We start from the raw sequence: 72,089 nt of genomic DNA on the forward strand, positions 1-72,089 counted from the left end.
ATGATTCATAATGTCCAGACATTAGCTTGTCTTTTCAAGGAGTCGGTTTGTGATACATGCCCACCTATTCATTTTACTTTCAAAGAAAAGAATTGGCTTGTGATTCGTTATGCTCAGGCCTCAGGCATTAATTTTCACTGTCACATGCATGGTTTCAGATTACCTGTGAGGTCGTCCACCGCGACTGTCACTGTGAGGTTGGTTATTTCCCTACGATCACATTGCTCTGATGTAGCCTAGTTCGTTTCTATGCTGCTGGTTGTGAAACCAAACTAGGTGGGTGGGTGTGTGATGAGGTTTGGTTTAGTGCTTGATGCCACCGGACTGTAGGTTCTTGTGTAGGACTACTTGTTATATAACTCTGGTTCCTGATGAGATCATGTATATACTAGGCTAGTTGCACTTCGGTTCTATCTATTTCAAATCATATTTGGTCATGTATGTATGTATGTATGTATGTATGTATGTATGTATGTATGTATGTGTGTATGTACGTATGTATGATGCATGTGTGCTTCGATTTGGAGTAGCAGTAGGACGACGACGAGAGGACGAGTACCTCGACGGCGATGACAACCAGGAGGATGAACCCACCCACAAGGGCGCCAACGCCGGCCATCAGAACAACGACTCTTCGTCCTGCACCACCTCATGCTCCGATGGCTATAGGTAATTTTTTGGGGATTGCCTATGTTTCAATCCTATGGATCCGCTGCATGCTTGGTACTACTTGCAATCTGCCTTTCAAGTAGATCCAATCAACATCCAAGTTTCTGAAAATTCAGTTTAGAATTATATGCAATTCCATCAGTAGAGAGAGAGAGAAAGGGGGTCCATGGTCTAAACATACACATCATCTGCAATGCAATCGAGAGAGAGGCATCAGCTGAGTGTGGATGAATTTCCTAACCCTAATAGGCAATGCCAATTTATTTCTTGAGCCACATGCTTCCTGGTAGGTAAACTCAAGAAGGTTTCGTTAGTGTTGGTAATCTGTACTTGTGTTATTCAAGAGGTTCTATTATTTTGAGAAGGAAAGAGGTCGTATTTACAGTATGTTTCATACATCCTACAATATGTATAGCTTCCCATCTCGATTATTTTCAGGATTGCGATCCTTTTGACGTATTTAATTTTCCTTTAATCATTGGGACTGGGCATGGGTTTGAGCTCTCTGTTTTGTGCACTGGTTTTAGCTCATTTATGCTGCCTAAATTCTGCTTTACTTCCAAACGCAATGCACTAATTAGTGCATGTACATGGTTAGTGAAGGAAAGTTTGCAGTTGCAGCCGTCACTCTAGATGATTATCTTTCGATGCAAAGTACTGAAGTGAAAAGTTGGTGACTTGCTTTCTAAAATATGAAAGCATTAGTTTCTTGTTCTATTCATTTCATCATAGATTTGGTAGCACAAAAATGGCATACTTAGATAGGTTAACTCTAAAATAACACAAATAATGAATAAGATGGAAAAAACAAGAGGAGGAAGAGAAGGAATAGGAAGAGCTCTTCTTCTTCTTCTAGTCTTCTTCTTCTTCTAATTTCTTACTCCCATTTTTGCAGGTTTGGTTCACTTCATGGAAGGGCAGAATGCTACTATTTAGATGTTTGATGTTTGATGTATTGGATGTTTGTGAAACTATTGGATGTTTGTGACACTATGTATATATGAATTGGATGTATGATGTTTGATGTTTGATGACGATGGTGAAACTATGTTTGATGTATGATGTTTGAAACTATGTGATTCTGAATATGTGTGTGTGTGTGTGTGAATTTCTATGAAAATGAATTGATATAACAAAAAATAGAAAAAACAGGGGCTATATAGCCACTGTCGGCGTTCTGGGAACGGGGGTCCCCAGACTTGCCTGCCTACGGCCTGCGGCGTGGCTCAAAGGGGGGCCCAGCACGGCCCATCTTCACCAACACAAACCCAAGACCCTCGTGAGGGGTCAAGCCTCGCGGGGCGGACGACGCGAAGCCTCCTCAGGCACGGCCTCGTCAGGCTGGCTCACGAGGAGGCGGAGAGATCAAGGCGGGGTACCTCACGAGGTGCCCATGACGCAAGCTGTGACAACTCAGGGCGCCAGGCGGGTGCCAGCCCGCGCAGCGTCCTCCTTTCCTCTTTGGTGCAAAGGGGGCAAGCACAGCCGCGGAGTACCAAGGCATCAGGCAAAGGTTGCCATTTCGGTGCAACGAGACCAAGACCAGGAAGACTACGAGACGGAGGTCACCGTGGATCCCAAGACGGCGTCATCACCAGAGCTTTGCGCAGGCGAAGACTACTTTTGTTAGGATAGTTGATACTTGCTGTCCCCTTCAAATTAGCCCGCCATTGTTGGCTCCCTTCCCGCTCAATATTTGGGGAGAGGACCAGGGCCTCTATAAATAGGACCAGCCACCCACATAGCTGGGGGGAGGACGAAGACAAAAGGAGAGCAGAGAGAGAGAGAAAGGTGGCTGAACTCCTCCCAGCAGTTCATCGCCTCAGCCAAGAACAGACCCTCGCGAGGCTGTTCTTCCTTGTATCGTTCATCATCATCAGCCCAACAGGCAATCCACACACTACACACTGGAGTAGGGTATTACACCACAACGGTGGCCCGAACCAGTATAAACCCTGTGTCTCTTGTGTTGTTCCTTCCTTAGTTTAGATCTTAGCATGGCGGAGGGGTGCAAGTAGGTAGGAGGCGAAATCTCCGCGCGCACCCCAGTGTTCGAACCTCAAGGGTCTGCCGGAACCCGAAATTCGACATTTGGCGCGCCAGGTAGGGGTGCGCCGGAATTCGTCTTCCACCGCCCCGTTCTCCTCCGACCGTCACGCCCATGTCTGACGCTCGTCGGGCCCGCGCCGAACGCCGGGCCGCACTCGCTTCCCGCGTCGCCCAGACGGCCCCTGTCGGCGGGCATCCACGCCGTTCCCCGTCGCCTGCCGCCAACGCCGCCACCGGCCCGGCGGGGGACGAGCGGCAAGCATCGTCCCAGCATCCGTTCGTGCGGCAAAACGGCCGCACCGCAACTCCCTCGCTCGCCCTAGCTGGATCTTCGTCCCGCGCGCTCTGTGCGCCCATGGAGGCTCGGGCTGCACTCATCGCGGCAAACGAGCTCCTGCGCTACCGTCCTGTCGACGACGTCTACGAAGAATGGCTCGACCGAGTCGCCGAGCTCGTCCGCGCTGCAGGGGGCTCTTCCGCGCCGTCCGTTTTGCTGCACCGCACCCTGCCCCGCATGGGCGAAGAGGCTCCAGCGGCGCCCCGGCCGCCTCCTCCTCAAGAAGACGCCATGGCTCCAAGGCGCTGGCCCCTGGGCAGAACCCGCTCCGTCAGGTGCCAGCACAGCAAGAACAGAGCTGCCAAGAAGTCCCTCGTCCGCCAGAAGCTGCCCGGGCGCTCCCCGCTCCAGCACGTCGCGACCATCCCCCTGCTCCAGCGCGTGGGGACATGCAAGACCAGGCTCTCCGTCACCTAAGGCCTCCCGTGGCCACAGCAGGCTACCGTGCCTACACCACCGAACTACGCAGCGTCGCGTGGCCCGGCAAGTTCAAACCAGACCTGCCTCCTCGCTACGACGGCACGGCCGATCCTGTGGAGTTCCTCCAGCTCTACGAGTTGGGCATCGAAGCTGCCAACGGAGACGAGAAGGTCATGGCGAACTGGTTTCCCATGGCACTCAAGGACGGGGCCCGCACCTGGCTCCTGAACCTGGCTCCAGGCACAATCTCCTCCTGGGAAGAGATGCGCACCCGCTTCATCGCCAACTTCCAAGGTACTCGCGACCGGCCACCCGCCGTGAGCGACATGCGCCGCATCAAGCAACAACCCAGGGAGACCCTGCAGAAGTACATCCAGCGCTTCAACAACGCACGCCTCAAGATCCCCAAGGTGACTGAGGAGGCCATCATCTCAGCTTTCTCCGATGGGGTGCGCGACGTCAAGATGAAGGAGGAGCTGGCGATGCATGAAGACCTGTGCACTTCCTTGGAGCTGTTCAACTTGGCAAAAAAGTGCGCCAGGGCTGAGGAGGGGCGTCTCTCCCTCCTCGAGCTGCCTGCCGCAGACCCAGAAGAGAAGAAGCTCAAGGCCAAGGATGTGAAGCGCAAGGGGGCTGCAGTGCTCGCGGCAGAACCAGACACCAAGCGGGGCAGAGATCAGCCCGGACCTCCCAAGGGTAGCCGGTACTGCGTGTACCACGACCTCCACACCCACAACACCAACGAATGCCAAGAACTCCGAGCCGTGCGTGAAGGAAGGATCGGCCGTCGCCCCGACCGCGATGACCTGGGCTACGGTCAAGGAGGAAGAAGAAACGCAGGACGCTGGGAAGACCGTGGGCCGCGCCAAGGGTGGCGCGACCAACCTCGCGAGGATCGCTGGCAAGACCCGCCTCGTGAGAGAGGATGGAGGGATCAGCCTCGCGAAGATCGCCCGCTAGGCAATGCAGGCCTCCCACCGCTGCCGCCGCAGCCAAGGAGAAACGAGGACCGCCATCAGGACAAGGAGGCTGGGGGCTTCCAGGAGCTGCGCGCGATCGCCTGCATCTTGGGCGGAGCACAAGCCCCAGCCTCTCAGCGCATCTTCAAGCAGTTCGCCCGCGAAGTGAACGCAGTACTCCCCAGACTCGAAGCCACACGCCCTCTCAGGTGGTCGGCGTGCGCCATCACGTTCAGCTCAGCAGATCAGCTCAAGTGTGTGGCAACAGCCGGAGTCCTCCCGATGCTTTGTTCCCCAATCATCAGCAACGTGGTGGTCACCAAGACCCTCATCGATGGCGGGGCAGGGCTCAACGTCCTGTCCGTGGAGACGTTCAACAACCTCCAAGTGCCCTACAGCCAGCTTCAGCCAACCAAGCCCTTCTCCGATATCACTGACGGCTCCACGGTCCCGATTGGGCAGGTCCGCCTCCCTGTCACCTTCGGGGCACGCGACAACTACCGCACCGAGCTCATCGACTTCGACGTCGCTCACATTCGCCTGCCGTACAATGCCATCCTTGGGTACCCAGCGCTGGCCAAGTTCATGGCCGTAACTCACCACGGCTACAACGTCCTCAAGATGCCAGGAAGTGGCGGAGTCATCACGGTGCCCTGTGAAGAGAAGGACGCGGTGTGTTCCCTGGAACGAGCCTTTCAGGCCGCATCACTGGAAGACCCGGATCGCGGAAGCAGGAGGCTTCCCGAGACCGCCCCCAAGAAGAAGAAGACATTGTTCGGCTCGACCACTCAGGAGGCAGGCCCCTCTGGGCCCGCGCCTGCGCAGGGGGAGCCTCCCTCCATCGCATAGGAAAGCGCACCCGGCGCCCTCCCCAGGCAGGGCTCGGGGGCTCCCCCCTGGAGGGCCACCGACCTAGCTAGGGTCACGAGGGAGGCGCTTGGGCACCACATGGAGGCGTGTTTTGAAGCACATTTCCCTCAAAAAGGAGCAAGGCAAGGAGATCCAGACCCACAGGAGTTCGTCAGCAAGGCCATTCAGGAGCTACAGGAGTCAAGAATCATGAGAGGCGCCCACCGCCTACCAGCAGTGGCCCCCCATCCAGGCGAGGATGGTGGGCTGCGCGTCTGCATCGACATACCAGGGCTCAACCGAGTCATCTCTCTGGAGCGCCTCTGGCCCTCGCGAGTGGGGTGCTGCGGAGGTCCACCCCACAGCTACGTTCGCATGCCTTAAGGCTTGCCGAACGCGGCTGACGCGTACCAGCGCCTCATGAGGGGCATCACGGAAGCACGAGAGGCCAGGCGTTCCGCAGCCCTGGCAGAGATGGAGATGGCCCGCGAGGAGCCGCCAGCGCCTCCGGAGCCTCCCGAGGCCCCTGGGCCTGGGGGCTCGTGAGGATCGGCTCCCGCAGCCCCCCGAGCCTGCTACACCAACACCCCTTCATCCTCAACATCATCAGGTGACATCTTTCGAGTTTTACTTCCAGCTGGGAGCGCCCCAGGGCTGCATTATTCCCAGGCCGCGTGGGTCCGTCCCTGCGGCGAGTATCCCTTTATTCCATGTTGTTAGCTTACCTTGTTGGGGGCGCCCCTCAGGCTGCATGATCCCCAAGCCGCTCGGGCCAGGCCCAGTGGCATGTATCCCATTTGCGTTTATTTCCGATCATGTGTTAGACCCACCATGCTTGATTATTTGACGCCAGTCCATGGCACCTCTTCTCCTCCATGCCGACCACTTGCACGTTAAAGGGGGGCACCTGAGCATCGCGACTCAGGGCTCTTACTGGCTCTCCAGCCCTCACCCTCTGGCCTTGTCCATGGCATCGCGACCTGGCATACCAGCGACGGCTGAGACCAGCTCGAGGGCCGGGACCCGAGGACGTAGAGTGCCGACATCTAACCAAATTTGCAGGGACACATCACAAGATAAGGCCCAGTGCCAGGCGCAACCCGCCTAGAGGTAGGGCCCCGTGAGTCCCGCGCTGGCTCACGGGTGCCCAGATACACCTCGCCAGGCCCTACCATGCCAACCACGTGTCAGGGCGGGGTTGTACACGCCCCGGGGGCTCCTCCCGGAGGGGTCCCCCTCCCACGTACCAGTGGAAGCACCATGCTCCGCTCTGGCTGACGACACTGCCGAGGAGCGGCTATGCCCGTACACATACGGTAGCACTATGCTCCGCGCTGGTGATAAACAATTGAGGGTGGCCCCCGGGCCGCATCAACCTCAGGGAGCCCAGAGCTCACCTCATCATAACGCCTCCCCTCGGGAGTGCCGCGCGAGGGGGCTAGGCACGGGGGTTGTGCCTGGGTCACACCCAGACGCACGCCGCCCGGCCAGTTCCCCCGGGCCTGGTTCGTCGCGCGTCTCTCCCCGAGCGGAGCCAAGGTACGAAGGCCGTTTGAGCGTCAAGGGGGACTCCTGAGCATCGTGACTCAGGAGCCTAACTGGTCACGTAGCCCCTCACTCCATGGCCCCGTCCTGGTTTCCGGTCGGGACCATCGCTGGGTGAGGCACGCGCGCGGCCGGGCCCTGCAGACGTAGAACGGTGGATCCACCCGCATCACACCTCCCTACTTGCTGTTTGTGCGCCAAGGGGGACTCCTGAGCATCGTGACTCAGGAGCCTAACTGGTCACGTAGCCCCTCACTCCGTGGCCCTGTCCTGGTTTCCGGTCGGGACCATCGCTGGGTGAGGCACGCGCGCAGCTGGGCCTTGCAGACGTAGAACGGTGGGTCCACCCGCATCACACCTCCCTACTTGTTGTTCGTGCGCCAAGGGGGACTCCTGAGCATCGCGACTCAGGAGCCTAACTTGTCACGTAGCCCCTTACTCCTTGGTCCCGTCCTGGTTTCCGGTCGGGACTATTGCTGGGTGAGGTACGCGCGGGGCCAGGCTCTGCCGGCGTAGAACGTAAGCAAGTAGGAAGGAAAAGCGCTAATCTCAAGGAATTCAAAAGCAAATATTACAATCCACACTGTTATTTCAATGCCAAACGCAAGTTTAAACACCTCCCCGAGGCACGATACGTGTGCAGGAATTAAAAGCAGGACAGGAGCCACGACGGAGTCACTTGGTGGCGGGGGAGCAGCACGGAGCGGGTTCGCCTCACGGAGCAGCGAGGTCGGCAGCGCCTTGCTCCGGCTTGGTGTTGAAGGCCCGGAACTTCCCCAGCAGAACCTCCGCGCGACCCTTCACGGCCTCGGCAACGGCAGCGGCACGCTCACCGCTCACTGGCTCCAGCAGGCTGTCGAGGTCGACACCGGGATCGCGAAGGTAGATGTGGGTGAGGACCCGCGTCAGTGCTGCAGAAGACAGGACACGCGCCTCGGCCTCGGCCGTGGGGCCAAGGCCAAGGGCGACATCTTCAAGAGCGTGAACCAGGAAGGGAAGCAGCTTGGCGGGGCCGTCCTCGGCGCCAGCCAGCGGGCTCTCCAGGCCGCTGTCGTAAAGCGTCCTCAGCGAGGAGCGAGCCTTCGCCTCCAACTCCGTGAAGGCCGCGCGGTCCTCGGCAAGAACCAAGGCCTTGCCGTCCAGCTCGGCCTTCCTCGCCCCCAACTCCTGCTCCAGCACGCCTAGGCGGTCGCGGCGCTTCCTGAGCTTGGCCTCCCGGCCCTCGACGGCTGCCTCGCGAGCCTTCACGCCTTCTTCCTGCTCTTGGCGAAGGCGGACCTCTTCCGTGAGCCGATCCCGCAGGCCTTGCAGCTCGCCCTCCAGCACCTTGCAGCGACCGCGGACGTCGACCACCTCCCCTAAGGCTGCATCACGGGCAGCCTTCGCCTCCAGGACGGCCTGCTTCTCCTCGTCGCATGCCGTCGAGGCATGGACCAGCGCCGCCCGAATCGAGGCGTCGAAGCGAACCCATCCAGAAGCCAGCTCCAAGCGCCCGGCCACCAAGCGGGGGTCGGCGCCAAGAAGATCCTGCCGCAGTCGGTCCAGCTCAGCAACAGCACGATCCAGAACGGCAGAAGGAGTCGGAGGGACAGCGGCCCGTGGAGTAGGAGGAGAAGGCGGCAGCGCAGCCGCAGCATCCTGAGGCGGAGTCTGCCGTGCCCCGACAGCTGTAGTGGTGGCGGCAGGCAAGAGCACCTCGGGAGCCACTTGGGCCGTGGGGGCTGAGCTCGCCCTAGCCGGCTTAGCCAAACCTCGCGAGGACGACCGGGCAGGAGAAGCCTGTGCGTCGCGGTCACCTTCCTTCGGGGGCAGAAGCGCCGCCACGGATGGAACCTCGGGAGCCCCCTTCGGCTTCTTTGCTGCGGGCGCCAACCTATCCAAAGATGCGGACGTCAAGCCTCAGAAGCAGAGCAAGAGATAAAGACAAGAATCAAATGCTTACGGGTCATCGCCAGTGAGCTCAAGCGGCCTCCGGCCAAATTTGAAGCCTGAAAGTCGGCTGGAAGGGTCGACCTCGGGAAGCTTGGAGGCAGAAGGTGCGTCTGCGGTTCGCCCCGGGGCCGGGGGAGACCCGCAGGAGATCAGCCCGGTCCTGTCCTTCTTCGGGATCGGGGGCGAGCTCCCGCCGTCCTGCTCGTCGTCGTCTTCGTCGTCATCCTCGTCGTCATCATTCGGAGAGAGGCGGAGAATGCAGGACCTGCGCCGGGGGAGGGGAGCCCTCGACTCTCCATCAGTCGCCTCGGAGTCAGGCCCCTTTCCGCGCTCCCCTCCCTCTTCCTCTTCGCTGGAGTCATCGGAGGGCACGTCCACCGGTTCCTCGGGAGCTTCCACGGGCACTGGCCCATCCCCGTTGAAGACGGGCATGGACTTCACCACCTGCTCCCAGTCGTTGCGGAGGAACAAGGGCGTAGGAGCACCCTCCAGCCTCGCCACATTGCCCCTGACCAGAGATTGGAGAACCGCAGCCAGGTCTCCGGCGGCCAGGGCCGCGGGGTTCGGACGGGGCCTCCACATTGGAAGCGAGTACTGCCGAAGCGGAGCCAGCCGGTGCTCCAGGAACTCCCTCAGCAGTGACGCGCCGGTCAGCTTCGCTGTCGCCATGTCGGCCGGCCTCAAATCCATGTCCATCTTCTCCAACACCATCTTCGCGCGGGGATCCATGAGCTCCGCTCGACCCCAGTCGCTGGAGCTCGTGGGCTGCTCCGTGGGCAGGATCAGCCGAGGGTGGATGCGCTCAGCATCCACCAAGATCCACTTGCTCCTGAAGCCCTCAATCCTCCTCCCAGAGTTCGAGATGGCAATGGCGCCGCCGGACGCGACGAAGCTCGCGCACGCGGAAGCGGTCCCACGAGAGGTCCGGAGGTAGAAGTAGTGGCGCAACAAGGCCACTGAGGGCTGCACCCCAACATGTGCTTTGCAATAATAAGCAAAGATTGCCAGGAGAAGGACAGAGTTGGGATGGAGATGCAGAGCCTGTAGCTTGTAATGGCGGAGGACAGAGAAGAAGAACTCGGAGAAGGGAGGCACCAGGCCAGCAACAATGGCACTTACGAAGAGCGGATAGAAGGTGCTCCTTTGACCCTCAGGGGTGGCGGAGCCGGCCTTGAACACCTTCTCCCCGTCGATGCCCCACGTCGTCGCCATCCGGCGCAACCGGGCAAGGCCCGCCTCCGACATGTTCGGCGTGTCCAGGGCGGACGAGTACCAAGCTACGGCCAGGGGCTGACGAGGCGCCGTGGGTCCCTAGGCCGCGCGGTCAGAGCAGATCTGGAAATCTCGGAGGAAGGAAGGAGAGGCGCAAGAAAGGGGATCTGAGCAGCAGCTGGAGAAAGCAAGAAGCAGGGCCTAGGCGGATGCCACTCCTCTATCAACTTGCGCGGTTGCTGAGGCGCCCACGTCCAGTCAACCGCCACGCGGCACCCATGGCCGCAGGCTGTTAGGGCTCGCGGCGCTTCGCTCTTGCCCTTCCGTCTCCCTGCACGGCCAAGCCCGGGCGCGCCTTGGGCCCGGGGGCTACTATCGGCGTTCTGGGAACGGGGGTCCCCAGACTTGCCTGCCTGCGGCCTGCGGAGTGGCTCAAAGGGGGGCCCAGCACGGCCCATCTTCACCAACACAAACCCAAGACCCTCGCGAGGGGCCAAGCCTCGTGAGGCGGATGACGCGAAGCCTCCTCAGGCACGGCCTCGTCAGGCTGGCTCACGAGGAGGCGGAGAGATCAAGGCGGGGTACCTCACGAGGTGCCCATGACACAAGTCGTGACAACTCAGGGCACCAGGCGGGTGCCAGCCCGCGCAGCGTCCTCCTTTCCTCTTTGGTGCAAAGGGGGCAAGCGCAGTCGCGGAGTACCGAGGCATCAGGCAAAGGTTGCCATTTCGGTGCAACGAGACCAAGACCAGGAGGACTACGAGACGGAGGTCACCGTGGAGCCCAAGACGGCGTCATCACCAAAGCTTTGCGCAGGCAAAGACTACTTTTGTCAGGATAGTTGATACTTGCTATCCCCCTTCAAATTAGCCCGCCATTGTTGGCTCCCTTCCCGCTCAATATTTGGGGAGAGGACCAGGGCCTCTATAAATAGGACCAGCCACCCACATAGCTGGGGGGAGGACGAAGACAAAAGGAGAGCAGAGAGAGAGAGAGAAAGGTGGCTGAACTCCTCCCAGCAGTTCATCGCCTCAGCCAAGAACAGACCCTCGCGAGGCTGTTCTTCCTTGTATCGTTCATCATCATCAGCCCAACAGGCAATCCACACACCACACACTGGAGTAGGGTATTACACCACAACGGTGGCCCGAACCAGTATAAACCCTGTGTCTCTTGTGTTGTTCCTTCCTTAGTTTAGATCTTAGCATGGCGGAGGGGTGCAGGTAGGTAGGAGGTGAAATCTCCGCGCGCACCCCAGTGTTCGAACCTCAAGGGTCTGCCGGAACCCGAAATCCGACAGCCACTTTGTCGTCTGCTAGTAGACGGCAAAGAAGTTTGCCATCTGCTAGCAGACGGCAAAGAGGCCACATGGCAGCAGCCTGGGCTGGCCTATTTGGGCTCTTTACCGTCTGCCAGCAGACGGCAAAGATGCAAAGGTCTTTGTCGTCTGCTAGCAGACGGCAAAGCACGTCGTTAACCCCCTAACAGACCTACGCTGCCACGTGTGCCATCTAGGTCCTTTGTCGTCTGCTGGCGGACGGCGAAGACCATTTCATATTTGCCATCCGCCAGCAGACGGCAAAGTGCCCTTTGCCGTAGCTTATTCAACCGGACCTTTTGCCGTCTGCTGGCTGATGACAAAGGTCTTTGCCATCCGTGACGGCAAAGAAGCTGATTCCAGTAGTGATGTGCTCATCATGTACACGTATGTTCTAGAAACAGGAACACGTGTCATATTCACATGCATTAAGTGTAAAGTAAGCAGATGCAATTCAACAAAGTTAGAAGCAATACAAGCTAGACATCATACACAACATCCAACCACATATAATAGTGCCAAATTAGAGCAAGCACCTGTGATGGTGGAGTAGGGGAGATGTGCTCATCATCTACACAGCTACGTTGACTGTCCAGCCTTGTGTTGTCTTGCGAATCTTGTTGGGAGGATGGCGGAGTAGAATCTGTAGAGACCCCCTGTTTGAGTTGCTCCGAAGGACCACCATCATCAACTACCGGACTAATTTCCTTCAGCTGTAATGATTTTGCATTGTGAAGTCAAACCGATAAGAAAAAGGAATAAAATTCGCTCTTCAGAACTCATTCATGCATGATACTGACGAACACTACTCGGATGAAAGGCAAACACATTATGCGAGGATGGAATATGTATGAAAAACAGGATGGCGTGACATATTCACACCTATGATGTGGTAGCTAAGCAGAAGGCATTTCAACAAATTAGAAGCACTGCAAGCTAGACACCATATGAAAGATGCAACCAATATCACTCTGCCAAGTTCAAACTGTATGGCGTTTCAACAAATTAGAAGCAGTACATGCTAGAAATCATATGCAAGACACAACCAATATCATAGTGGAGACTTAAAGGTGCCTTATCATAAGTGACTGATGCGGGATATGCAAGAACAGTAGTCTGATGTAAGAACATCGTGTGATCAGATATAGTATGTTCTAGAAACAGGAACATATGTCATATTCACAGGCATTATGTGTAAAGTAAGCAGATGCAATTCAACAAAGTTAGAAGCAATAGTACAAGCTAGACATCATACGCAACATGCAACCACATATAATAGTGTCAAGTTAGAGCAAGCACCTGTGATGGTGGAGTAGGGCAGACGTGCTCATCATCTACACAGCTACATTGACTGTCTAGCCTTGCGTTGTCTTGCGAAGCTTGTTGGGAGGATGGCGGAGTAGAATCTGTAGAGAACCTCCGTTTCAGTTGCTCGGAAGGACCACCATCATCCAATGCCTTGCCAATTTCCTTCAGCTTTATTGATTTTGCATTGTGAGGTCAAACCGACAAGAAAAAGGAATATAATTCGCTCTTCAGAACTCATGCATTCATGATACTGACGAACACTACTCTGATGAAAGGCAAAGTCATGATACGAGGATGGAATATGTACGAAAAAATGGATGGCTTGACATATTCACACCTATGATGTGGTAACTAAGCAGAAGGCACTTCAACAAATTAGAAGCACTCCAAACTAGACACCATATGAAAGGTGCAATCAATATCACTCTGCCAAGTTAAAAATGTCTCGTCATAGGTGGTGTTCATCAAACTAGAAGCAATACATGCTAGAAATCATATTCAAGACACAAACCAATATCACACTGCCAACTTAAAGGTGTCCCATCATAAGTGATTGATGCAGGATACACAAGAAGAGTAGTTTCATGTAAGAACATGGTGTGATAGACAGATATAGTATGTACCAAAAATAGGAAAGCATGTCATATTCACATGTATCATGTGTAAGCTAAGAAGATGCAGTTTACACTAATTAGGAGAAATACAAGCTAGACACCATATGAAACATGCAACCAGATATCACACTGCCAAGTTAGAGCAAGCACCTTGGATGGTGGAGTAGGGGGAGCGGAGACTTGGACCTTGTAATGCACTATCAGTACAAGGAGAATCGATACAGATACTCCGTTTACGTTGCTGCAGAGGACCACCACCATCGCCTTCCTTACTCTTTTCCTTCCTTTTTCTTGATTTTGCCTTGTCAAGTCAAACCCACAAGAAAAAGGAATAAAATTTGCTCTTCAAAACTCATTGATGCATGATACTGACGAACACTACTTTCATGTAAGGCAGCTACATGATAGGAGGATGGAATATGTATGAAAAACAGGACGGCGTGACATATTGACATGTATGATGTATAAAGTGTAAACTAAGCACAAGGTGCTTGAACTTGTTAGAATCAATGCAAACTAGAAACCATATGAAAGATGAAACCAATATCACTCTGCCAAATTAAAAGGGTGCCCTAACAAATGTATTTGACCAAATTAGAAGCAATACATGGCAACAGGCTAGAAATAATATGCAATATGCAACGAATAAAGGTGACTCATCGTAAGTGATTGATGCAGGATACAGAAGAGATGTAGTTTCATGTAAGAACAAGGTTAACACATAAATGTAGTGTGTACCAAAAATAGGAAGGCATGCCATATTCACAGGTATAATGTGTAAACTAAGAAGATGCAATTTACCCTAATTAGAAGCACTAGTCGTCAACCCATGCATTCGCACGGGCTAGTCTTGACGGTTCTGCAAACCATTATTATTTTGCCATTTGTGCTGCCTTCTATTTTCTATGCATGCATGACTTATATGAGATTGTTAATTTGTAAGCTACTTTAAGAAAGTAATTCAGATATCATTGTATTGTAATTTTTCAAATTTATTTAAAAACAACTTCATATAAAAGAATCATTTATGAATTCACATTAATAAAATTCTTACATGCTCGGCATTGCAGCGTTAAACTAATATGTACTCCCTCTGTAAAGAAATATAAGAGCATTTAGATGACTATTTTTGTGATCTCAACATTCTTATATTTTTTTACGGAGGGAGTATTATTTAACTTGCAACAACCATCCAACTATTTGATCTCAAAGAAGAAGAAAAAACCCAACTTTAAAATGGTGCAAAACATGAGGTGGACGTACATAGATTTATAGATCCCTTTTCCTGCAGAGTTTATATCTATTTGACATTTACTTCAGAATTTAAGAATTCATTTCATGTAGCAAAGAACTACTAAATCATTGTTATTTGTGCCAATATGCATCTGATAATTTAAAGCACCAAGAACAAAGGATTCAACAGTCCAGGAGTTTCAGTTGCCAGGTCCTAAATGAAATACAGAAACCAATATTTAGAAAACTCCAAATACTATATTGTAATGGTTCTAAATAAAATTTGAAAATAGACATACCTAGGCCTTAAACATCATGCATCATGCATGCATAACTGCAAATATATATATCCTAAGAAAACACTGAAAAACGTAGCCAACATGTAGGAATAGAATAGTCCAACATATTAAATAAAACCTGGCATATAACCAATAGTCACATTGAAACATCATTCGCTTTTATTCTGATTGGACAAAGTGAATGTTCTTTTTTTAGTCACACTGACCCAAGACATAAATCAACTTGTATCTTGAAATTCGAGCGTAGCATAGAAACTGAAAATTGCCTAAAAGGTTAAGATTTGCACATGATCCAACTATCCAAGTGAACCAATCTGGCCACGGTAAAGTCTACAAAGATGATTCACTACCTTACCGTGTAATTAACTGATGGAAAATTGGCTCAGCTTCTAGGATAATCCTGCTACTACTTTACCAGTTGGATTTTTTTTCATTAGAATAAAAGAACACAAACCATTATGAGGCCGCTATGGAATTAGCAGAACCATGATTCTGATCTTTTTTGCATGAACCATGATTCTAATCTGCTATAAGATTTATCCTTATGTTTGTCATATTCAGACCTCACATGTGAAAAAACACCTAGCAAAACTGTGTATGCATGAAAGAAACATCAACAGTTAGTATTATCTAGATAATCATGGGAACAACATATAAAAGTTAATAAAGTTTGGTAGGAATCGATCAAGTGTGGGGAATTCACCTGGTTGCTAGCTAGCTAGCATGGCCTATTAGCAAATAGAGCACGTACTGCAGGATTCAATCTACGTCATCGTTGCCGGGTAATACGTTCACATCTGGGCAGCTTGTGGTTGCTAGTTAGCTAGCATGGTCTATTATAGCCAATAGAGCACGTACTGCAGGATTCAATCTACGTCGTCGTTGCCGGGTAGTACATGCGCATCTGGGCAGCTTGCTTCGTCATATTCGTCGGTGGCACGTGCGGCGCCATGCCAATATAAATAAAACCTGGCATATAAAAATTACGTACGATGTTTGTGGCATGTTCAAACCATCAATAGAAAGATCACATTAAGCAAACCTTCACTATTCTTGATTTCATATATGTGAAGGGAGAAGCGACCATGTACAACACATATTTTTGATGTACTTCTCTAATGCACACAAATCCCTTATTGAACCAATCCGATATCCTAGCAGCAAGAAGAAGAGGACACCTTTGTCTAAAAAAGGAGAAGAGGACACCATAGCTGGTGGGAGGGACGACATGAAAGGAGTTGCAGACAACACGAAGACTTGATGGTTGTACATGGCGGCTTCTTGAAGGGCACTTCGGCGGTGGTGCCGGCGCATGGCGCTCAAACGAAAGCGGCCGGAGGCATCTTGTAGTTTTGTACGTGGATATCTCATACGAAGCTGGTTGTTGGAATATCTCCGGAGATGATTAAGGGATCGTATTTCCTAGCGTTGTTACGAATGTGGCCAGAGGTGCTCAGTAGTATTTTCGTGCGTGGATAATTATATTATGAGAATATGTGGGAGTTTTTTCTTGTGATCCATAATGAAACAATTTGTTACATGGTCACGTAAAGACATAAACCAATTTTTAACATGGTTACGTAAAAAGAAACATTGTAACGTGGTCTTTTTATGGAACTTTGTAACGCGATTTTTTTCATGTTTTTATACGAAGGTTAATCTACACCGTAATAATTCGGTCCCACTGCAGATGAACGGCCTCTAATTTCTAATTAATATGGTACATGGTCATGTAAAAAGAAACATTGTAATGAGGTCTTTTTATAGAAGTTTGTAACGCGATTTTTTCATGTTTTTTACGAAGATTAATCTACACCATAATAATTCGGTCCCACCGCAGATGAACGGCTCCTAATTTATAATTAACGTGGTAATTATTTGAGAGTCTGTAATTAGTATAGGTATAGATAGATTACAAGCTAGACACCGTATGCAACATGCAACCACATATCACACTGCGAAGTTAGAGCAAGCACATGTGATGGTGGTATGGGGGAATTGCGGTCATCAACTAGAGAGCTGACAGCTGGGTCCACGGCCGCAGCAAGGAAGTGCATCCTTATTACGTGGAAAATAATGATTCCTCCACCTGACAGCAGGGACCCACCGTACGGGCCACCGTATTTTGTGAAAGAATGTTTCCCCCTGACTGCTGGGACCCATCAGATGGGCCACCATATTTCGTGAAAAAAACGTTCCCCCCGTTGTCAGCTCAAACCCACCGGAAGTGCCTCCTTATTACGCAGAAAAAAATGAATAATCCCCCTGCTAGCTGGGACCCACCTTGGTGAGGCTGACTTGTGGGCCTACTAAGTTGACGGGAACGGAGGGCTTTGTCAACTTAGTCAATATGAACGATTCTAGCTCCAGCGGTCGTACGATGTCCATCCAATGGCCGTAGTGATTCTTCAACCTCTGGTCTTCTTGCTCCAGCCGCCCAAACCAGCGCCGATCGTGCCGCGTGCTCCTGCCTCCCGTGGCCGGCTGTGATGCCGCGGAGGCCTCACGGCCCCCTACTACTCCCACCGCTGGCCAGGTCATCTCTCTACTCACCCACACCCCCTGTTATTCTACGGCGACGGCAGCCTCACACCACAGCCGAACCAGTGAACCCTCATACTCCTCTACGCGTGGGCATCCACTACCGCGTCTTCCCCGGCTCCGTGTCGTCGCCTTCCTAGACCTCGCCGTCGTCCATCGCCCTGGTGCTCTCGTCGTGGCGTGGTCAACATGGTTAAGGAACGGCTTCCATAGGACGTGGACTGTACGTGGAGAGGCTGACAGCTGGGTCCACGGCCACAGCAAGGAAGTGCCTCCTTATTACGCGGAAAATAATGATTCCTCCACCTGACAGCAGGGACCCACCGGACGGGCAACCGTATTTCGTGAAAAAAAGTTTCCCCCTGACTGTTGAGACCTACCAGCTACATCTTCGCATGCAAGGAAGTGCGCCCGGGCAAAAAAAATGAATCGCTCCCATGACTGCTGGGACCCACCAGCTACATCTTCGCACGCAAGGAAGTGTGTGACAGTCGGGACCCACCTGGTCGAAGCGTACGTAGCGTTGTCATTCTGGTCGCGAACGTGTACGTTCATACTGGTCGATGTAGAGGCGCGCACGTGTCGTAGTAGAGGTGCGCACGTAGCATGTACATGTACATACAGCGGCCAGTGTGCAAGAAAGAAAATACGGCCACATGCGTACATACAGGCGGGGTCTCGAACGCCTACTCGCGCATACGTATGGCCATGGCTCGTGTACATGGTTGGGTCGGAACGGAGAAACTGCGTCATCGTCGTGTTCATGGGGAGGCAACAGAATGCGTCGTGTTCATCAGGAGGCAACGGAACGCGTGGGAGCCAACCGGCTTGGACGGAACAGCCGATGGAAACAAGGCCTGGCATACCGCACAACGGAGGAAATGGCCTTGTGTTTGACCGGCCACGTTCGAAACGGGATCCTGTTCATCGAGAGGGGTGTGGCGTACCGCAAAACGAAGGAAACGGACTTGTGTTGGAGCGCTACGGTCGAAACGGGGGTCCTGTTCATCGGGAGGGGTGTGGCGTACCGCAAAACGGGACTCCACGGGATACTATTCATCTCCATCGTCGACCCCCTCCAGCCTCCATGGGCTACTTTTCATCCACCGTCGACCTCCTCCAGCCTCCACCTGCGACTGTTCATCCACGGGCTCCTGTTCATCCAGCCTCCACCGCGCGCTACACCACCAGCTACTATTCAACCAGCCCTCTCCACAGGCTCCTGTTCAACCACCCCTCCACGGGCTACTGTTCATCCAGCCCTCCACGGGGTGGTCCTGTTCATCCAGCATTCCACGGGGTCCTGTTCATCCAGCCCCAACCGGCTCGATTGATCGGGGTCCTCTTCATCTAGAGGCAACACCATGGGGTCCTGTTCATCCACCCCCACCGGGAACTGTTCATCCAACCCCCCCCCCCCAGCAACACTCACTGTTCATCCAGAGGCAGCATCGATCGGCTTCAGTTAGCAGCAGTAGCGAAGGAATCGCTCAATCAGGTTCAGTTAACAGCCATCGATCGATCGCTCGGGTTCAGTAACGCTTAGCCTGCAGTGCAATCGCTCGGGTTTAGTAGGTGAACGCCTCGCTCGGGTTCAGTTAGAGCCCAACGCCTCGCACCCATGCGCGTGCGTGTACAAGAGAAACGCGCAAACCTTCGTGCATCGCTCAGCCCCAACCACCCACCGTAACCGGGAACACCCCGATATTTTCCTCGCCCTCGCTTCTACCACGGTTTTTTCCGTCATGGACGGCCCAAAGAATGTCATGCAGTTGCGTCTCCGGCCCGCCCAGGACGAAAAGCCCATTTTCTGTCATGATTTTTTGTCATAGAAGTAGGAGCCCACCACATCTATGATGATACCGGGTTTTGTCACAATTATCGTCATAGAAGTGTCATAAGTATGACAGAAAAAATATTCGTTTGGCCCAAAATGTCGTGGATGTGTCTTTTTTTTGTAGTGAGAACAACTTAGAACAACAAATAAAATCCACTTAGTGATAATGCAAACAAGCACACACAAGAATATTCACCCCACGCTATTGCTCCCGGCAACGGCGCCAGAAAAAGGTCTTGATAACCCACTAGTATAGGGGATCAATTGTATCCTCTTTTGAAAAGTAAGAGTGTTGAACCCAATGAGAAGCTAAATGTAGAACAAATATTCCCTCAAGTTCTATCGACCACCGATACAACTCTACGCACGCTTAACGTTCGCTTTACCTAGAACATGTATGAAACTAGAAGTACTTTGTAGGTGTTGTTGGATAGGTTTGCAAGATAATAAGGAGCATGTAAATAAATTCTAGGGGTTTTTTAGATAAAGAAACAACTAAGTTACTTTCAGTACAGAGCTTTTTGTCACGAGAAAGTTATTTGTCCCTAGACAATCGATAACTAGACCGGTAATCATTATTGCAATTTTATTTGAGGGAGAGGCATAAGCTAATATAGTTTCTCTTCTTGGATCATATGCACTTATGATTGGAACTCTAGCAAGCATCCGCAACTACTAAAGATCATTAAGGTAAAACCCAACCATAGCACTATAAGGCATCAAGTCCTCTTTACTCCCATACGCAAACAACCTACTTACTCGGGTCTGTGCTTCTGTCACTCACACCACCCACAATAAGAAAATCATGAACATATTGCAAACTCTAAAGTGGGGATCCCTCATGCTTGCGCGACACGGAGAGCACCATAGGACAGCACCAATAATAAAACATGCAACTCAAACCAATCACGATCATCAATTAACCCATAGGACAAAACGGGTCTACTCAAACATCATAGGATAGCCATACATCATTGGGAAATAATATATAGTATTGAGCACCATGTTTAAGTAGAGATTACAGTGGGTAAAAGAGGGGTTACACCACTACATAGAGGGGCAAGATTTGGTGATGACGGTGGTGAAGTTGTTGGTGTAGATTGGTGTCGCGACGATGGCCCCGGCGGCGTTCCAGCGCCACCGGGAGAGACGGGGAGAGAGCCCCCCTTCTTCTTCTTCCTTCACCTTCCCCCTAGATGGGAGAAGGGTTTCACCTCTAGTCCTTGGCTTCCATGGCAGCGGAGGGGCGGGAGCTCCTCTGAGATTGGATCTCTCTCCCTCTCTTTGTTTCCTTCTATTTCTGTGTTCCCCGATTCTGCCCTTTCACCGTTTCTTAAATTCCCGGAGATCCCTAACTCCGATTGGGCTGAAATTTTGACACGATTTTTATCCAGATATTCACCTTGTAGACTATTCATCGGTACAATCGACAAGGACGAACCCGGTCTAACCGATATGTATCATCCTTGACACCGCCAACTCGGTGTCACCGATGAAAGTGGATCAGCCTTACCGATTTCACTACTGAGAAAATATTTTTGCCATTACTATTGTCATTCCTTCTCCAGCTCCACTCGATGATTCTTATCCTCTACTTGCATCTTAAACTACATGTTGCTTTGTACTGTGACTCAAGGACCAAACCTATTTGACTCATGCTCCAGAAAATCCCTTCTTGGAAATTGATGTCAAAGGGGGAGAGAGAGCACATCAAAGCTTATCTCATGGGAGAGAAAGCACATCTGCTTATTAACAATAGAGGAGAGAATTCACATGTCTTTAAGAGGGGAAAGACAGGTTAGTGTATGTTATATTTTCTTTGCTATGATTTTCCTTTGCTCTGATTTTCTCTTACCCTACCTTCTCCCATTATCCAATATCAAATTCAGGAGGAGAAAGAGTTCATTTCTGAGGGAAGAAAATCTTTGGGATTCATTGCATATCTTTATTCCTTAGGGACATGTCTATATCCAAATAGAGTACTAAGTACTCACCCTTTACATGTCATCCCAGTCTTGGTACTTTTGTGGTTTTTCTGAACTTGCTTTGATTAGTAGTGTCCTTGTGTTATCTAACCCTGTTTTCTCAAGTTCATCTCTTTCAAAGGCTAGCTCAAGACCACAAGGTAAGTATATGCATCACACTCATGTGCATGATGATCTCTAGCTGATGTACATCTTGTTTGCAAGAAGGACTCATGTATTTGCATCATTTGCTCTGTTACATATAGCCAAGATACATGTAACTCATTGCTTGCTCTGACATGCCTATGCATTCACAGGCTCTTACATACTATCTTTACATTATTGCACACATGTAGTGGGAGCCTATGCATGTTACATGTCTTTCCAAAGCTTTACTTGTTACTCTTCATATCTTTATCTAAAGCTTTGATGTATGTTGTCATCAATTACCAAAAAGGGGGAGATTGAATTCACAAGTGCTCCCTGGGTGATTTTGGTAATTAATGTCAACATATCTCTTGTTGGACTAATATCTTTATCTAGTATATTTCAGAAAGTTCAACAATGGTGTGGCATGGACTAGAGATGTGGACCCTTCAAAATGGTAAGGACAAAGATTGGCAAAAGCTCAAGACTCTTCATTTCTGTTTTAGTGATCCAAGATCACATTGAGTCCATAGGAAAAGCCAATACTATTAAAAGGGGATGAGGTGTTGCCTAATGGTCTACTTGCTCAAAGTGCTTAGTGATATGCTCCAAAGCCCTCAACCACTCTCTTAATTCCAAATATGTCCTAAACCTAAAGTCAAACTCGGCCCCACCGATTTGATTCATCCGGCGCCACCGAGTTCAGTTGACATAGCCACTGCTAGAAACCCTAATCACTTTGGTCTCACCGATAGGATCTTGGTCTCACCAATAGGATCTTGGTCTCACCGAGATGGCCTTGCAAACTCTGTGTTCCCTGTTGCAATTATTTCGGTCTCACCAAAATATCCAATCGGTCCCATGGAGTTTGCCTAACAAACTCTCTGTTTTCTTATTACTGAAATTGGCCTCACCGAGTTTATGTAATTGGTCAAACCGAGATAAGGTTTTGCCTTAACCCTAGCACATCGGTCCCACCGAGTTGATCATGTCGGTCCCACCGAGAATTCTAACGCTCACATTTTGAACTGAATCGGTCTCACCGAGTTCACCTATTCAGTCTGACCGAGTTGGGTCAAATGTGTGTAACGGTTAGATTTTGTGTGGAGGCTATATATACCCCTCCACCCCCTTCTCTATTCAAGAGAGAGCCATCAGAACGTGCCTACACTTCCACTACTCATTTTCTGAGAGAGAACCACCTACTAATGTGTTGAGACCAAGGCATTCCAATCCAACCATAAGAATCTTGATCTTTATCCTTCCCCAATAAGTTGCTTTTCACTCAACTCATCTTTCCACCATAGCCAAATCTGTGAGAGAGAGTTGAGTGTTGGGGAGACTATCATTTGAAGCACAAGAGCAAGGAGTTCATCATCAACACACCATCTATTACCTTTTGGAGAGTGGTGTCTCCTAGATTGGTTAGGTGTCACTTGGGAGCCTCCGTCAAAGATTGTGGAGTTAAACCAAGGAGTTTGTAAGGGAAAGGAGATCGCCTACTTCGTGAAGATCTACCCAAGTGAGGCAAGTCCTTCGTGGGCAATGGCCATGGTAGGATAGACAAGGTTGCTTCTTCCTGGACCCTTCATGGGTGGAGCCCTCCGTGGACTCGCGCAACCGTTACCCATCGTGGGTTGAAGTCTCCACCAACGTGGATGTACGATAGCACCACCTATCAGAACCACGCCAAAAATCTCCATGTCTCTGATTGCATTTGCACACTCCAATCCTGTCCCTTTACTTTCTTGCAACTTGCATGCTTTACTTTCCGCTGCTCATATACTCTTGCCATGCTTGCTTGAAATGTATTGTGAATGCTTAAACTTGTGCTAAAACTCCACCTCAACTTGAAGAACTTAAAAACTGCTACTTTTGCCTGTTGAGGGTCTAATCACCCCCCCCCCCCTCTAGACACCTCTTCTCGATCCTTTCAATAGGTTGGTGTTGGCCGGCCTTTATCACGTGTACTCGAACATTGGAGGTTGTCGAGTGTCGGTGTCAAAACAGGCCGATCTCGGGTAGGGGGTACCAAACTATGCGTCTGAGGATCGAAGGTAACAGGAGACAAGGGGGACACGATGTTTACCCAGGTTCAGGCCCTCTTAATGGAGGCAATACCCTACTTCCTGCTTGATTGACTTTGATGAGTATAGGGGTTACAAGAGTCAATCTACCCCGAGATCATAATGGCTAAACCCTAGATGTCTAGCGTATGTGATTTTTGATAGCCTCTACGGACTAAACCCTTCGGTTTATATAGACACTGGAGGGGCCTAGGATTGTACAGAGTCGGTTTACAGAGAAAGGAAACTACATATCGGGATGTCAAGCTTGCCATCCACGCAAAGGAGAGTCCCATCCGGACACGGGGGGAAGGCCTTCTACCTTTTATCTTCATGGCCCACTAGTCCGGCCCATGTCACATAGCCCAGACACTCGAGGATCCCGTAATCCAGGATTCCCTCGGTAGCCCCTGAACCAGTCTTTCGATGATGATGTGTTCGGTATGCAGATTGTCTTCGGCATTGCAAGGCGGGTTCGTCCTCCTAATACTTCAAAGCAGTCTTCTGAGCAAGAGAACAGTATCTGGTTCTATATAACGGCCACAAGCCTCAACTACAAGGGAATAATGCTTAATAAGGTATATCCACTGGCAGCTTTTTCGATGAAATGTTATGTCTAGCCTCTTTATCATTTCGAACCGTTTTTTGGCCTCTCACTTCGTGTTTCGAGGTACAGTCTCCATCGACATGTCTTGTGAAAGAAGAGATCGTGTCCCCTCATTGTGGGATTCTCATTAATACGGGTTTGGGTAATCCAACCATGCGATTCGCACGACCCCTTGGGAATAGACGAGTTTTAAGCCTAGTGGGGCGGGCTCTTGGTATTCACGGCCTATACAAGCGGATAAAGATCCATCTTTTTTACCCCACGCCTTCTTCTTTCCTCAGCCTTCCCATCCTCGAGCTCCAGCACTCAAGCTTCGATCTTCCCCACCGTCACCAACCTCTCCAGCCATGTCTGGATCCGGTTCTCAAGGAAAGTGGGTGGCCTCTGAAGGAAATATGCCCTAGAGGCAATAATAAAGTTATTATTTATTTCCTTATATATCATGATAAAAGTTTATTATTCATGCTAGAATTGTATTAACCGGAAACATAATACATGTGTGAATACATAGACAAACAGAGTGTCACTAGTATGCCTCTAATAGACTAGCTTGTTAATCAAAGATGGTTATGTTTCCTAACCATGGACAAAGAGTTGTCATTTGATTAACAGGATCACATCATTAGATGAATGATCTGATTGACATGACCCATTCCATTAGCTTAGCACCCGATCGTTTAGTATGTTGCTATTGCTTTCTTCATGACTTATACATGTTCCTATGACTATGAGATTATGCAACTCCCGTTTGCCGGAGGAACACTTTATGTGCTACCAAACGTCACAACATAACTGGGTGATTACAAAGGAGCTCTACAGGTGTCTCCAAAGGTACATGTTGGGTTGGCGTATTTCGAGATTAGGATTTGTCACTCCAATTGTCGGAGAGGTATCTTTGGGCCCTCTCGGTAATGCACATCACATAAGCCTTGCAAGCATTGCAACTAATGAGTTAGTTGTGAGATGATGTATTACGGAATGAGTAAAGAGACTTGCCGGTAACGAGATTGAACTAGGTATGGGATACCGACGATCGAATCTTGGGCAAGTAACATACCGATGACAAAGGGAACAACGTATGTTGTTATGCGGTCTGACCGATAAAGATCTTCGTAGAATATGTAGGAGCCAATATGAGCATCCAGGTTCCGCTATTGGTTATTGACCGGAGACGTGTCTCGGTCATCTCTACATTGTTCTCGAACCCGTAGGGTCCGCACGCTTAAGGTTTCGATGACAGTTATATTATGAGTTTATGAGTTTTGATGTACCGAAGTTAGTTCGGTGTCCCGGATGTGATCATGGACATGACGAGGAGTCTCGAAATGGTCTAGACATAAATATTGATATATTGGACGGCTATGTTCGGACACCGGAAGTGTTCCGGGTGATTTCGGAGAAAACCGGAGAGCCGGAGGGTTACCGGAACCCCCCCGGGAGAAGTAATGGGCCATATGGGCCTTAGTGGAGAGAGAGAGGGGCAGCCAAAGGTGGGCCGCGCGCCTCCTCCCCCCTGGTCCGAATTGGACTAGGAGAGGGGGGCGGCGCCCCCCCTTTTCCCTCTCCCTCCCCACTCCTACTAGGAGGAGGACTCCTCCTTGGTGCGCCTATAGGGCCGGCCAGCCTCCTCCCCTTGCTCCTTTGTATATGGGGGCAGGAGGCACCCCTAGACACACAAGTTGATCCACGTGATCATATTCTTAGCCATGTGCAGTGCCCCCTTCCACCATAGTCCTCGATAATATTGTAGCGGTGCTTAGGCGAAGCCCTGCGACGGTAGTGCATCAAGATCGTCACCACGCCGTCATGCTGACGGAACTCTTCCCCGACACTTTGCTGGATCGGAGTCCGGGGATCGTCATCGAGCTGAACGTGTGCTAGAACTCGGAGATGCTGTAGTTTCGGTGCTTGATCGGTCGGGTCGTGGAGACGTACGACTACATCAACCAAACGCTTCTGTTGCGATCTACAAGGGTACGTAGATCACACTCTCCCCCTCTCGTTGATGTACATAACCATGATCTTGCATGTGCATAGGAAATTTTTTGAAATTACTAAGAAACCCAACAGTGGCATCCGAGCCTAGGTTTTATATGTTGATGTTATATGCACGAGTAGAACACAAGTGAGTTGTGGGTGAAATAAGTCATACTGCTTACCAGCATGTCATACTTTGGTTCAGCGGTATTGTTGGACGAAGCGGCCCGGACCGACATTACGCATACGCTTACGTGAGACCGGTTCTCCCGACGTGCTTTGCACATAGGTGGCTTGCGGGTGACAGTTTCTCCAACTTTAGTTGAACCGAGTGTGGCTACGCCCGGTCCTTGCGAAGGTTAAAACAGCACCAACTTGACAAACTATCGTTGTGGTTTTGATGCGTAGGTAAGATTGGTTCTTGCTTAAGCCCGTAGCAGCCACGTAAAACTTGCAACAACAAAGTAGAGGACGTCTAACTTGTTTTTGCAGGGCATGTTGTGATGTGATATGGTCAAGACATGATGCTAAATTTTATTGTATGAGATGATCATGTTTTGTAACCGAGTTATCGGCAACTGGCAGGAGCCATATGGTTGTCGCTTTATTATATGCAATGCAATTGCCCTGTAATGCTTTACTTTATCACTAAGCGGTAGCGATAGTCGTAGAAGCATAAGATTGGCGAGACGACAACGATGCTACGATGGAGATCAAGGTGTCACGCCGGTGACGATGGTGATCACGATGGTGCTTCAAGGATGGAGATCACAAGCACAAGATGATGATGGCCATATCATATCACTTATATTGATTGCATGTGATGTTTATCTTTTATGCATCTTATCTTGCTTTGATTGACGGTAGCATTATAAGATGATCTCTCACTAAATTTCAAGATAAAAGTGTTCTCCCTGAGTATGCACCGTTGCCAAAGTTCGTCGTGCCCAGACACCACGTGATGATCGGGTGTGATAAGCTCTACGTCCATCTACAACGGGTGCAAGCCAGTTTTGCACACGCAGAATACTCAGGTTAAACTTGACGAGCCTAGCATATGCAGATATGGCCTCAGAACACTAAGATCGAAAGATCGAGCGTGAATCATATAGTAGATATGATCAACATAGCAATGTTCACCATTGAAAACTACTCCATTTCACGTGATGATCGGTTATGGTTTAGTTGATTTGGATCACGTGATCACTTAGATAATTAGAGGGATGTCTATCTAAGTGGGAGTTCTTGAGTAATATGATTAATTGAACTTAAATTTATCATGAACTTAGTCCCTGATAGTATCTTGCTTGTTTATGTTAATTGTAGATAAATGGCCCGTGCTGTTGTTCCGTTAAATTTTAATGTGTTCCTTGAGAAAGCAAAGTTGAAAGATGATGGTAGCAATTACACGGACTGGGTCCGTAACTTGAGGATTATCCTCATTGCTGCACAGAAGAATCACGTCCTGGAAGCACCGCTGGGTGCCAGGCCTGCTGCTGGAGCAACACCAGATGTTATGAATGTCTGGCAGAGCAAAGCTGATGACTACTCGATAGTTCAGTGTGCCATGCTTTACGGCTTAGAATCGGGACTTCAACGACGTTTTGAACGTCATGGAGCATATGAGATGTTCCAGGAGTTGAAGTTAATATTTCAAGCAAATGCCCGGATTGAGAGATATGAAGTCTCCAATAAGTTCTATAGCTGCAAGATGGAGGAGAAGAGTTCTGTCAGTGAGCATATACTCAAAATGTCTGGGTATAATAATCACTTGATTCAGATGGGAGTTAATCTTCCAGATGATTGCGTCATTGACAGAATTCTCCAATCACTGCCACCAAGCTACAAGAGCTTTGTGATGAACTATAATATGCAAGGGATGAATAAGACTATTCCCGAGCTCTTCGCAATGCTGAAAGCTGCGGAGGTAGAAATCAAGAAGGAGCATCAAGTGTTGATAGTCAACAAGACCACTAGTTTCAAGAAAAAGGGCAAAGGGAAGAAGAAGGGGAACTTCAAGAAGAAAAGCAAGCAAGTTGCTGATCAGGAGAAGAAACCCAAGTCTGGACCTAAGCCTGAAACTGAGTGCTTCTACTGCAAGCAGACTGGTCACTGGAAGCGGAACTGCCCCAAGTATTTGGCGAATAAGAAGGATGGCAAGGTGAACAAAGGTATATGTGATATACATGTTATTGATGTGTACCTTACTAGAGCTCGCAGTAGCACCTGGGTATTTGATACTGGTTCTGTTGCTAATATTTGCAACTCGAAACAGGGACTACGGATTAAGCAAACACTGGCAAAGGACGAGGTGACGATGCGCGTGGGAAATGGTTCTAAAGTCGATGTGATCGCGGTCGGCACGCTACCTCTACATCTACCTTCGGGATTAATATTAGACCTAAATAATTGTTATTTGGTGCCAGCGTTGAGCATGAACATTATATCTGGATCTTGTTTAATGCAAGACGGTTATTCATTTAAATTAGAGAATAATGGTTGTTCTATTTATATGAGTAATATCTTTTATGGTCATGCACCTTTGAAGAGTGGTCTATTTTTGATGAATCTCGATAGTAGTAACACACATATTCATAATGTTGAAGCCAAAAGATGCAGAGTTGATAATGATAGTGCAACTTATTTGTGGCACTGCCGTTTAGGTCATATCAGTGTAAAGCGCATGAAGAAACTCCATACCGATGGACTTTTGGAACCTCTTGATTATGAATCACTTGGTACTTGCGAACCGTGCCTTATGGGCAAGATGACTAAAACACCGTTCTCCGGTACAATGGAGAGAGCAACAGATTTGTTGGAAATCATACATACAGATGTATGTGGTCCGATGAATGTTGAGGCTCGTGGCGGATATCGTTATTTTCTCACCTTCACAGATGATTTAAGCAGATATGGGTATATCTACTTAATGAAGCATAAGTCTGAAACATTTGAAAAGTTCAAAGAATTTCAGAGTGAAGTTGAAAATCATCGTAACAAGAAAATAAAGTTTCTGCGATCTGATCGTGGAGGAGAATATTTGAGTTACGAGTTTGGTCTACATCTGAAACAATGCGGAATAGTTTCGCAACTCACGCCACCCGGAACACCTCAGCATAATGGTGTGTCCGAACATCGTAATCGTACTTTACTTGATATGGTGCGATCTATGATGTCTCTTACAAATTTACCGCTATCATTTTGGGGTTATGCTTTAGAGACGGCCACATTCACGTTAAATAGGGCACCATCAAAATCCGTTGAGACGACACCTTATGAACTATGGTTTGGCAAGAAACCAAAGTTGTCGTTTCTTAAAGTTTGGGGCTGCGATGCTTATGTGAAAAAGCTTCAACCTGATAAGCTCGAACCCAAATCGGAGAAATGTGTCTTCATAGGATACCCAAAGGATACTGTTGGGTACACCTTCTATCACAGATCCGAAGGCAAGACATTCGTTGCTAAGAATGGATCCTTTCTAGAGAAGGAGTTCCTCTCGAAAGAAGTGAGTGGGAGGAAAGTAGAACTTGACGAGGTAACTGTACCTGCTCCCTTATTGGAAAGTAGTACATCACAGAAACCTGTTTCTGCGACACCTACACCAATTAGTGAGGAAGCTAATGATAATGATCATGAAACTTCAGAACAAGATACTACTGAACCTCGTAGATCAACCAGAGTAAGATCTGCACCAGAGTGGTACGGTAATCCTGTTCTGGAAGTCATGCTACTAGATCATGATGAACCTACGAACTATGAAGAAGCAATGGTGAGCCCAGATTCCGAAAAATGGCTTGAAGCCATGAAATCTGAGATGGGATCCATGTATGAGAACAAAGTATGGACTTTGGTTGACTTGCCCGATGATCGGCAAGCAATTGAGAATAAATGGATCTTCAAGAAGAAGACTGACGCTGACGGTAATATTACTGTCTACAAAGCTCGAGTTGTCGCAAAAGGTTTTCGACAAGTTCAAGGGGTTGACTACGATGAGACCTTCTCACCCGTAGCGATGCTTAAGTCTGTCCAAATCATGTTAGCAATTGCCGCATTTTATGATTATGAAATTTGGCAGATGGATGTCAAAACTGCATTCCTGAATGGATTTCTGGAAGAAGAGTTGTATATGATGCAACCGGAAGGTTTTGTCGATCCAAAGGGAGCTAACAAAGTGTGCAAGCTCCAGCGATCCATTTATGGACTAGTGCAAGCCTCTCGGAGTTGGAATAAACGCTTTGATAGTGTGATCAAAGCATTTGGTTTTATACAGACCTTTGGAGAAGCCTGTATTTACAAGAAAGTGAGTGGGAGCTCTGTAGCATTTCTGATATTATATGTGGATGACATATTACTGATTGGAAATGATATAGAATTTCTGGATAGCATAAAGGGATACTTGAATAAGAGTTTTTCCATGAAAGACCTCGGTGAAGCTGCTTACATATTAGGCATAAAGATCTATAGAGATAGATCAAGACGCTTAATTGGAATTTCACAAAGCACATACCTTGACAAGATTTTGAAGAAGTTCAAAATGGATCAAGCAAATAAAGGGTTCTTGCCTGTGTTACAAGGTGTGAAGTTGAGTCAGACTCAATGCCCGACCACTGCAGAATATAGAGAGAAAATGAAAGATGTTCCCTATGCGTCAGCCATAGGCTCTATCATGTATGCAATGCTGTGTACCAGACCTGATGTGTGCCTTGCTATAAGTCTAGCAGGGAGGTACCAAAGTAATCCAGGAGTGGATCACTGGACAGCGGTCAAGAACATCCTGAAGTACCTGAAAAGGACTAAGGATATGTTTCTTGTATATGGAGGTGACAAAGAGCTCATCGTAAACGGTTACGTTGATGCAAGCTTTGACACTGATCCGGACGATTCTAAATCGCAAACCGGATACGTGTTTACATTAAACGGTGGAGCTGTCAGTTGGTGCAGTTCTAAACAGAGCGTCGTGGCGGGATCTACGTGTGAAGCGGAATACATAGCTGCTTCGGAAGCAGCGAATGAAGGATTCTGGATGAAGGAGTTCATATCCGATCTAGGTGTCATACCTAGTGCATCGGGTCCAATGAAAATCTTTTGTGACAATACTGGTGCAATTGCCTTGGCAAAGGAATCCAGATTTCACAAGAGAACCAAGCACATCAAGAGACGCTTCAATTCCATCCGGGATCTAGTCCAGGTGGGAGACATAGAGATTTGCAAGATACACACGGATCTGAATGTAGCAGACCCGTTGACTAAGCCTCTTCCACGAGCAAAACATGATCAGCACCAAGGCTCCATGGGTGTTAGAATCATTACTGTGTAATCTAGATTATTGACTCTAGTGCAAGTGGGAGACTGAAGGAAATATGCCCTAGAGGCAATAATAAAGTTATTATTTATTTCCTTATATATCATGATAAAAGTTTATTATTCATGCTAGAATTGTATTAACCGGAAACATAATACATGTGTGAATACATAGACAAACAGAGTGTCACTAGTATGCCTTCTACTTGACTAGCTCGTTAATCAAAGATGGTTATGTTTCCTAACCATGGACAAAGAGTTGTTCATTTGATTAACAGGATCACATCATTTAGATTGAATGATCTGATTGACATGACCCATTCCATTAGCTTAGCACCCGATCGTTTAGTATGTTGCTATTGCTTTCTTCATGACTTATACATGTTCCTATGACTATGAGATTATGCAACTCCCGTTTGCCGGAGGAACACTTTGTGTGCTACCAAACGTCACAACGTAACTGGGTGATTATAAAGGAGCTCTACAGGTGTCTCCAAAGGTACATGTTGGGTTGGCGTATTTCGAGATTAGGATTTGTCACTCCAATTGTCGGAGAGGTATCTCTGGGCCCTCTTGGTAATGCACATCACATAAGCCTTGCAAGCATTGCAACTAATGAGTTAGTTGTGAGATGATGTATTACGGAACGAGTAAAGAGACTTGCCGGTAACGAGATTGAACTAGGTATGGGATACCGACGATCGAATCTTGGGCAAGTAACATACCGATGATAAAGGGAACAACGTATGTTGTTATGCGGTCTGACCAATAAAGATCTTCGTAGAATATGTAGGAGCCAATATGAGCATCCAGGTTCCGCTATTGGTTATCGACCGGAGACGTGTCTCGGTCATGTCTACATTGTTCTCGAACCCGTAGGGTCCGCACGCTTAAGGTTTCGATGACAGTTATATTATGAGTTTATGAGTTTTGATGTACCGAAGTTAGTTCGGAGTCCCGGATGTGATCACGGACATGACGAGGAGTCTCGAAATGGTCGAGACATAAAGATTGATATATTGGACAGCTATATTCGGACACCGGAAGTGTTCCGGGTGATTTCGGAGAAAACCGGAGAGCCGGAGGGTTACCGGAACCCCCCGGGAGAAATAATGGGCCATATGGGCCTTAGTGGAGAGAGAGAGGGGCAGCCAAAGGTGGGCCGCGCGCCTCCTCCCCCCTGGTCCGAATTGGACTAGGAGAGGGGGGTGGCGCCCCCCCCCCTTTTCCCTCTCCCTCCCCACTTCTTTCCCCTCCTAGTAGGAGTCCTACTCCTACTAGGAGGAGGACTCCTCCTTGGCGCGCCTATAGGGCCGGCCGGCCTCCTCCCCTTGCTCCTTTATATACGGGGGCAGGAGGCACCCCTAGACACACAAGTTGATCCACGTGATCATATTCTTAGCCGTGTGCGGTGCCCCCTTCCACCATAGTCCTCGATAATATTGTAGCGGTGCTTAGGCGAAGCCCTGCAACGGTAGTGCATCAAGATCGTCACCACGCCGTCGTGCTGACGGAACTCTTCCCCGACACTTTGCTGGATCGGAGTCCGGGGATCGTCATCGAGCTGAACGTGTGCTAGAACTCGGAGGTGCCGTAGTTTCGGTGCTTGATCGGTCGGGCCGTGGAGACGTACGACTACATCAACCAAATGCTTCTGTTGCGATCTACAAGGGTACGTAGATCACACTCTCCCCTCTCGTTGTTGTACATCACCATGATCTTGCGTGTGCGTAGGAAAATTTTTGAAATTACTACGAAACCCAACAGCCTCCTCTGTGACGGAGAAGGACATCAAGGAGCTCCGGGAGGCGGGGTACCTGAGTGCGGACGTTGCACACAGGATCCCTGCCAAGAAGCAGGTCATCCCAACTCTGGAGCCCGGAAAAAGGGTGGTATTTATCCCCAACTTCCTTCGCGGACTAGGGTTTGCACCTCACCCTTTTGTCCACACCCTCATGTTCTATTATGGGCTAGATTTCCATGATCTAGCCCCAAACTCCTTCCTCCACATCTCAGTGTTTATCGTCATGTGCGAGGCGCTCCTCCGCATCCCCTCCTCCCACTTCGTCCTATGGCTCAAAGTCTTCAACGCGAAGCCGAAGGTGGTTGACGGGTAGCACACTGACTGCGGAGGTGCTATGGTGAGTAAGCTCCCCAATGTCACCTGGCCCAAAGGGGCCTTCGTGGAAACTGTCAAGATATGGTAGCAGGAGTGGTTCTACATCACCGAACCCCACGGCGCCAACTGGGCAGCCACTTCTGAGTTTAGATCTGGACCCCCGATGCGGCTCGCGTCGTGGACTAACAAGGGTCTGGACTGGGGATCAACCGACGAGGTGTTGGTGCTGCAAAAGCGCATCAAAAAAATTATAGAAAAGAACACCAGCCTCACTAACGTGATTCAGGTGATGCTATTCCGCCGAACCCTTCCCTGCCAGAGACAGCCTCTCCACATGTGGGAGTTCAATCCGGAAGGGCCATGGACCCTGTAGTGATTCTTCGGCACGACGCACGAAGATATCTCGAAGCTGCTTTTCAAGGCCCAAAAGTTGTGGCCAGAGACGATCGACGACATCGGCCTCGACTGCGCTCATCCGGCCAGCCCGGTAAGTTTTTCAGTTTCCGAACATAACTTAGCTCACAAATCAAAGGGGTATGCTGAGACTTCCATCCTTTAATCAGGGCTGGACGAAGAAGGTGGAGCGGATTAAGTGTCCATCTCCGCTACCGAAAACCCAGTTGATCCTCTGCTAACGAGGATGCTGGTCCCAGCGCCGTACCAGGCACCCGAGAAGAAGGCCAAGAAGAAGGGCAAGGAGGACAAAGGTGGCCTCCGCTGTAAAGGTACTTCGGACAATGTTTCCGGAGATACCGAGCCTCCGTCCTCCCACAAGGGACATGAAGACGAAGAGGAGGAGGAGGAGGAGGAGGAAGAGAGCAATTATCCCCTTAAGGGGAGCAAGAAGAAAAGGGTGGCCTCTATAGACCCAGAGGCGGAGGCGTCCAAGAGGGGGAAGATATCACTCTCAGACGACTCGAAGTCGGATGCCGAAGCCATCCCCGAGTGGCACCCCAGGTCGAAGCCCCTGGCCGATTCGTAAGTATCCAAGGATGCCTTACATATATCCGGTATTTATGATTGTAGTTTTAACACATTATATTGTGTGCTTCAGTCCGGCCCGTGATCTCCCCCAACTATCATCATCTTCGGGGAACTCGTTGGAGCAGGCCATGGTGGAGAGTGAGACGCCTCCGCGAGCCTCTCCGCCAACCGCCACGGACGACGCCGAAGTGTTGTCCCGAAGAGCCTCTCTGGGCCATTGATGACCCACAAGTGTAGGGGATCTATCGTAGCCTTTTAGATAAGTAAGAGTGTCGAACCCAACGAGGAGCAAAAGGAAATGATAAGCGGTTTCCAACAAGGTATTCTCTGCAAGCACTGAAATTATCGGTAACAGATAGTTGTGTGATAAGATAAATTGTAACGAGCAACAAGTAATGAAAGTAAATAGGGTGCAGCAAGATGGCCCAATCCTTTTTGTAGCAAAGGACAAGCCTGGACAAACTCTTATATGAAGGAAAGCGCTCCCGAGGACACATGGGAATTATCGTCAAGCTAGTTTTCATCACGCTCGTATGATTCTTGTTCGGTACTTTGATAATTTGATATGTGGGTGGACCGGTGCTTGGGTACTGTCCTTACTTGGACAAGCATCTCACTTATGATTAACCCCTATTGCAAGCATCTGCAACTACAACAGAAGTATTAAGGTAAACCTAACCATAGCATGAAACATATGGATCCAAATCAGCCCCTTACAAAGCAATGTATAAACTAGGATTTAAGCTTCTGTCACTCTAGCAACCCATCATCTACTTATTACTTCTCAATGCCCTCCTTTAGGCCCAAACAATGGTGAAGTGTCATGTAGTCGACGTTCACATGACACCACTAGAGGAAAGACAACATACATCTCATCAAAATATCGAACGAATACCAAATTCACATGACTACTTATAGCAAGACTTCTCCCTTGTCCTCAGGAACAAACGTAACTACTCACAAAGCATATTCATGTTCATAATCAGAGGGGTATTAATATGCATAATGGATCTGAACATATGATCTTCCACCAAGTAAACCAACTAGCATCAACTACAAGGAGTAATCAACACTACTAGCAACCCACAGGTACCAATCTGAGGTTTGGATACAAAGATTGGATACAAGAGATGAACTAGGGTTTGATATGAGATGGTGCTGGTGAAGATGTTGATGGAGATTGACCCCCTCCCGATGAGAGGATCGTTGGTGATTATGATGGTGATGATTTCCCCCTCCCAGAGGGAAGTTTCCCCGGCAGAACAGCTCCGCTGGAGCCCTAGATTGGTTCCACCAAGGTTCCGCCTCGTGGCGGCGGAGTTTCGTCCCGTGAGCTTGCTTATGTTTTTTTCCTCGATGAAAGACTCCATATAGCCAAAGGTGGGCATCAAAGGGCCACCAGGGGGCCCATGAGGCAGGGGGCGCGCCCCCCACCCTCGTGGATGGTGGGTGGCCCCCCTCTGATACTTTCTTCGCTCAGTATTTTTTATATATTTTGAAAATAACTCCCGTGGAGTTTCAGGGCTTTTGGAGATGTGCAGAATAGGTCTCTAATATTTGCTCCTTTTCCAGCCCAGAATTCCAGCTGCCGGCATTCCCCCTCTTCATGTAAACCTTGTAAAATAAGAGATAATAGGCATAAGTACTGTGACATAATGTGTAATAACAGCCCATAATGCTATAATTATCGAAATAAAAACATGATGCAAAATGGACGTATCAACTCCCCCAAGCTTAGACCTCGCTTGTCCTCAAGCGAAAGCTGAAATCGAAAAATATGTCCACATGTTTAGAGATAGAGGTGTCGATAAAATAAAATATGGACATGAGGGCATCATGATCATTCTTAGAACAGCAACATATATATTGTCATATGATCTCTCATGCTAAAGTAACAATTCAATCACAATTTCAAGTATGAATCATAAACTTCATTGAAAACTAACAAACTACAATTTTAGTCATTGAAGCAATTGCAATTTATCATAATATCGAAAAGAGTCAATAAGAGCTTTTCAGCAAGTCCACATACTCAACTATCATTTAGTCTTCCACAATTGCTAACACTCATGCAATATGTATGGTTATGAAGTTTTAGCCAGACACAGAGAAAGGTAGGGGCTTATAGTTTGCCTCTCAACTTTTTACCTCAAGGGTAATGTCAACAATAATAGTTCATGAAAACTCACATCCAATTAGCTATATGTATCTGGATCTTTCCAACACATTGTGCTTGCCAAAGGATAAAATGTAAAAAGGAAAGGTGAAGATCACCACGACTCTTATATAAGGTAGAAGATAAAAGTAAAAGGTAGGCCCTTCACAGAGGGGAGCAGAGGTTGTCATGCACTTTTATGGTTGGATGCACAAAATCTTAATGCAAAAGAATGTCACTTTATATTGCCACTTGTGATATGGACCTTCATTATGCAGTTCGTCGCTTTTATTTCTTCCACATCACAAGATCGTATAAAGCTTATTTTCTCCACATTAATAGATCATACATATTTAGAGAGCAATTTTTATTGTGTGCACCGATGACAACTTACTTGAAGGATCTTACTCAATCCATAGGTAGGTATGGTGGACTCTCATGGCAAAAATGGGTTTAGGGATATTTGGAAGCACAAGTAGTATCTCTACTTGGTGCAAAGAAATTGGCTAGCATGAGAGGGAAAGGCAAGCTCAACATGTTGGACGATCCATGACAATATAATTTATCTGAGATGTAAGAAAACATAACCCATTATGTTGTCTTCCTTGTCCAACGTCAACTCTTTAGCATGTCATATTTTAATGAGTGCTCACAATCATAAAAGATGTCCAAGATAGTATATTTATATGTGAAAACCTCTCTTTCCTTATTACTTCCTATTAATTGCAACGATGACCAAAACTATGTTTGTCAACTTTCAACAACTTTTATTCATCATACTTTTATATGTGAAGTCATTACTCTCCATAAGATCCTTATGATCTCTTTATTTATTTTTCTTTTATTTTATTCCCTCAAGATCATAGCAAGATAATCAAGCCCTTGACTCAACACTAATCTTTATTATATAGCTCACGGACTCAATTACATAGAAATCATCCATGATTACCTCAACAATATTTTCACAAAAGTTAGAGAATATAGCAGGCATACATTTTTGAAAGGTAGCAGCTGCATTACATAAATCAAAAGGCATACATCTATAAGCAAAGGTACCGAAAGGGCAAGTAAAAGTTGTATTTTCTTGATCCTCTTTTGACACGGGTATTTGAGAGAAACCAGAATAACCATCTAGGAAGCAAAAATGTGTATGTTTGGATAATATTTCTAGCATTTGATCAATAAAAGGTAACGGGTAATGATCCTTTTTAGTAGCTTTATTTAATTTGCGGAAATCAATTACCATTCTATAACCTGTAACAATTCTTTGTGGGATCAATTCATCTTTATCATTAGGAACAACAGTAATACCTCCCTTCTTAGGGACACAATGGACAGGGGTTACCCACTGACTATCAGCAACGGGATAAATTGTACCTGCCCCCAGAAGCTTTAGTATTTCTTTTACCACTTCTTTCATCTTAGGATTTAACCGTCGTTGGTGATAAACAACTGGTTTAGCATCCTTCTCCAATTTTATTTTGTGCTGGCATAAAGTGGGACTAATGCCCTTAAGATCATCAAGAGTATATCCAATAGCAGCATGGTGCTTCTTCGGAGTTTTCAATAATTTCTTTTCCTCATGCTCTGAAAGGTTAGCACTAATTATAACAGGATATATCTCTTTCTCACCAAGATAAGCATATTTGAGAGTATCAGGTAAAGGTTTAAGCTCAAACACGGGATCACCCTTGGGTGGAGGAGGGTCCCCTAGAATTTCAACAGGCAAGTTGTGTTTCAAAATAGGTCCCTGCTTAAAGAATACTTCATCTATTTCCCTTCTTTCATTCATGAACATATCATTTTCATGGTCTAGCAAATATTGTTCTGAACGATTAGTAGGAGGCACGGCAATAGAAGCAAGACCAATAATTTCATCTTTACTAGGCAATTCTTTATCATGGGGTTGTCTACGAAACTTAGCAAAATTAAACTCATGAGACATATCCCCCAAACCAACAGAAACAATATCTTTATTGCAGTCTATCTTAGCATTAACAGTATTCAAGAAGGGTCTACCAAATATAATGGGACAAAAGTCATCTTGTGGGGAACCAAGAACAAGAAAATCAACAGGATATTTAACTTTCCCACACAAGACTTCAACATCTCTAACAATCCCAACTGGTGAAATGGTATCTCTATTGGCAAGCTTAATTGTAACATCAATCTCTTCTATCTCAGCAGGTGCAATATCATGCATAATTTCTTTGTATAAGGAATGAGGTATTGCACTTGCACTAGCACCCATATCACATAAACCATGATAGCAATGATCTCCTATTCTAACATAAATAACATGCATGCCTACAACAGGTCTATGTTTATTTTTAGTATCGGATCTAGCAATTCTAGCAGATTCATTGCAGAAGTAAATAACATGCCCATCAATATTATCGCCCAAGAGATCCTTAACCATAGCAACACTAGGTTCAACTTTAATTTGCTCAGGGGGTTTGGGTGTCTTAATGTTTCTTTTGTTAACCACAATTGAAGCTTTAGCATGATCCTTTATTCTAACAGGGAAAGGTGGTTTCTCAATATAAGTAGTAGGAACAACAGGATCATTATAAGTGATAGTCTTTTCTTTAACTTTAATAGGTGCAACTACTTTTACTTCAACGGGAGGATTATATTTAAACCACTTCTCCTTAGGGAGATCAACATGAGTAGCAAAGGATTCACAGAAAGAAGCTACTATCTCAGAGTCAAGTCCATATTTAGTGCTAAATTCATGAAAAGCATCGGTATCCATAAAAGATTTAACACAATCAAACTTAGGTGTTGTACCTGACTCCTTACCTTCGTCAAGGTCGCAATCTTCAGAGTTGCGTTTAATTCTCTCCAACAAATCTCATTTGAATTCAATAGTCTTCATCATAAAAGAACCAGTACAAGAAGTACCAAGCATGGAGCGATTACTGAGAGATAGCCGAGCATAAAAAATTTGAATAATCATTTGTCTTGAGAGCTCATGATTGGGGCATGAATATAACATTGACTTAAGCCTCCCCCAAGCTTGAGCGATGCTTTCTCCTTTGCGAGGCCAAAAATTATATATATAATTATGATCACGATGAACAAGATGCATAGGATAAAACTTCTAGTGAAATTCCAATTTCAATCGTTTGTAGTTCTATGATCCCATATCATCACATAGCCTAAACCATGTCAATGCCTCTCCCTTCAAAGATAAAGGGAAGACCTTCTTCTTGATAACATCCTCGGGCATACCTGCAAGCGTAAATAATCCACAAACTTCATCCACATAGATTAGGTGCAAATCGGGATGTAATGTTCCATCACCTGTGAAAGGATTAGCTAGCAGTTTCTCTATCATATCCGAAGGGATTTCGAAGTAAACATTTTCAGTAGGTTCAGTAGGTTGAGGAGCAACTCTTTGCTCTACTGGTTGGGGTGAAGATACCCCGAACAAGCCCCTCAAAGGATTATGTTCCATAGTAACAAGTGACAGTAAATTTCAACACACTATGTAAATTTTTCCTTACCAAATTCCACCTACCAAAGGCGATTCACTCCCCGACAACGGCGCCAGAAAAGAGTCTTGATGACCCACAAGTGTAGGGGATCTATCATAGCCTTTTCGATAAGTAAGAGTGCCGAACCCAACGAGGAGCAGAAGGAAATGATAAGCGGTTTCCGGCAAGGTATTCTCTGCAAGCACTGAAATTATCGGTAACAGATAGTTGTGTGATAAGATAAATTGTAACGAGAAACAAGTAATGAAAGTAAATAGGGTGCAGCAATATGGCCCAATCCTTTTTGTAGCAAAGGACAAGCCTGGACAAACTCTTATATGAAGGAAAGCGCTCCCGAGGACACATGGGAATTATTGTCAAGCTAGTTTTTATCACGCTCATATGATTCGCGTTCGGTACTTTGATAATTTGATATGTGGGTGGACCGGTGCTTGGGTACTGTCCTTACTTGGACAAGCATCCCACTTATGATTAACCCCTATTGCAAGCATCCGCAACTACAACAGAAGTATTAAGGTAAACCTAACCATAGCATGAAACATATGGATCCAAATCAGCCCCTTACGAAGCAACGCATAAACTAGGGTTTAAGCTTCTGTCACTCTAGCAACCCATCATCTACTTATTACTTCCCAATTCCCTCCTCTAGGCCCAAACAATGGTGAAGTGTCATGTAGTCTACGTTCACATGACACCACTAGAGGAAAGACAACATACATCTCATCAAAATATCGAACGAATACCAAATTCACATGACTACTTATAGCAAGACTTCTCTCATGTCCTCAGGAACAAACGTAACTACTCATAAAGCATATTCATGTTCATAATCAGAGGGGTATTAATATGCATAATGGATCTGAACATATGATCTTCCACCAAGTAAACCAACTAGCATCAACTACAAGGAGTAATCAACACTACTAGCAACCCACAGGTACCAATCTAAGGTTTGGATACAAAGATTGGATACAAGAGATGAACTAGGGTTTGAGATGATATGGTGCTGGTGAAGATGTTGATGGATATTGACCCCCTCTCGATGAGAGAATCGTTGGTGATCACGATGGTGATGACTCCCCCCCGGAGGGAAGTTTCCCCGGCAGAACAGCTCCACCGGAGCCCTAGATTGGTTCCGCCAAGGTTCCGCCTCGTGGCGGAGGAGTTTCGTCCCGTGAGCTTGCTTATGATTTTTCCTCGATGAAAGACTCCATAGAGCCAAAGATGGGCATTGGAGGGCCACCAGGGGTCCCACAAGGCAGGGGGCGCGCCCCCCACCCTCGTGGATGGTGGGTGGCCCCCCTCTGGTACTTTCTTCGCTCAATATTTTTTATATATTCTGAAAATAACTCCCGTGGAGTTTTAGGGCTTTTGGAGATGTGCAGAATAGGTCTCTAATATTTGCTCATTTTCCAGCCTAGAATTCCAGCTACCGACATTCCCCCTCTTCATGTAAACCTTGTAAAATAAGAGAGAATGGGCATAAGTATTGTGACATAATGTGTAATAACAGCCCATAATGCGATAATTATCGATATAAAAACATGATGCAAAATGGACGTATCAGCCATGGAGAGGTGCGGGAGGCCGCCAAGACGGTGCCAGAGTGTAACACCTCGGCTACCGAGAACATGGGGGAACCAACCCCCATGGAGACTGATGACGGGGGCCATGACCAATTCGGCCCGCAGCCGAACATCATTTTGGAGACCCACACGGCTCTAGAATCGAGCGAGCAACCCCCTTTAAAGGAGGGGGAGCGTCGACTCCACCGGCGACCTCTATCAATCCAGAGGCACCGAACACTTTGGTGGAAGCACTTCGACGTGCTTCCGTCGTGGAGGAGCACCGTACCCTGACGGGTATAGTGGTTGAGAAGGTTCAGTCCGCCAAAAGTCGGCTGAACGAAGCCTTCACCAGCCTATTAACAGGCTTTGAGGTATGCGATGTAATACTCTTAGCCACTTTCTATATGCAAAAAATATGCTTGTGTATAGATAGTAGCCCCTGAGACTCTGTTCGGCTTTTTTTTAAAGGAAAAATAGAGGATCAAGTAATATTTAGAGGAGATAACGTACTTGTCTATTTTGATAAACAGGCTTCACTGTTAGCAGCGACCGCCTAGGCCGCCGAAGTATCCGAACTCAAGCGGAAGCTGGAGCGGGCCAATGAGGATCTCATCTGTATCAACAAACGGCTTGATGAGGCATAGGGTATGGTTTGAAAAAGTGCTTACACACCTGAAGTGACATGCCAATGTGGAGTCTAATCTCCTGTGTTGTCCTGAACATATTTGCAGGTAGTGCGGCCGTGGTCGAGACCCTAAAGAGTGCCCTCGCCCAAGCCAAAGAGTAGGTGCGGGTGAGCGAAGCGGCCGCTGACAAAGCGGCTGTGGATTTAGAGGCCGAGCAGGTCACCCGCCGCAAGTATGAGGAGCGGGTGACCGAAGTGGAGCAGGAGCTCAAGGATACCGCCAGCAAGTGTGAGGCCTTGGAGGAGAAGAATAAGGCCCAAGCAGTCAGTCTCACCAAGGCTCTTCAGGAGGCCAAGGAGGCGCGGACCGAGTCCCGAGCGGCTCGCGGGGAGATCAAGCTGGCCGAACAGATAGCGGCTGGTAAGCCCTTTCTTTTACAGAGTATATTTGGCGGTCGGAGATATGCTTTGCTTAATCGACTATGGAGTTCTCCAGACGCCTTTGCGGACCTTCCGAGGAGTGCTGCCGACGCCGCACAGTATTTCCGGGCCCAAGAAGGGAACACGACGGAGAAGCTCTTCTGGTCGCAGTACATGGCGCCGGAGCAGCCAGCGCTGCTGAACAACCAGATGATGCAGCTGGCGGAGCTGCATAGGATGTCCGGTTTGGCCATGAAGGACATCATAGTTCGGCTATGGCCAGCCGGACCCATTCCTGGTAGCTACTTCGGCCTCGTCAAGAGGCTCGGCGACGCCTTGCCCCGAGTTGAAACTGTAAAGCGCTCGGTGTGCATAGAGGGTGCGCAGATGGCCTTTACCCGTGTCGAGATGCACTGGGCGAAGATGAAGGTCGCCGTCGTGGCACTAGAGGGCCCACCCGAAGGCAAGGACCACCGCAAGCCGGAGCGATATTTCGAAGATGTCTAGAGGGTTCCCGTTTAATAGAGGGTCAATGCTCGAAGGATATCATGTTTGAATGAATGTATCCCGGCTGTCCAGAATTTGTTTTATGAACCAAGGCTTTTGTAATATATTTGTGCCTTTATCTGAAATTGTTTTCCTCCTTTACAGTCGTTTTTATTTCTGAAAGTTTGCCGGTCGTCGGCTTCAGCACCCACGTAGATACTAAGGGGGTGTTCGGAATAGCACGTGACCACACTTGACCCAACGTCTTGGTCCGTAAAGGAGGTGGCTATGCAGCGAACCAGGTAATCAGACTATGCGGATTTATCACTCTCACTTAGCTATAGGAGTTTGACAATGGGACTATGAGCTAGCCCCTGGTGCGTGTGCGGCTATCTGAACTTGGATGCTTTAGGCGCGTGACTGGGTGGAGGCCAGTCCTTGTTTCTTGGGGGTTCTGTTCTAGCCAACCCTAACTATTTTGCTAGTGTGCTAGCCAATTAGCTAGCTTTCCAGTAATATGCATATCCTATCCTAAGGTCAACAAGTAGGTAAGAAGAAAGATTTTCCAAGGTAGCAAACAGGTTCAATTTCAGGTGAAATAACACATCTAAAAATGGAAAGAAGGATTCCTAAATTCGAGAATATTTCCAAAATAGGCAAACATTTTGGACAGTATTTTTAAAGTTTCTGGAGCATTTTTAAAATCTACAAAAAAATAAATAAATTCACGAACATTTTTCAAAAGCTGAACACATATTTTAATGTTTGAATATTTTTCAAACATACATTTTTTTAAGAATCTCGAAAAACTAATGAAAACCGGCTAAAAACCAGAAAACCAAAGAAAAACATCGTTGAAAGGCCGAAGGTGTCGCTTGGTAAGGCGCACAATGCAACTCTCTCGGTTGGGCCAGCCCCTGAGGAGCGGCATTGTGCGTTCGACCACCATTTTGACGCACAAAGAGTCAAGGGGGCTCTCATATAGGGTGGCTCCTATATGGCGTGTAGGTCGCTGGCAAGCGACATAATGCATGCTACCCACCCCCCCTCTCACGCGCGGGTGTACGTATGGGCCAGCCCATTTCCCGTTTCTCTTTCTTTCTTTTTTTCCTTTTTTTCTTTTTTCGTTTTTTCTTTTCCTTTTTATTTTTATTTCCTGTTTTTTTATATTTTCTATTTTTTTTTCTTTACCTTTTAACTTTTTTTCAAATTTTTTTTTCAAATTCACGAACATTTTTTTTTCATCAAATTCACAAAAATGTTCATCAATATAAAATTTCATCATTCAACAAGTGTTCACTGAATTCAAATTTTGTTAGTTAGATATTAAAAAATCATACAATTAAAAAATATTCATCATTTTTGCCAGTGCCTCACACGCCCAATAGGAGCAGCCCTCATATAGCAGTCGCAATCCGTATTTACCAGTCGCACAGGCAACCAAACCAGCGAGAGCAAGTGTGCTGGCCCATTTAGCAGTAGACAGAGGCATTCCCATACCAGTTTTGGGAATCTTATGGACGATTCCTGAAATGGTTTCTTACTTTATGTTTACTTCTTATTGGTTTTCCTGGGGTTTTGGTTTATTTTTTATGTTTTTGAATTTCAAGAAAAGTTTCATGTTTTCAATAAATGGTTGAAATTTTGAAAAGAAAAAATGTGTTTTCAAGCAACATTCAAAATTTTAAAATCTCTGTAAATTCAGAAAAATATTTTTGTTTTCAAAATAATCAAAAATTGTTCGTGTTTTCAAAAAACATTCGCATATCCTACTACGTCCGGTTGGGTTTATTAGTCCATCGTATTTCTGGTCAAAGTTTAACCACATATTTGACTAATAAAATGTTAATGCATGTAATCAAAAAAATCCTTGCATTGAAGAAGGTCAATTGTTGCAGATATTATATAGTCATGGAAAAAGGAGGCAAAGAAGTTGAAGAAGTGGCTAGAATCATGATTCCATGCACACAACTCAAGAGAGAGGATCGTCTGATCACGAGACAAGTGGACTTGACACTGCAGCATATATATATAGGCGCTTTAGGAATTTTCGCCGGTGCCCACTGCCAAACTTCTGGCTCACTCCCGTCCTATCTACTACTCGTTTTTGGCTCGGCCTCATGATTTTGTGTGAAAATCGGCTGGTCAATGATTTGTTTTCATATGGTTGAGTAATAGCGGAGAATTTCAAAAAAAAATCGTGTCTTAAAAAAATCAATTTTTCAAAAAAATGATATTGTTTCCAAAATGTGTTTGTCTTCTCAAAACAAATGTTCAAAATATTTTACAAATGTCTGTTTTCCAGAAATAATCGAATAAAATTGAAAAATAGTTATTTTTTCAAAATTGTTCAGGTTTCAAAAATTGGACACATTTTCATGAGGCGCTGCTACAGTACCACATGCTGCAACATCCATGCTACATTAAGACGCATGCGCTGTCGCTAACCGCGCTACAGTAGCCACGCACTGCATTAACTCGTGCTACAGCAAACAGTGTGTGCTGTGGCAAACCGGGCTACAATGAACAGCGCGCTGAATACCGCCAATGGACAGCCCAGTTCATGCTGCCACTGTGCGTCGCAAAGAGCGTCACATGTCGCCCTTAATTGGGTTGGCTCACTTACGCGGCCGAAATGATCACACTTTTAATTGTATTTATTATTTTAAAAGTATATTTATTAAACCATAAATATTTTATAAATCTTATAATTTCCAAAAATATGACCTTAGTGATAATTTTAGAAGAACATTAAATCTGAAAGACATAAAAAATACTTTGAAATATGTGAATCATTTATTTGAAAAAAGAATCATCGTAATTAAAAAGCATTCATGTACATGCAAAACTCTTCATGTGCAATTAGAAGTGTTCATCCATTTAAATATGTAAACTGAAAAAAGTGATCACGTATGTAAAAAATGTTTGTATAATTTTAAAAAGTGTGAACGGGTTTATAAAAATCATGTACAATTTAAAAAGTGTTCATGTATTGAATTTTTTTTTGCGTAATTTATAGGAATTCACTCCTTTTAAATAAGTATTCATGTAATATTTTAAAAAATATATGTATTTACACTAGTTCCATGCAATTAAACAAGTGTCTATGTCTTTTTGAAATAATGTCCATTTTCGAAAAAAAAACTTGTGTTTACAAAAAGTGTATAATTTTAAAAGAAGAAATACAAAAGGTAAAAGGATATAAGTAAAAGGGAAAAGGAAAAAAGAAAAACAAGAAATCCGAAAAAATTGAAAGGTAAGAACCAAACAAAACCAAGTCAAAAACCAAAAAACATGAAACAGAAAAGGCAGAAATAAAAATCTGTGCAAAATGGCAAGCCAGTGTGCGTCTCCCTATGTGTTATTCGGACAACTTGCTGTACGCCCTCGCAAATGTGGATTACCAACCACATGGCCTCGCAGTGAAAACCAAGAGGCAAATTGGCAGCCCTATTCCAACTAAATGGGAGATTTACACAAATCACCACTCGACCCAAATCTCATGAATAAATGAGAGAGGTACCGGGAAATGTTTTGAGGCCCCATAGATCATCACCAACATGATGTCAGTGGATATCTTTTCTAGACGGGCATAAGTTGCCAGGTTTCCTCTGTATTTAAAGACTTTGCATTGCAGTTGATCATTTGTCACACATTCGCCTGCAATAAATAATCCTACGGATTTACACTGTTTTTCAGACTGCACAACTAAACTGATGACCAACCACTCCAAGCCCAAACAACACAAATCATAATTTAATTCGCTTTAGGTCCCTTTTGGAAGTTGAAAATGAAGTGGCCCATGTACCATCAAGCCCTGTCGTGAACCGGTGCTTCTGCCACCTCTTGGATTGTAATTTTCATTTTCATAATGGTACCCATCCAAGGTCAAAGAGTAGGTTTGATTCCTGCCGGATGCAAGGTTGCTGGTCCAGTAGTGCCGCAACCAATTCCGCCTAAATAAATTGTTGCTGGTGTGTGTGTCTCTCTCTTTGAAAGGAGTTGATCGTGTTGTTATTAGGCCCACCGACCAGCCACCGGGGACACGATCTCATCAGAAGGCTCCACCGCGCGCCTTTCCGTCCCCCAAATCCGATCTACCTCGGTAAACCCGCAAGCGAACTAGGCACGGGCGCACGGCACAGCCAGCGCGCACAAAAAGTAGCCGTTGCCTTTTCCCCCGAATCTCTCGACCCATAAACAAGCACCCTATTACGCGCTCCCGGTTTCAAACCACCACGGAAAAGGAAGCGAACCACCCCCGAAAAGGCCCGCCCCCCGTTCCAAATCCACCGCCGCAGAGGAAGGAAGGATCCGAAAAAGATCTTCGGGACAGAGGAGGGAGCGCGTGCGGGGAGAGAGCAGAAGGGGAATGGTCGAGATCGCCGCGCGCTTCATGGTACTTGGAACTCGAGATCTCCTCCCCCATCTCCGCCTCTTTCCATCTCCCCCGCCTCCTCCGCGCGATTGGGTTTCCTTCCTTGGTTTTCCGCTTCTCTTCGCCCGATTTCCGTTGACTTTGATTTTGACTCTCTGCGGTGCGCCGGGCGTGTAGGATAAGGTCGAGGAGCAGGCGGTGGCCGCGGCGGCGGCGGATGACGACGAGGATGTCGCCGGGAGCGTCGACGGCGACGAGGTGGAGATGGAGCCCGTGGAGCCCATGCCGGAGCCCCCCGACGACGCCGGCCCCGTCTGCTGGCCCATGCCGGACTTCTGCCCTCTCACGGTGAGCGCCCATCTGCGTTCGTTGTGGTTTGGATGGAACTTGGAAAATCGGAAACGGAATTGATGTCCTACCTTTCTCTCTCTCTCTCTGTCGGTGATGTTTGGTCGTATCAGATCGACGGGGTGGTGAAGAAGTCGTTCCTGGAGACCCTTCGGAAGGAGAAGGACGCGGAGGAGCTGCTCGGGGAGGCCGAGCCGGGGCCGACGCCCAGCCCGGACTCGCGGCCGTCCAGCAGCAAGCGCCAGCGCGCCGTCGCCGGGTCGCCGTCATCCAGGAGCCCGTGCCCGTACAGCAACCTCCTCCAGGTGTTCCAGCAGTGCAAGCAAGACGTTGCCTGAGGAGGCCGGGAGGAGCACAACCACAGTACAGGCCGTGATGTCCCGGCTGCAGTTTTTCCTTTCCTTGCGTACGTACAATAATACATCGATCTGTTCTTTACGACTTTGCTCCGGTGTAAGCTCCAGGAGATAGCAGTTTTTGTACAAATGGGATACGAACCTCACAAATACAGTGCGCCATTATCATCGAGTCTGATTTTGGGATGCTACTTGGCCAATCTATACATCTCTTCTTACTCATTTGGACACTTCAAGAGCTGATACAAGAGAATGATTTAATTTTTATTTTTGAAACAGAGGCAAAAGAATTGCCTCACCAATTGATTGATTAAGCAGAAAAGAATTACCCAATTAATTAACAAAAAACATGACGCACAAATAGTTCACATACAAAGCATAAAACCCTATGACCTCCACAACCATGAACCCACCTAATTACAAAGGAAACCCCAACAAGAACACTTAGACTGAAGACAACAGACACCACCAAATCCATAGAAGAGAATAATGGAAATAACAATGGCTGCGGACAAACATTTCCCTTATGGGTTTTTTTTCTTTTCTATTGATGTCAAAATCTGGGATACAAGTAATGAAACAAAAATAACATATGTTTTATTGAGAAAACAACGACACTTGTTACAACAAAGGCTATATGAGGGACAGGTTACAAATATACATCCAGCTCAAGCCGCCAGTTTGGCCAAAATCACCATATCTAAGATCTTGACCTCATAGGTGTCGTCGAGCTTCACAATGCCATCAGAACCGTCTATTCCTATAAGTTTTCCAACAAATCCGCGGAAGGTACCATTCATGATCTTGATCCTGTCACTCTTCTTTGGTCTGATGACCTCGAGCTCAGTCGGAAGGACCGTCACAATGTCTCCGTTGCCTGACGACCCAAGTGCCACACGGCAAGTTCCATCCTGCAAGTTCAAACGTTCAGGGTCAGCTTAGGACGCAAAACACTTCACATGGACATCTTGGAAGCCAACGATGCTCTCCACGACACATACCCCAAGCACTTCCCTGACCACACCAGGTCCTTCATCACCTGCGGCCAAGACATTAACTAACACATCTGGCAATGCCCAGTTAACTTCGCCCTCGCCACCTGCAACGATTTGGGCATATAATTAGATGAGTTATCTGGGCTGCTTTGCCTATTTTGGTGATTCTGATGGCACTTTAATAAAACAATTCTACAAATAATGCTGAGAACACACACCTATTACAGGAGACATTATATCCATTCCAGCATTGCCTGGAGTCATCGGTTGACCACCAGGTGTACCAGGAAGGTACGCAGCAGAATTTGGTGTCATTGGCTGGCCAACAGGTGTGGAAGGCACATATGGGCTTGGAGCATTCGCTAAGAGAACAGAAACAATTAGAACAAAATAAATACGTCTTTCACAGTAATGGCATATCACATTAAGTAACACAAAGTAGATACTTGCACAAATTTCATTACCATAGTTGCCCTCTCTAGGAGTTGGGACGTCATTATAACTAACTCCTGGAGTATTTGCCCACCCTGATCCAGGTGTTGGGGCTTCATATGGCCGAGCTGGTGGTGTTCCTGGCTGAAAATTAACAAGAATAAAAATGTGGGATCAGATATAGAAGGTAATAGGAACAAATAAACAAGTCATCAAGTATCAGGATTTCCATCTTCCCAGTTAGTACTAAAGTTGTACTAACCTGGTAAGCTGGACTGCTTCCCCAAGTATCAGGATTTCCATCTTCCCAATTATCTCTGGCAAATTACCAACAAAGTCATGAACATCAACACATAAACACAAACACAATAATACACCCTAGTGACAAGAGATCTATCTTCATGGATCAGAAATATACTACTCCCTCCGTCCCAAAATAAGTGACTCAACTTTGTACTAAAGCTACTACAAAGTTGAGTCACTTACTTTGGGACGGAGGGAGTACCTCTGTACCAAAATATAAGACGTTTTTGCAGTTCAATTGTTTTTGCAGTTCAAATTGAACTGCAAAAATGTCTTATATTTTGGTACGGAGGGAGTATATCTATATAAAGGCTGCACAACCTTGGAGGACTCATAGGAGCCCAGGCCCTACTACGCATCGGGGTCCGCATTCCATCATGTATCGGTGTTGCTGTAAAAAAATGAAGGATATTGTTAATACATAAGCATAGAAAATAAATGACAAGTACGACTATGAATGAATAGCGCAAATACTGATGCGTTGGTTTTATATTCAACCAGCATTTGTTGAAAGGGCGCAAATAACGTCAACTTTCTCATGACCTTATCAGAAGCCTACTTAGGTTGAAACATTTGATCGCATAGTAGGTTGAAACGTTTGATCGCATAGTTAAGATTAGAATGTGACTGAGCACTGCTGAGGTTATAGAGTATCAAAATAAACAACAACAAAAGGTAACAATCAGATAGTATCCTTTCAACAACAGTTCATATCAACACTGTAAGTTGAAATGAAACAGCTGGGAACGTGAGCACAATGGATCATGGTGATAATATTATTTGACATGCGATGGTTGAATGGCCGAAACATGAGGGCAGAAGGCAATCATACCTCCAGGGTCCCGCATTGGAGTCTGAAAAGGATGTAGTGGCGTCCTAGACGGGTGCATTGGTGTTTCACTACCCAACGAAAATCGGGGTTCACTGGTGATAATAAGTCCTGTTAGTAATTGAACAAATGCCCAAAATGCAACGGAGAGAGGGAGAGAGAGAGAGAGAGAATTACCGGAATGGTGTTGCAACAGTAGGTGTGTCGGCAATATCATCCCTCTTAACTGTATTTTGGTACCATATTAGCAACAAGCACATGAGAAATCAAAGAATGCAATAAAATATGATTACTCGCCTGTGACAATCTTCATTAACGAATCAAGCTCCACACGCACAAGCACCCCAGTCACCTCTTTAACGCGGCCACGGTACCCTTTGTAAGGACCAGATTTAATTTTGATACACTTGCCAACCAAGGCATCATGTCCTCTTCCACCACGACCACCTCCTCCAAATCTTCCACCATCTGCATTGAATGACAAGGCCATATTACTACATCAGCTTCAGTTAACAAAGCTACCGTGTTTGCCCAATTAACGGAGCTGGCTGAGAATCAACACTGAAGCAGAACACATATTTTTCACATTCACAAAATGAGGCACAGAAGTTTCATACAGTTCATTTGTGGTCCTCTTGGGGGCAGCCTTCCTGGAGACTGCAAAATGCTTGCCGGGGATCTCAAAGCCCCCATCCTAGCATCTGCAGCATCCATACCCTGCATGCACAAAACAAATGGCAAGTTAATCCACAAAAACATAATCAGATTTTATTTACCAAGAGTACTAATACTCCAGCACAAACATTTCCACGACGGCCACCAGTCGATCCACCGACAAGAATGCACGATTGTGCTTTTGCACAAATGAAGCCTGCATGTTCAAGGTGGTGCCTATCATATATGAACAATATCCCCTTATGTATGTGTTCCACAGGTCCTTGTGTTCCCTAGTTCAAGAGGCAAAAAATGAATGTAACTGTACTGGGATTACATAATAAAGCGCTGCTCAAATATAATAATAAATGTGAAAGGATACACACCTTACATGCTCCCTCGACAACTCTGACAACATCCTTAGTTGCAACCATATTATTAAACTTATCTTTCGCTGATGTACGCCGATCAATCTTGCTTTTTATTTCTCTTAATTTTACAAGCACCACTTCAGGTCTATCTGGCACTCCTTTCAGAACCTAAACATAAGTGTCGTAAATATTTTGTGGACTTGAACATCCATTAAAGATCCTGAGAAACAAACTTGCCTGGAATGCTTCAGTTTCCACTCTTATAATAACCCCAAATGACAAGTTGCTGAAAATATTGGAAATTAAGGTAAGCACTTGCACAAATGAGCTAACCTTATGGTACACTGGAAAGACAACTTACTCTAAAAGAACAAGATCATGTAGTTCATAATCACCGATTCTTGTAATTCCTGTGGTGATTTCAGAACTCTCCACAACATGGTCGGCAAACACACGTATCTGTGATCATCATGAAAAGATGAGAACACAGTTAAGAAGTAAATTATTTAGTACAGATTAGACTGAGTCGTCTCCAAACATAATAACTATTAAATTGGACAAAAATTGCTCACGTGTTCTTTAGTTGTGTCTGATAAAATGATTAAGACATGCCCATCAACTTTAACAACCATGCCGGTGGTACCCTCTTGGACACCCGATACCACTTTCACATGATCTCCAGGTTTGAAATATTTGCAAAGTTCTTTCTCGTTGAAGGCTAATGTTTTCTGCAGTTACAAAGAGATGCATAATTCACCAGATCAAACAGCTAATGTTAATGATAGCTACAAGTGCAAATAATTACCGGAAGATCGGATATTTTTGGCCTGATGTGGACAGTTGTGTCCTCTACTTTCTCAACCCAACCCTCTAAGTTTTTTAGATCGCCTTTAACAACAATGACAGCATCACCCTTCATAAAGTGTCCCTTTTTCCTATTAGAAAACAGAGTATTCAAGCTAGACATGTCCCCATTCATGTCATCGCCAGGTTTCTTGAACTTCTCCAATTCATCGAATGATGGCTGAATGCCCTGTGTGTGGATTGATTTTATTGAGACCGGTTTATACAGGAAACCATCTTTGAACATCAAGCCATCAACCATCTCAAAGTATTCCCCAGAGTCTTTATCCCGCCTCCGCTCCACGCGTATGTGCATTTCCCTATTTGTGTGAAAGTTAGCAAACAATGACAAAAACATAAAATAATTGATGACAGAGGAGGAGGAGAACACCTGGCTTCATCAATATTAAAGAATCTTGGTGGTGGTACAAAGGTTTTCTTCTTTGCAACCACCCTCCCTTCCTGAAATTATAAACTACCCATCAAATTCATACCATCCAAAACAAGGAATCTAAATCGTAGTCATAACAATCAGAGCAATCCGTAGCAAGTATTCCCTCCATTCCAAAATAAGTGTTGTGGTTTTAGTTCAAATTTGAACTAAAACCACGATACTTATTTTGGAACAAAGGGAGTAATATGTAATAACTCAGGACTCAGCGAACAGATGTTTTGTCTTCAGAAAAAAGCACAAGAGGGGACAAAAGAAAATAACATGAAAAAGGATAACTTAAATACTACTCCCTCCGTTCTTAAATATAAGTCTTTTTAGAGATTTCTATAAGGACTACATACGGATGTATATAGACATATTTTAAAGTGTAGATTCACTCATTTTGCTCCGTATGTAGTCCGCGTTGGAATCTTTAAAAAAGACTTATATTTAGGAACAAAGGGAGTACTTATGATATACACCTCTGTACCTTAATATAAGACATTTTTCCAGTTCATCTTATATTAAGTTAGAGGTAGTATCATCTTGTATCACAGATCAACCTATCGTTACGCCAAATAAGATTTAGAAAAAAAGAGATATGTGACTTACCAGTTTACTAGCCAAAACTTGTAAATCTATTCTAGGGATGAGCTTCACAGTTACCCTTTGGCGTACATTGTCAACATCAACAACCTGCAAAAAGACCATCTTAGTTTCTAGAGAAACATATCTAAGAGAAGTGATGTGATCGTACCTTAGCAAGGTCACCTTTATATACTCCCAGCTTCATTCGGACCCAAGTATCCCTTGCAAGATCAACATTCTTGCTCTCAACATAGAGGACGTCTGCCATTTCTTTTATTGGGACTAACGTTATTTTTGCCGAAGCATAGATATTTCGTAGACCTTTGCAAGCCTGCATATAAATAATTAGTAGGGCTGTGCTACCAAAAGAAATATAATGCCACGCATATGCATACCTCCTTGACATGGGCCTCTTTTTCCGCTTCGACATAAATATAATTTTTTAAATGATCTAACGCAACAACAGACTTTATCTGGAGATCTGTCCTATCAATGAACTTTTGCATTAGACAGATTGCTGTCTCCCTCTCATGCCCAATCTGAAATCATAACGTGACATTAGTAGAGTACAGGCAGTGCTAAGAAAAGATGGCAGGTAGTTCAATTAAGCTACAGCTTCCCTACCGCACATTTCACCATCCAAAGCTTTGGATCTTTCACAGATGGCAAGAGAGCTTGCTGTTCAACGTCTGCAGCTTCCTCTCCATACTCAATATGAGTAGATCTTGCATATCTCTCCCGTACTTGTCGTTCAATCTCATCAATATCCTCTTCTTCGTCCCTCATAGGGATAGAGTGACGTGATCTGGAGCCCCTGCCGGCGTCGTCATCAGGAATGTCGGCTCCAGCATCATTGATAAAGTCTGAACAATGGCCAATGAACAGAGATCAGAGGCAGAGCATTAGAATTTAGAAACCTATCTAGCCTTGCTTCTGTAAATCAGTATGATAACTGTTATGAAACTAGTTCAGCATCCGTCCAGTACACATCTGAATAGTGTTAAATTCCTTGGTAACACTAACAGAACACTGAATTTTCTGTAATAGCCATCACAATATCTCAACACACTAACGTCTCATTTATTTCCGTAAATAACCATCTAATTCGTCAATTAGTTCAATCCAGATCCTCTGATCCTCAAGCAGCAGTAAAGGCAGGTCAATCAATTTTATATTCTAGTACAGTCGTTTCTATTACACAAATGCAACACCGCTAGTGGCAGATACATGGCAGATGTACTGAAATAGATCAGAAAACTGCTACAAAAATACCAGATGGTTTTGCTAATGTTCAACCATTGCTTCCCTTAACCTACTAGAACTAGGGGAACCATCATCATATTGACAAAGCATGATTCTTCATGGATTCTGACAATCAATTGGAACAAGAGAGCTATGACTCAGATCTGTCATGAATTAGTGGGACCATCAGTGCCAAAAGATATGTTGCTCGGGACCTGATGTGTCATTTACAGATACTAGCACTGGTTACCAGCATGAAGCATGTTGTCATGTAATACAAAATGCAGGAGCTAGATTGAAAAGGCTCCATTAGAAATAGTTTTTAGTTGGCTCCTCCCATTCAAATGGCAATTCTAGGGTTTTGAGTGAACCATGCACTGTATTTTGTAGCACGTGAAGATTTTGACGGGTACAATGAGGACAGGTGCAAAATAGATTATATCAAGTGTTTCTTCGGAAATTATCTATCGATATCCATACCAATATAAGAAGTACTACTTAGGGTTTGACGCAGACCATCTTAGTCATCCAATTCAGTCTGACGGCTCAACAATAAAATTGACCATCTAAAAAATTGTGTTTACACATTGAACCCCTTGATGACACCATACTGAATATCCTTTACAGCCCCTCTTTCAAATTGTGGAGAATTGCACGATCTGTTTATCATTTTAGCCATGACACTATGATTGGTTACCATACTTACAGATCCACGTGATGTATTTCATAAATGCTGTGGTCACCAATGTTCAGGATAAAAGCAGGGGAATATGAAATCTGGCGGATTTCTTTTTACTCCTAGGAGACATAGTTTATATTGGGCAAACCTTGCATCACACAATTACACCAGTCAAATATACAGGACATAATGTCGTGCTATTTTCCTTGCTCATAACAATGAATCTTTTAAGCCGTGCTGCAGTTTACAGATCAACAATTAACTGGTTTTCACCATGGTAGCAAAAGATATGTCAAGCTTAATATGTACTTTTTAACTGCACCAGATCAAGTTGTATTCACAGCTATTTTGTCCAGCATTCGGAAGACTCTATGAATTTAGATAACTACCCAAGACAAGAAAAGGAAGTAGTGTTGTTCAGTTAGGTCATACGCATGGTCTGCTTGACACAAGACTGGAAGTACTTACTAGTTACTACTACTAGTGGTTAATACTACATAATCTTCGATTAGTTCTGTTCCATGTAGGATGTGATAACATAGATTTATTCAGAAACAGCTTGTCTATAGCTCTATAGGGAGCACAATTTCGGCATAATTTTAATGAACAAAAAGGAAACAAAGATCTATAAACATTATGTGTGCTTTCAAACAGGAAAGTTCACATGCCTGAAAAAACTCTCGACTTGACTCGAGTCCAAGCTCAGGATCAAACATTACCATAGAGTATAGCATCAATAAGGGGGTTAATGTCATCCTATTAGTATTCAAATTATTTTACTAGAAGATGGGCATCAAAAATCTTCACCACCTCTCAATGAACATAAGCACAGCAACAGATCAGAACTGAAGCAACCAAATCAGCTTAAGCTTGAACGAGCATGTACTACCAAGTAATGATCGGAATATACAAAGTTCTACTCCCTCCGTCCAGAATTACTTGTGGCGGAAATGGATCTATCTAGACGTATTTTAGTTCAAGATACATCCATTTTTATAGATTTCTGCGACAAGTAATTTGGACGGAGGTGGAGTACTAAATAACCACAAGTCTCAGTGTGCAACCATTGCCCATGACAACTAAACGATAACAAGCTCCAATTTATGACTAAAGAAAGCCATAGAATGGCATCAAAATCGCTGACACCTAGCTCTTAGGTAAAATTCAATACTACTATGTCCTAATATTTCCACCAACATCGCTGACCGCAGATCATGCATAAAAATAATAACAGCACCCAAAGAACAGAACAGGATAAAAAATCACTTGCACCTCAAATCTAGTTCTGCAAATCAAGCCAGGCAGGTTCAGATCTCGCCAAAGGCCGCGGAGATATGCAAAGCATGGCATCGTAACCGCAATCGGATAGCGCAAAAACTAAAACTCACCATCCTCGCCTTCGCCTTCGTCCTCCTCCTCCTCGTCCTCGTCGACCTGCGCCTCCTCGTCGAAGAACCCGCGCACGCCGCCGCCGCCCTTCTTCCTCGGGCGGCTCCCGCCGTCGTCCTCCTCGTCCTCGTCGTCGTCCTCGATGGCCGAGTCGTCGATGAAGTTGTCCTGGCGCGATCTCTTCCGCACCCCGCCGGCGGGGGCGCGGGAGCGGGAGGCCGCCTTGCCCCGGCCCCTCGCCTCCTCCTCGTAGTCGTCCCCCTCGTCGTCCTCCTCGTCGTCGAGGTCGTAGGCCTCCTCCTCGTCCTCCTCCTCCTCCTCGACCTCGTCGTCGTCGTCGTCGCGGCCGCGGCGAGCCATGGGTGGATTTGGCGGCTAGGTTTTCGGGCGCTCGCGAAGGGGCGTCGAGGGGAAAGGGGAAACTCCTCTCCTCAGACGAGTCGTGCCCGTGCGCGCAGGCGAAGGCGAGGTGTAGCCTGGGCTAGCCCACTGAGGGGCTGCGGGCTGCGTCGCGTCGCGCTCTGGACCGTTGGATCGTGTCGGGAGCTCTACGATTCGGGAACTCGATGGGCTGGCTCCGCTGGCCCACTGGTTGGACCGTAAGTGGATACCCTCTCGTGTGTATATCCTTTTCCGTTCTCTGACAGACAATCCGGGTACGACGACGTCACCTGCTTTTTTTTCACTGAAAATGAAAAATACAGCGTCACCTCCTGGATACAGTCAAGTCAAAGGTGTTGCGCCTTGCCGATCTGCTCTTTCGTGCTAGAACAACGGGGGTGCGGCAGGGAACAAACACTCCTTTGAGCATCTGATCCTGATGCTGCTTTTGCTCAATCCTATGGCCTGACTTCCAATTGTTTCTTTCTTTTTTTAGGGGTTCCAATTGTTGGGATGTTCATTTTAAGTGGGCTTTTGGGAGTGCTGAAATAGTTACTTGAGGGGGTTTAGGGCATCTTCAACGGCGTACATCAAAAATAAAAAGGACACATTAAATGTCCACAGACAGCGGATTGGAGACCATCATTCAATCTGATGCATCAAGGATGCGTTTGGTTATCTGCATTAGGTCCATCGAGGTGCAGTTTTGGCCTGTTTGGTAGATTTGGCCATGTCAAAATCTTGGCCCACGCGAACTTTAAAGCACCTCTTGGTCTGGCTCGCTGGAAACTCCCAGTCGGCTATTTCCAGCAAGCCAGACCCCTGGGATGTGAGGGGACGCACGTGGGAGCGACATGCTACACGCGTGGGTACATGCGGCAGAAACCGTGTTGGCTCCCGTTGCGGCGCCGTAACTCGCCTCGACCCCCCCCCCTTCCACTGCTCACTCTCCCCTTCTCCCACCGCTTCACTTTCCCCTCCCCCCATCGCTCAATTTCCCCTTTGTCTCTCCCCGAACGCGACCACAAGATCTGCACGACGAGTACCGGCGGCGAACACTCCCTCTGCGTCAATGGTGGTATGTACTATGTCCCCCTCTGTAGCATAAATAAGGGGTGGCTCGATTTACCGTAGGTTCTAGATTGCACCTATTTGATTGACGGTTGGTAGGCTTTGATTAGGAATCGGTTGAGTCCATTGTGATTTGGGATTGATTGAAATGATTTTAGGGTTTGAACACACACAGGTAGGGATTTCGAGGATTTGAACACCAGTCTGTGGAAACCCTCGAACCGTCGATGGTTTGAACAAACCCTTGAATTGATTTGATGGTTTTCATACACACGTTCTACGAATCTGGATGGATTGAGGGTTTGAACAGACTCGTGATAGAGCTTGTAGTCATCCACCTCAATGAGCTTGTAGTCATACTGGTGGTAGCCTAGAGCCAGGTTGGGTAATTTACCTGATCATACGTGCAGTACGTTTTTCAATCAAGTATTAGTTCATGCTCAATGCAGATTGAGAAGCTCGTCCTCGAAGGCAACAACAAAGCTGGCAAGGAGGTCGCCTCTGCCAGGAAGGGTAAGGAGGTCGCCTCTGTCGGGAACGGGAAGGAGGTCGCCTCCGACAAGAAGAAGATAGTGTTGACGATGGAGGTCACCACCCTCCCCCCACCTTCCGAAGAGGGTGAAGAATTATGGCCATTACTGTTGGGAAACATAGTACAAAATAAAACAAAAATTGTCGTATGATCACCCAGGTACAATATGAAGATGCATATAAGGTTTCGACCAATGATTGTTATCGATTCCGGAGTGCAACGAAAGTAGACGAGTCAGTGTGGATCATACTTGGAGTCCCTCGAACCGTTGATAATGATCCCGCGAACCACCCTCAAATGATCCCTCGAACGGAAGACCAAAAGCACGACCTCTCTACTTGGTTGCAAGCGTACGGTCTTCACGATCTGGCAGCGCTTCGCCGTCCAGAGTTGATCATCGCCGAAGAATTAGAGGGAGGAGATTAGAAACACATGGGGGCTTCTGATTATGAGGATTAGAGGAACTAGGTCTAGCTCTAATTAGATTAACTAGGATCAATTAGAACTAGAACTAGATGAACTAGAGGAGGCTCCAAACTTGTATCACAAAAGGGCCTAATCAAGTATATATAGGTTAGAGGCGGAGGGAAGGGCTCCCACCAATGAGGGAAAGACCTGATACGTCCATTTTGCATCATGCTTTTATATCGATATTTATTGCATTATGGGCCGTTATTACACATTATGTCACAATACTTATGCCTTTTCTCTCTTATTTTACAAGGTTTACATGAAGAGGGAGAATGCCGGCAGCTGGAATTCTGGGCTGGAAAAGGAGCAAATATTAGAGGCCTATTCTGTACAACTCCCAAAGTCCTGAAACTCCACGAAAGTCATTTTTAGAATATATATATAAAATATTGGGTGAAGGAAGCACCAGAGGGGGGCCACCCACCGTCCACGAGGGTGGAGGGCGCGCCCTACCCCCTAGGCACGCCCCCTGCCTCGTGGGCCACCTGGAAGCCTCCCGATGCCCATCTTCTGGTATAAGGTGTCTTTCGCCCTGGAAAAAATCAGAAGAAAGTTTTCGGGACGAAGCGCCGCCATATCGAGGCGAAACCTTGGCGGAACCAATCTAGGGCTCCGGCAGAGTGATATGTGTCCAACGTATCTATAATTTATGAAGTATTCATGTTATTATATTATCCATCGTGGATGTTTATTGGGCTTTACTATGCATTTTTATATTACTTTTGGGACTAACCTATTGACCCAGAGCCCAGTGCTAGTTTATGTTTTTTCCCTTGTTTCAGTGTTTCGCGGAAAAGGAATATCAAACGGAGTCCAAACGGAATGAAACCTTCGGAAAAGTTATTTTTGGAAGGAAAGCAATACAGGAGACTTGGAGTGCACGTCGGGAAAGAAACGAGGGAGGCACGAGGTAGGGGGGCGCGCCCTCCATCCTCGTGGGCCCCTCGTGGCTCCCCTGACGTATTTCTTCCACCTATATATCTCCATATACCCTAAAACGATCGAGGAGCATAATAGATCGGGAGTTCCGCCGCCAAAAGCCTCCGTAGCCACCGAAAACCAATCTAGACACGTTTCGGCACCCTGCCGGAGGGGGAATCCCTCTCCGGTGGCCATCTTCATCATCCCGGTGCTCTCCCTGACGAGGAGGGAGTAGTTCTCCCTCGGGGCTGAGGGTATGTACCAGTAGCTATGTGTTTGATCTCTCTGTCTCTCTCGTGTTCTTGATTTGGCATGATCTTGATGTATCGCGAACTTTGCTATTATAGTTGGATCTTATGTTGCTTCTCCCCCTCTACTCTCTTGTAATGGATTGAGTTTTCCCTTTGAAGTAATCTTATCGGATTGAGTCTTTAAAGATTTGAGAACAATTGATGTATGGCTTGCCGTGCGTATCTGTGGTGCCAATGGGATATCACGTGATTCACTTGATGTATGTTTTGGTGATCAACTTGCGGGTTCCGCCCATGAACCTACGCATAGGGGTTGGCACGCATTGTCATCGTGATTCTCCGGTAGAAACTTTGGGGAACTCTTTGAGGTTCTATGTGTTGGTTGAATAGATGAATATGAGATTGTGTGATGCATATCGTATAACCATACCCACGTATACTTGAGGTGACATTGGAGTATCTAGGTGACATTAGGGTTTTGGTTGATTTGTGTCTTAAGGTGTTATTCTAGTACGAACTCTAGGGCTATTTGTGACACTTATAGGAACAGCCCAACGGATTGATTGGAAAGAATAACTTTGAGGTGGTTTCGTACCCTACCATAATCTCTTCGTTTGTTCTTCGCTATTAGTGACTTTGGAGTGACTCTTTGTTGCATGTTGATGGATAGTTATGTGATCCAATTATGTTATTATTGTTGAGGGAACTTGCACTAGCGAAAGTATGAACCCTAGGCCTTGTTTCAACGCATTGCAATACCGTTTACGCTCACTTTTATCATTAGTTACCTTGCTGTTTTTATATTTTCAGATTACAAATTATATACTATCCATTGCACTTGTATCACCATCTCTTTGCCGAACTAGTACACCTATACAATTTACAATTGTATTGGGTGTGTTGGGGACACAAGAGATTCTTTGTTATTTGGTTGCAGGGTTGTTTGAGAGAGACCATCTTCATCCTACGCCTCCCACGGATTGATAAACCTTAGGTCATCCACTTGAGGGAAATTTGCTACTGTCCTACAAACCTCTGCACTTGGAGGCCCAACAACGTCTACAAGAAGAAGGTTGTGTAGTAGACATCAAGCTCTTTTCTAGCGCCGTTGCCGGGGAGGTGAGTGCTTAAAGGTATATCTTTAGATCTTGCAATCGAATCTTTTTGTTTCTTGCTTTAGCACTGGTTTAGTTTATAAAAGAAAACTATAAAAAATGGAATTGAGTTTGCCTCATACGCTTCATCTTTTTAATATCTTTCGTGAGTATGATGGGAAGGAAAATTGTGCCAAGGTGTTAGAAGAAGAATGCATTAGAATGTTTGGCACTAAATATTTGAATGATGAGCATGATTGCAATGTTGTTAGTATGAATTCCTTGAATATCTATGATGCTAATGATATGCAAAGCCACAAGCTTGGGGAAGCTATGTTTGATGAAGATGATATTTTTTGTCCTCCGAGTTTTGATGAGCAAATTTATTATGATGAAAGCATGCCTCCTATCTATGATGATTATTGTGATGACACGTATGCTTTAAAGAACAATGATAACCATGAAACTTTTATCTTGATCTTAATTTTCAATCACATGATAGTTATTTTGTTGAGTTTGCTCCCACTATTATTCATGAGAAGAAATTTGCTTATGTGGAGAGTAATAAAAATTCTATGCTTGTAGATCATGAAAAGAATGTTTTAGGTGCTGGTTATATTGTTGAATTCATTCATGATGTTACTGAAAATTATTATGAGGGAGGAACATATGCTTGTAGGAATTGCAATAATATCAAGTTTCCTCTCTATGTGCTTAAAGTTTTGAAGTTATACTTGTTTTGCCTTCCTATGCTAGTTGATTATTGTTCCATAAGTTGTTTGCTCACAAAATCCCTATGCATAGGAAGTGGGTTAGACTTAAATGTGCTAGTCATATTCTTCATGATGCTCTCTTTATGTTTCAATTCTTATCCTTTATGTGAGTATCATTGAAATCATCATGCCTAGCTAGGGACGTTAAACGATAGCGCTTGTTGGGAGGCAACCCAACTTTATTTTTGTTCCTTTTTAGTAATAAATAATTCATCTAGCCTCTGTTTAGATGTGGTTTTATGGTTTTAATTACTGTTTGTGCCAAGTAGAACCGTTGGGAAGACTTGGGGAAAGTCTTGTTGATCATGCTATAAAAAACAGAAACTTTAGCGCTCACGAGAATTGATGCCATTTTTTTATTAGAGAGTGCTATTTAGTTAATTCTTTTTGCAGATGATTAATAGATAAATTCCTCACGTCCAGCAATTTATTTGAGAATTTTATGAGTTCCAGAAGTATATGTTTGATTCAGATTCCTACAGATTGTTCTGTTTTTTACAGATTCTGTTTCCTATGTGTTGTTTGCTTATTTTGATGAACCTATGAGTAGTACCGAAAGGTATGAACCATAGCTGAGTTGGAATATAGTATATATTACACCAATATGAATTTAGAATGAGTCACAACAGTACCTAAGTGGTGATTTATTTTCTTATACTAACGGAGATTACGAGTCTTCTGTTAAGTTTTGTGTTGTGAAGTTTTCAAGTTTTGGGTAAAGATTCGATGGACTATGGAATAAGGAGTGGCAAGAGCCTAAGCTTGGGGATGCCCAAGGCACCCCAAGGTAATATTCAAGGACAACCAAGAGCCTAAGCTTGGGGATGCCCCGGAAGGCATCCCCTCTTTCGTCTTCGTTCATCGGTAACTTTACTTGGAGCTATATTTTTATTCACCACATGATATGTGTTTTGCTTGGAGTGTCAATTTATTTTGTTAGGATTTTCTTGCTGTTATTTAGAACAATGTTTTTCATCTTTTATTTCAATAAAAGTGGCATTAATAGCCTTTACTATGCCCATTTTACAAGTCTTCGTGTTGTTGTTTGAAAACAGAAAGTTTACCGCTGTTGCAATAATTCCCTAGAAAAGTCAGAATGTGATAAAATGTTGAAACCTTTTGCATATTAAGCTCTGATAAATTTAATACAGTGGGAATTTTCTTTCATAATTTTTGGAGCTAGGGAAGTATGAATCTTGTTGCACTCTTTACAGACTGTCCTGTTTAGGCTGATTGTTGTTGTGTTTGCATATGTTTGCTTTTTTAATGATTCTATTTGAGGATAGGACAATTAAATATGCAGAGGCATTTAGTATGCAATGTTGAATAATAATTTTAGTGATTTGCTACAGTAGGGTATGATAAGGTTCTTGCATTGGTTTATACTAACTGATCTCACGAGTCCTTGTTGAGTCTTGTGTGGATGAAGCTTTTGAGATTTAGGGAGATCGTGATATGAGAGGAATTAAGGAGACACAAAAGCTCAAGCTTGGGGATGCCCAAGGTATCCCAAGATAATATTTCAAGAAGTCTCAAGTGTTTAAGCTTGGGGATGCTCCGGTTGGCATCCCACCTTTCTTCTTCAACAACTATCGGTTAGTTTCGGTTGATCCTAAGTTTTTGCTTCTTCACATGATGTTTGCCATTCTTAGAATGTCATTTTATTTTGCTTTGATTTCTTTTTGAATAAATTATCAAGATATGAAATTATTAAATGAGAGATAGAGTCTTCACATAGCTACATAAATATTTAAACTACTCATTGATCTTCACTCATATCTTTTTGGAGTAGTTTGTCATTTACTCGTGTGCTTCACTTATATCCTATGAGTAAATAGTTGAGTGAGCGAATATCATAAATCTGAAATTATATATGTTTCATATGCTTATCCCATGGGGAGTGATGACTTCACATATAAGAAGTAGAAGTTGTAAATTTATTGAAGGTTAGCAAACATGGTATTGGTCACTTGAACAATTCATGAAAGAATATTGAAGGAAGAGAGATTTCACATATAAATATACTATCTTGGACATCTTTTGTTGTTGTGAGCACTCATTAAAATATGACATGCTAAAAGGTTGAGGTTGGACAAGGAAGACAACGTAATGGGTTATGTTTTCTTATATCTGAAATAAAATATATTGTCATGGATCATCCAACATGTTGAGCTTGCCTTTCCCCCTCATGCTAGCCAAATTCTTCGCACCAAGTAGAGATACTACTTGTGCTTCCAAACATCCCTTAAAACAGTATTGCCATGAGAATCCACCATACCTACATATGGATTGAGTAAGATCCTTCAAGTAAGTTGTCATCGGTGCATGCAATAAAAATTGCTCTCTAAATATGTATGATATTTTAGTGTGGAGAAAATAAGCTTTATGCGATCTTGTGATATGGAAGCAATAAAAGCGACGAACTGCATAATAAAGGTCCCTATCACAGGGGACAATAAAGTGACCTTTCTTTTGCATTAAGATTTTATGCACCCAACTATAAAAGCACATGACAACCTCTGCTTCCCTCTGCGAAGGGTCTATCTTTACTTTTATCTTCTACCTTTATGCAAGAGTCATGGTGATCTTCACCTTTCCTTTTTACATTTTTATCCTTTGGCGAGCACATTGTGTTGGAAAGATTCTGATATATATATCTAATTGGATGTAAGGCATCATGAACTATTATTGTTGACATTACCCTTGAGGTAAAAGGTTGGGAGGCGAATCTATAAGCCCCTATCTTTCTCTGTGTCTGATTAAAACTTTGAACCCATAAATATTGCGTGAGTGTTAGCAATTGTGAAAGACTACATGATAGTTGAGTATTCGGGGTTTGCTAAATCAAAGCTCTGACATAGACTTTTCTCGAAAATAAGATGAATTGTAATTGTTTGATGACTGATAACATGGTTTGTTAGTTTTCAAGAAAGTTTACGATCTATACTTTAACATGTGAATAGTTTATTACTTGATCATGAGAAGCTTTATGAGATGACCTATTGTTATGATATAATGATGCTAGAAAAGGTGATTGAAATTATCATTGATCAAACTTGTGCACCTGCTAGCATTCACACTTCATAAATTATTTCTTTTATCATTTACCTATTCGAGGACGAGCAGGAATTAAGCTTGGGGATGCTGATACGTCTCCAACGTATCTATAATTTATGAAGTATTCATGCTATTATATTATCCATCTTGGATGTTTATTGGGCTTTACTATGCATTTTTATATTACTTTTGGGACTAACCTATTGACCCAGAGCCCAGTGCCAGTTTCTATTTTCCCCCTTGTTTTAGTGTTTCGCGGAAAAGGAATATCAAACGGAGTCCAAACGGAATGAAACCTTCGGAAAAGTTATTTTTGGAAGGAAAGCAATACAGGAGACTTGGAGTGCATGTCGGGAAAGAAACGAGGGAGGCATGAGGTAAGGGGGCGCGCCCACCCCCCTGGGCGCGCCCTCCACCCTCGTGGGCTCCTCGTGGCTCCCCTGATGTATTTCTTCCACCTATATATCTCCATATACCCTAAAACGATCGAGGAGCAGAATAGATCGGGAGTTCCGCCGCCAGAAGCCTCTGTAGCCACCGAAAACCAATCTAGACCCGTTCCGACACCCTGCCGGAGGGGGAATCCCTCTCCGGTGGCCATCTTCATCATCCCGGTGCTCTCCATGACGAGGAGGGAGTAGTTCTCCCTCGGGGCTAAGGGTATGTACCAGTAGCTATGTGTTTGATCTCTCTCTCTCTCTCTGTTGTGTTCTTGATTTGGCACGATCTTGATGTATCGCGAGCTTTGCTATTATAGTTGGATCTTATGTTGCTTCTCCCCCTCTACTCTCTTGTAATGGATTGCGTTTTCCCTTTGAAGTAATCTTATCGGATTGAGTCTTTAAATATTTGAGAACACTTGATGTATGTCTTGCCATGCGTATCTATGGTGACAATGGGATATCACGTGATTCACCTAATGTATGTTTTGGTGATCAACTTGCGGGTTCCGCCCATGAACCTACGCATAGGGGTTGGCACACGCTTTCGTCGTGATTCTCCAGTAGAAACTTTGGGGCACTCTTTGAGGTTCCATGTATTGGTTGAATAGATGAATATGAGATTGTGAGATGCATATCGTATAATCATACCCACGGATACTTGAGGTGACATTGGAGTATCTAGGTGACATTAGGGTTTTGGTTGATTTGTGTCTTAAGGTGTTATTCTAGTACGAACTCTAGGGCTGTTTGTGACACTTATAGGAATAGCCCAAAAGATTGATTGGAAAGAATAACTTTGAGGTGGTTTCGTACCCTACCATAATCTCTTCGTTTGGTCTCCACTATTAGTGACTTTGGAGTGACTCTTTGTTGCATGTTGAGGGATAGTTATGTGATGCAATTATGTTATTATTGTTGAGGGAACTTGCAGTAGCGAAAGTATGAACCCTAGGCCTTTTTTCAACGCATTGCAATACCGTTTACTCTCACTTTTATCATTAGTTACCTTGTCGTTTTTATATTTTCAGATTATAAAAACTATTATCTACTATCCATATTGCACTTGTATCACCATCTCTTCGCCGAACTAGTGCACCTATACAATTACCATTGTATTGGGTGTGTTGGGGACACAAGAGACTCCTTGTTATTTGGTTGCAGGGTTGTTTGAGAGAGACCATCTTATTCCTATGACTCCCACGGATTGATAAACCTTAGGTCATCCACTTCAGGGAAATTTGCTACTATCCTACAAACCTCTGCACTTGGAGGCCCAACAACGTCTACAAGAAGAAGGTTGAGTAGTAGACATCACAGAGTTGTTCTGCCAGGGAAACATCCCTCCGGGAGGGGGAAATCGTCACCATCATCATCACCATTGATCCTCTCATCGGGAGGGGGTCAATCCCCATCAACATCTTCACCAGCACCATCTCCTCTCAAACCCTAGTTCATCTCTTGTGTCCGATCTTTGCCTCAAAACCTCATATTGGTACCAGTGGGTTGCTAGTAGTGTTGATTACTCCTTGTAGTTGATGCTAGTTGGTTTATTCGGTGGAAGATTATACGTTCAGATCCTTTATGCATATTAATACCCCTCTGATTATGAACATGAATATGATTTGTGAGTAGTTACGTTTGTTCCTGAGGACATGGGAGAAGTCTTGCTATAAGTAGTCATGTGAATTTGGTATTCGTTTGATATTTTGATGATATGTGTGTTGTCTTTCCTCTAGTGTTGTTATGTGAACGTCGACTACATGACACTTCACCATTGTTTGGGCCTAGGGGAAGGCATTGGGAAGTAATAAGTAGATGATGGGTTGCTAGAGTGACAGAAGCTTAAACCCTAGTTTATGCGTTGCTTCGTAAGGGGCTGATTTGGATCCCTATGTTTCATGCTATGGTTAGGTTTACCTTAATTCTTCTTTCGTAGTTGCGGATGCTTACGAGAGGGGTTAATCATAAGTGGGATGCTTGTCCAAGGAAGGGCAATACCGAATCACCGGTCCACCCCACATATCAAATTATCAATGTAACGAACGCGAATCATATGAGCATGATGAAAACTAGCTTGACGATAATTCTCATGTGTCCTCGGGAGTGCTTTCCTTTATATAAGAGTTTGTCCAGGCTTGTTCTTTGCTACAAAAAGGATTGGGCCACCTTGCTGCACCTTGTTTACTTTTGTTACTTGTTACCCGTTACGAATTACCTTATCACAAAACTATATGTTACCGATAATTTCAGTGCTTGCAGAGAATACCATACCGAAAACCGCTTGTCATTTCCTTCTGCTCCTCGTTGGGTTCGACACTCTTACTTATCGAAAGGACTACGATAGATCCCCTATACTTGTGGGTCATCAAGACTCTTTTCTGGCGCCGTTGCCAGGGAGTGAAGTGCCTTTGGTAGGTGGAATTTGGTAAGGAAAAATTTATATAGTGTGTTGAAATTTATTGTCACTTGTTACTATGGAAAAAAAATCCTTTGAGAGGCTTGTTCGGGGTATCTTCACCCCTACTAGTAGAGCAAAGAGTTGCTCCTCAACCTACTGAACCTACTAAAAATGTTTATTTTGAAATTCCTTCGGGTGTGATAGAGGAACTGCTAGCTAATCCTTTTACATGAGATGGAACATTACATCCCAATATGCACCTAATCTATGTGGATGAAGTTTGTGGATTATTTAAGCTTGCAGGTATGCCCGAGGATGTTATCAAGAAGAAGGTCTTCCCTTTATCTTTGAAGGGAAATACATTGACATGGTTTAGGCTATGTGATGATATTGGATCATGGAACTACAACCGACTGAAATTGGAATTTCATCATAAGTTTTATCCTATGCATATGGTTCATCGCGATCGTAATTATATATATAATTTTTGGCCTCGCGAAGGAGAAAGTATCTCTCAAGCTTGGGGGAGTCTTAAGTCAATGTTATACTCATGCCCCAATCATGAGCTCTCAAGAGAAATTATTATTCAAAAAAATTATGCTCGGCTTTCTCTTAATAATCGCTCCATGCTCGATACTTCTTGTACTGGTTCTTTTATGATGAAGATTATTGAATTCAGATGGGATTTATTGGAAAGAATTAAACGCAACTCTGAAGATTGGGAACTCGACGAAGGTAAGGAGTCGGGTATAACACCCAAGTTTGATTGTGTTAAATCATTTATGGATACAAATGCTTTTCGTGAATTTAGCACTAAATATGGACTTGACTCTGAGATAGTAGCTTCTTTCTGTGAATCATTTGCTACTCATGTTGATCTCCCTAAGGAGAAGTGGTTTAAATATCATCCTCCCATTGAAGTAAAAGTAGTTGAACCTATTAAAGTTGAAGAAAAGACTATCACTTATAATGTTGATCCTGTTGTTCCTACCGCTTATATTGAGAAACCACCTTTCCCTGTTAGAATAAAGGATCATGCTAAAGTTTCAACTGTGGTTCGTAAGAGTAATGCTAGAACACCTACACCCCTAAGCAAATTAAAGTTGAACCTAGTATTGCTATGGTTAAAGATCTCTTGGTCGATAATATTTGATGGGCATTGAGGGAGTCCTGGATTAGGGGGTCTTCAGACAACCGGACTATATCCTTTGGCCGGACTGTTGGACCATGAAGATACCAGATTGAAGACTTCGTCCCGTGTCCGGATGGGACTCTACTTGGCGTGGAAGGCAAGCTAGGCAATACAGATATGTATATCTCCTCCTTTGTAACCGACCTTGTGTAACCCTAGCCCCCTCCGGTGTCTATATAAACAGGAGGGTTTTAGTCCGTAGGACAAGACACAGTCATACCATAGGCTAGCTTCTAGGGTTTAGCCTCTCCGATCTCGTGGTAGATCAACTCTTGTAATACTCATATCATCAAGAATAAATCGAGCAGGATGTAGGGTTTTACCTCCATCAAGAGGGCCCGAACCTGGGTAAAACATCGTGTCCCCTGCCTCCTGTTACCATCCGCCTTAGACGCACAGTTCGGGACCCCCTACCCGAGATCCGCCGGTTTTGACACCAACATTGGTGCTTTCATTGAGAGTTCCTCTGTGTCATCGCCATTAGGCTTGATGGCTCCTACTATCATCGATAGCGATGCAGTCCAGGGTGAGACTTTTCTCCCCGGACAGATCTTTATGTTCGGCGGCTTCGCACTGCGGGCCAACTCGCTTGGCCATCTAGAGTAGATTGAAAGTTACGCCCCTGGCCACCAGGCCAGGTTTGGAAGCTTAAATTACACGGCCGATATCCACGGAGACTTGATCTTCGACGGATTCGAGCCCCTACCTTGTGCGCCACGCGGTCACGATGAGTATGATTTAGCTCTACCATCGGACCGTATTCAGGAGATCGCACCGGCAGCTGCTCTAAGCCTCAATTCGGAGCCAGTTGCACCATCCATGGACGGGTGGATAGACCCCGTGACGGAGGCCGTACCCTCAACAGAGATCGAGCTGAATATCGACCTTACCCTTCACGAGAGCCGTGTGGCCAAACTACCGAATCCTTCTCCGGCCACGGACTCCGAACCGCCTATGCCCATTCCCATCGAATCCGATTGGGCGCTGATCATGGAGTTTACCCCCGCGGATATTTTTCAGCACTCGCCCTTCGGTGACATACTGAACTCATTAAGGTCTCTCTCCTTGTCAGGAGGGTCCTGGCCGAACTACGTCCGACAGGATTGGGATGTGGAGGACGAAGAAATTCGCGGCCCACCCACCACCCACTTAGTAGGCACTGTCGATGACTTAACCGACATGCTCGACTTCGACTCCGAAGACATCGACGGTATGGACGACGATGCAGGAGACGAACAGGAACCGCTGCCCACAGGGAACTGGATGCCCACTTCATCATATGATGTATACATGGTGGACATACCCAACGAAAACGACGACAAGGAATGGAAGGACGCGGCGAAGGGTTGTTCCCTCGAGAAGCAGTCAAAGCGGCAGCGTAAACGCTGATCTAAATCCCGCCTCGGCAGAAACAACAATCATATAGACCCAGCGTTAGAGCAGGGTGAACCATCGCCCAACCACGGCAACAAGGAGAATCAAGCCGAACAACCCAACCCCATCGAAGATAATAGTCCGGACGACATCACACCGGACAGACACCCGGAGCAACAGAATGCCCATCAAAGGCTTGTTGCCACCACGAGGAGTCTAAAAAAAGCAGAAGCAAGGGCTCAAGGCTGCGCAAGACACGCTCAGAATCAAATGGAGTAAAGTACTCAACACAGCAGCGAAGTACGGCGGTAATCGCCACACCAAGAGCTACCCGAAGCGGAAGTTGCTACCTGAATTCGATGAGGAGGCCTTAGATCCCCCGCAACCAAAAATTAACACGGCCATCTGGCCGGATAGACGACCTCATGACCAACATAGAGCAGCAAACAACGCCGCACATAAGCCAATACACGATCCACACGAGGGCTCGCATCAAAGGGACGATGCAACCAGATCCATCTATGGACCACGCAAGCGTGCTCCAGCATACGATGCAACACAACAAACATCCGAACACCATGGTACACCCAGATACAGGGGTGCCGCACACCCCCTATGTTTCACCGACGAGGTGCTGGACCATGAATTTCCAGAGGGATTCAAACCCGTAAACATAGAGGCATACGACGGAACAACAGACCCCGGGGTCTGGATTGAGGACTATATCCTCCATATCCATATGGCTTGAGGAGATGATCTCCACGCCATAAAGTACTTACCCCTCAAGCTCAAAGGGCCAGCTCGGCACTGGCTTAAAAGCCTCCCCAAAAGCTCCATTGGAAGCTGGGAAGAGCTCGAAGACGCTTTTCGGGCAAATTTTCAAGGGACTTATGTCCGACCTCCGGACGCGGACGATTTGAGTCATATAAGTCAACAGCCCGGAGAGTCAGCCTGAAAGCTTTGGAACAGGTTTCTTACTAAAAAGAACCAAATAGTCGACTGTCCGGACGCCGAAGCCTTGGCAGCTTTTAAGCACAGCGTCCGAGACGAATGGCTTGCCAGACACCTCGGCCAAGAAAAGCCGAGAACAATGGCAGCATTAACAAGCCTCGTGACCCGCTTTTGCGTGGGCGAGGACAGCTGGCTAGCCCGATGCAGCACCAGCGACCCAAGTACATCCGAAGTTAGAGATGGAAACGGGAAATCATGACGCAGCAAAAATAATAAGCGCCGGAATAAAGAAGAGAGCC

At 45.9% G+C, this 72,089-nt stretch overlaps 2 protein-coding genes across 2 annotated transcripts; one reads left to right on the forward strand and one right to left on the reverse strand.

Annotated features, from left to right (window-relative positions):
- The first annotated feature begins 47,211 nt into the window (after positions 1-47,211).
- Positions 47,212-48,353, forward strand: LOC125523351. Its single transcript, XM_048688397.1, has 3 exons — positions 47,212-47,440; positions 47,597-47,767; positions 47,881-48,353. The coding sequence occupies exons 1-3, from the start codon at positions 47,414-47,416 to the stop codon at positions 48,103-48,105; spliced, it is 423 nt and encodes a 140-aa protein (XP_048544354.1). The 5' UTR covers positions 47,212-47,413; the 3' UTR covers positions 48,106-48,353.
- A 276-nt stretch (positions 48,354-48,629) lies between these two features.
- LOC125523350 (putative transcription elongation factor SPT5 homolog 1) lies at positions 48,630-57,327 on the reverse strand. Its single transcript, XM_048688396.1, has 22 exons — positions 56,881-57,327; positions 54,196-54,434; positions 53,967-54,110; positions 53,741-53,902; positions 53,596-53,679; positions 52,942-53,012; positions 52,513-52,870; positions 52,280-52,435; positions 52,069-52,166; positions 51,945-51,993; positions 51,723-51,875; positions 51,486-51,629; positions 51,300-51,399; positions 50,980-51,150; positions 50,860-50,908; positions 50,686-50,777; positions 50,175-50,244; positions 49,813-49,867; positions 49,583-49,694; positions 49,337-49,480; positions 49,125-49,222; positions 48,630-49,034 (listed from the first exon to the last, which is right to left on the reverse strand). Exons 1-22 carry the CDS (start codon positions 57,239-57,241, stop codon positions 48,792-48,794), a joined length of 3,153 nt encoding a protein of 1,050 aa, XP_048544353.1. The 5' UTR covers positions 57,242-57,327; the 3' UTR covers positions 48,630-48,791.
- Between the last annotated feature and the right edge of the window lie 14,762 nt (positions 57,328-72,089).

This window comes from Triticum urartu, chromosome 7 (genome assembly GCF_003073215.2).
Source record: "Triticum urartu cultivar G1812 chromosome 7, Tu2.1, whole genome shotgun sequence".
In the NCBI taxonomy this organism is placed as follows: domain Eukaryota; kingdom Viridiplantae; phylum Streptophyta; class Magnoliopsida; order Poales; family Poaceae; genus Triticum; species Triticum urartu.

Excerpts from the sequence above, each read along its gene's own strand:
- LOC125523351 (XM_048688397.1), top strand. The coding sequence starts at position 47,414 with ATGGTCGAGATCGCCGCGCGCTTCATG. Across the intron at positions 47,441-47,596 it reads AGATCGCCGCGCGCTTCATG|GATAAGGTCGAGGAGCAGGC; the intron begins GTACTTGGAACT and ends CCGGGCGTGTAG. Across the intron at positions 47,768-47,880 it reads CGGACTTCTGCCCTCTCACG|ATCGACGGGGTGGTGAAGAA; the intron begins GTGAGCGCCCAT and ends TGGTCGTATCAG.
- LOC125523350 (XM_048688396.1), bottom strand. The coding sequence starts at position 57,241 with ATGGCTCGCCGCGGCCGCGACGACGACGACGACGAGGTCGAGGAGGAG. Across the intron at positions 51,630-51,722 it reads TTGTCGAGGGAGCATGTAAG|GGAACACAAGGACCTGTGGA; the intron begins GTGTGTATCCTT and ends CTCTTGAACTAG. Across the intron at positions 50,245-50,685 it reads TCCAATGCGGGACCCTGGAG|CAACACCGATACATGATGGA; the intron begins GTATGATTGCCT and ends ATTTTTTTACAG.